The sequence below is a fragment of the Gossypium hirsutum genome, chromosome D10, assembly GCF_007990345.1.
Source record: "Gossypium hirsutum isolate 1008001.06 chromosome D10, Gossypium_hirsutum_v2.1, whole genome shotgun sequence".
In the NCBI taxonomy this organism is placed as follows: domain Eukaryota; kingdom Viridiplantae; phylum Streptophyta; class Magnoliopsida; order Malvales; family Malvaceae; genus Gossypium; species Gossypium hirsutum.
Window position 1 is genome coordinate 17,303,176 of NC_053446.1, and position 58,009 is coordinate 17,361,184.

General features: G+C 33.6%; 3 protein-coding genes, 1 long non-coding RNA gene and 1 other non-coding gene across 6 annotated transcripts; 3 read left to right on the forward strand and 2 right to left on the reverse strand.

The window, feature by feature from the left end:
- The first annotated feature begins 9,620 nt into the window (after positions 1-9,620).
- On the forward strand, positions 9,621-12,836 carry LOC107915927 (uncharacterized). The gene is made up of 2 exons (XR_001689317.2): positions 9,621-10,115; positions 12,498-12,836. It is a non-coding gene; the product is annotated as an uncharacterized lncRNA (long non-coding RNA).
- A 5,605-nt stretch (positions 12,837-18,441) lies between these two features.
- On the forward strand, positions 18,442-19,514 carry LOC107915355 (chitinase 2). Its single transcript, XM_041102129.1, has 2 exons — positions 18,442-18,552; positions 18,648-19,514. Exons 1-2 carry the CDS (start codon positions 18,486-18,488, stop codon positions 19,469-19,471), a joined length of 891 nt encoding a protein of 296 aa, XP_040958063.1. The 5' UTR covers positions 18,442-18,485; the 3' UTR covers positions 19,472-19,514.
- A 5,802-nt stretch (positions 19,515-25,316) lies between these two features.
- On the reverse strand, positions 25,317-28,491 carry LOC107915354 (AUGMIN subunit 2). 2 transcript variants are annotated; one of them, XR_005919210.1, is made up of 4 exons: positions 28,399-28,491; positions 27,090-27,668; positions 25,964-26,022; positions 25,317-25,689 (listed from the first exon to the last, which is right to left on the reverse strand). XR_005919210.1 is itself a non-coding variant. In XM_016844516.2 (2 exons), exons 1-2 carry the CDS (start codon positions 26,249-26,251, stop codon positions 25,441-25,443), a joined length of 537 nt encoding a protein of 178 aa, XP_016700005.2. In that variant the 5' UTR covers positions 26,252-26,593; the 3' UTR covers positions 25,426-25,440. The 2 variants fall into 2 exon arrangements, 1 of the variants encoding a protein (XP_016700005.2); XM_016844516.2 differs by lacking the exons at positions 27,090-27,668; positions 28,399-28,491 and having other exon boundaries at positions 25,426-25,689; positions 25,964-26,593.
- A 948-nt stretch (positions 28,492-29,439) lies between these two features.
- Positions 29,440-31,752, forward strand: LOC107915353 (probable prolyl 4-hydroxylase 7). Its single transcript, XM_041102130.1, has 5 exons — positions 29,440-29,564; positions 30,206-30,263; positions 30,359-30,534; positions 30,660-30,720; positions 31,286-31,752. The coding sequence occupies exons 1-5, from the start codon at positions 29,445-29,447 to the stop codon at positions 31,528-31,530; spliced, it is 660 nt and encodes a 219-aa protein (XP_040958064.1). The 5' UTR covers positions 29,440-29,444; the 3' UTR covers positions 31,531-31,752.
- An 11,896-nt stretch (positions 31,753-43,648) lies between these two features.
- On the reverse strand, positions 43,649-43,755 carry LOC121222781 (small nucleolar RNA R71). The gene has a single exon (XR_005920152.1). It is a non-coding gene; the product is annotated as a small nucleolar RNA R71 (small nucleolar RNA).
- Between the last annotated feature and the right edge of the window lie 14,254 nt (positions 43,756-58,009).

Below are 58,009 nucleotides of genomic sequence, written 5' to 3' on the forward strand. Positions count from 1 at the left end.
TGAATTTGGATAAAAATTGATGACGGAATAACAATTATGAAATGCAAGTAAAAATAATATGAGCAGACAAGAAAGATAAATAAATAAGATGGCGAATATATAAAAAAATCAATCATGTATACACAATAATAAGCAAATAAACAAATAAAAACTAAAGCATTTAGAAAATAATAATCATAATAATGGACATGTAAATAAATAAATAAATGAACACCAAGTGAAGCCATTATAACAACAAAGCAAATAGATGAAATTATAAAAATATAAATATATATATGTACATGTATAAAAGAAATATATGTGTATAACAAAGTTTATAATTAAAGGATAAAAATGGGTAAATACTTATAATAGCCATAATAATAATATTTTGAAAGTATATAAAAAACTTGAAGTAAATAATAAATAATTAAATAATATAATTAGATAAATATAGGTATATAAGAAATAAACGAATAAAATAAAATATAAAAAAGTAATGCGAAACTAATTCATGAAATAATATAATAATAATGAATATATAAATAAAAGGAGATAAACACTAATAATAATAAGCAATAATAAATATAATAGTAATATCAAATTCGTTGATTTTAATGATAAAATAACCAAAATAACAAGAAAAGAGGCTAAATTGGATTTTAAAACAAAATTTGGGGTTTTAAACACAAATAAACAAAAAAAAGGGTCTCTAGGGACAAAAATCTAATGCGCTCAAAGAACAAAGGGCTGGATGGGAAAATATCCCAAGCCCTAGCGCAGCGTTTTGACGCAGACTGAAATGAAATGCGCGAAAAATTACGAGGCTAAATTTAAGAAAATAAGAGGGACCACATTGCACAACAGCGTGAAAGTGGAAGGACCTGGCACATAAATATCCCATTTACTGCAGAAACACGCGGATCTTGAGGGTGGACGGGTCAAGTCACGGTTAAGGGTCAAAATGACGTCGTTTTGGCACCTGACCCCTCTTGCAAAAACGGCTTCGTTTCATGCTTCTTTAAATACTAAAATTTGTCTAAAATAAATTCACTTTCATCCTTTTCAAAAAAAAATCCAAGGGATTTTCTCTCAACTTCCTTTTTCCAGGCCTGTAGCCCCGATTAAGTGCCGCCGTGTCGACCACCGTAGCTCCGCCGCGTCTCCGCCGTAGGCGGTGGCCGGAGCAACAAAAAACTGGGTTTTTTAACCCTGTTTCAAAAGCCGAATGAAGGTCGAGCCTTCATGAAGCAATGGCCAAAGGTAAAGATCCCCGTGACTTCTCTCAGTCCGGGTTTGGTGACGGAGAACCACCCTCCGACAGAGCGTTACGGGGCGTCTCCGGTAAGTTTTTCTTTTCCTTTTATTTACTATTTTTGTTTATAAAAAGAAAGAAGAAGATGAAAAAAAATAAAAAGCTGAAATCAAAGTGGAAAAAAACAATCACCTTGATTTTTTTTTGGTTTTATTTTTTCAATGTTCGTAACAAATAAAAAAGGAAGAAGAGTCCCTTCTTCTTTATAGCATATTCGGCTTTAGCCGAAAGAAAAAATAAAAAAATGAAAAATCCCCCCATTTCCTTTACAATTTTCGGCTTTATAGCTGAAAGCGAAGAAAAAGAAAAAAAAGTCCAATGTTTGCTACTGTTGTTGTTGTCTTTCTTTATTGTTTGCAGGTGATTGACGCGGCAAGTACGCATAGCGGTGGTGTGACAGACGTGCGGCGGCCAGGGGTCAGAAGTAGGTGGCGGCCAGGAACTATGGTTTCAGTATCTGAAACCCTAGTCTGACTAGCTGTTGGGTCTGATAGGTATTTGGGCCTCAATTTTGGGGTGTTTGGGTTAGTTATTGGGCTAGTGTTTAGGTTGGGTTTGATTTGGTGCGGGCCCGGACTAAATTTGGGCTGTACAATAATCAATTCACTACTTATTTTTATTTTACTTTCATATACATATTTTTCAACTTAGTTATAAGTTCAATGTAAATATTTTTGTTTATCATTTAACACTTTAAATACATAAATTTAAATCTTATTCTTGTATCGTCAATTATTCTGTGCACACAAATTTTGTGTTAAAAATTGACTTGAAAATTTAGTGTCAATTTTTTTTTACAATTTTGAAAAAAGTTACAATCTCTCGAAGTTTCCTGAATACAAAAAAAAAAAACTCTTTTGAATCTTTTCTTCAGTTGAACTTCAACCCAGGAGTTGTCTGGACTAGGTCTTGGAAGGATACAATTTGCTTAAAGGGTTGTCGAGACTAGATCCTGAAATTGGGTTTGATATGATGCTTGTTTGAGAATTTTATTTTGTTGGATTTAACGATTTTTGAGACTTAATATTGAATCAACAATATTCGCTTCAAGGGTCATCGAGACTTGATCTTGAAAAGGAGTGTTATCTTTTTTGTGTTGGTGCAACTGAATTAGGGAGAGCTTTGATAAAAGTGGCGTTTAGATGTGATATTGGATGGAAGGATGATTCCACTTCAAGGGCCTTCTAGGCTTGATATTGAAAAACAAATTTAGCCTTATTCCTATTGGTTGAACAAGATTGAGGAGCCACTTTCTTCAGAATTGATGTGTTATTCTTTAGATTTCTACGAGTTCTTTAGAGATTTTTTAGGATTCTAGGAGAACTTCTTGTCTTTAAAATCTTTCCTACAAAGAACTTTAGATTTCTAAACTTGTGAAGTTCTATTGAATAGCTTGGAGGTGATCCCCTTTTATGCACTTGAATATAATAGAGTTCTTGTGGAATGTAAACTCATTATTTGAAGTGATTATTTAATATAATTTAAATTTTTATTATTTATGTCTTAATTAATATAAATTAATTAGGGAAAAATAATATTGACACAATATATGTGTAAATGAAGAAATTTCAGAAAAATTATAAAGCGTTATGTCGGAATTATTGTAGGTCAAAGCCAGAGTTACAATGGGTAAAAATAATGGCATCATATCCGTGTATAATTATTTTCTATAATTAATTTAAATAATTAAGAGATAAATTAATTAAGTGAAAAGTAAATGTGGCCACGGGTTGTCCGTCTTTGTGATGGATGACTTGATCACTATTTGATAATGACTAACTTTTCATGAAGGAAGATGTAATGATTACCATGAGATAAAATAAGATCATATTGGGAGAACGGATATTATCCCAAAGAGATCAATAATATCCTATGAGGGTAACACATTAATGACAAGGTTATTGGATGAGCACTAATTAGTTGCTTTCATAGTGGTATATCGTTGGGGAGAGCTTAGTCACGATACTATAGTGGAATGACTTCATGACTAAATGAGTTTATAATTAATATGCGAAAAGGCAGAACTTAATTATAAATCATTTGAGCCTCAACTTCATATCTCCAATTAGTCTCTCCGCTAGCTCTTTGAAACTAGAAATGAATTGTGTGTTTTCTCCGAAATGGACGGAATGAATAGAAAAAGAAAAACGGGAAACATTCAGGAATGATTATGGTTTTCCCCGAATTGGGGAAATAGAATCATTTGTAAATGAATGTAGGTTTCCAAAAATGGAAATGAAAATGAAAATAAAAATGGAAACTTGCAATCCTATATAGGGTTACTTAAAAATGATAGAAGAATGAGTTTATGTTTTTGGATTGTTTTGAAGCTTGAAAATGAAAATAAATCATTCGGTCATAATGAATATGTTGAGTTGTGACATATTGAACGAATTTTCTCGAAATCTTATCGGGGGTAAAATCATCAAAATTTTATCTAGGATAAAATTGGGATGGGAAAATTATTTAATATATAGATATTAAAGTTTATTTTGGGAAATAGAAAAATTAAATCGGGTTGGATCATATTACAGAGTACTAGGTCAAAAAGGCCTAAAAAGTACTCATAATTTGACTCGATGTGAGAGAAACCCAAAACCCCTCATATAACATGAAAGGGGCGGCAACCCTAGTGGAAATATAACGGTGAGTCATTCACCCTTGTAACACCTTAATCTCGGCCTGTCCATTACGGTCGAATTTGACAGTGTCACTTGTTAGTGTGTTTGAAAACCGTAACTTTTCTTAAAACATGTTCCTTTTAGAATCTTTTCATTATTACTTATTAATTCTAATATCTTGTTAATTAATCATTCGTAAGCTTTCAAAATGTTTAATCTATTCAAAAAATTTTAAAACAGATTGCGTAATCGTGAGTATTTTGTTAAAACGTTTGGTTCTTTTGAAAACTCGAGTTTTCCTAAAACTAGTAGTTATAAATTAAGAATCCCAAATTTAAGAAAAATCCATAGAAGCCATATTTACAATAAAATTCCCAAATGAAATTTAAAATCTTAGTTAAGTACGAAACAGAGTCAAATAAGGTTGTGTGGCCACCGCTGAGTCCTCTGCCGCACCGATCCACCCAAGCCTAGGGATTACTTGTACAGATAAATCAAAAGGGTGAGTTTACGAAAACTCAGTGTGTAATCCCCGTATAAACAAGCAGTTAGAAAATAATCATAGTCTGGGCCTAGCCCTTTTCAGTAATAGTTTCAATTACAGTTATGGCCTTAACCTATTACAGTATCAATATTCAGTTCAGTAACAGTTATGCAGTATCAATTCCTACCCAGCTAGCCTCTACACTCCAACTCCGTCCAACCTTACGCTCTATGTGGGGATATAATCAACCCACCCATCCCTACACTCCAGAAAGTACCGGATGCGGCACTAGACAGTAGTTTGCAGCTGAGCTGCCAGTAAATTAGGCTCGAGGCCTTTCAGTACACTTCCTCCAAACATTATAATCCCCAACCTAATGCATTGCAATACACAAATATGACATGCTATACATAATATCATGCATGTAAATCGGGTATACAATATCAAATCAACGGGACATCATCATGCTTAATCATATCAGTCATACAGCCATTTCAGTCAATTAGGGGTCTAGGTAAGCGTACCGACCCTACAGTAGGTCTACAGTCGACTAGGGCGACCCGTGCAACCTTAGCAATAAAACAGTGAAAATGGGCCTACAGGCTCAGGTTGAGTCAACTTGGAGCTTCTGTCAACATGTTTTTTAGCTGATCAAAACTCTGTTGGCACTTATCAAACCAAACAAACTCGACATTTTTTTTATAATAACCTGGTTATTGGTGAAGCAACGATAAATTTTTTTTAAAAAAACGACGGTAGTAACCTGCTAAACCCAGGAGCTTTGCACTTCAGAAACATTTTTTGGAGTTTTCCAATTCATTACAGTAGAAAATTTACTCAGATCATCTCGAATCCCGCCAGCTGATACTATGTGACCCAAAAATCCAACCTTACGAAGCCAAAATTCACATGTACTGAACTTTGCGTACAACTATTTTTCTCTCAAAGTCTGCAACACGATTCTCAAGTATTAAGCATGCACAGATTCTGTCTTGGAATAGATCAATATATCATTGATAAATACAACCAAAAGTCTATCCAAATGAGGCTGAAAACTCAATTTATTAAATCCATAAAAGCAGTAAGAGCATTTCTTATTCCAAATGGCATCACCAGAAACTCATAGTGCACGTAACAAGTTCTGAAAGTAGTCTTTGACACATCACAGTCTTTTACCCACAACTGATAATACCTAGATTTGATATCTATCTTCGAGAACATTTTAACACTTTTTAATTGATCAGACAAATCGTCAATACGCGACAGGGGTACTTATTATTTATTGTGACTGTGTTCAACTGTTTGTAGTCTATACACAATCTTAAGAAGCCGTCTTTCTTTTTCACAAATAACACAGGTGCACCCTAGGAAGATATGCTCAGTCGAATAAACCTCTATCTAACAACTCTTGTAACTGTACCTTCAACTCTTTTAACTTAGTTGGTGCCATACGATATAGTGATATCGATATTGGTGTAGTTTCAGGAACCAGATCAATCATAAACTCAACTTCAAATCAGGAGGCAAACCCGATAACTCTTCAGGAAACACATCAATAAACTCATTAGCAACTGGTAGCTGATTTAACTTCAATTTTGAATATCTGATATCAATAATATATGCTAGAAATTCTTCATTTTTCCTTTACATATCAATCTATGTGTATATATAACTGAAATAACTCTAGCGCTTCTATTCAGTATGTCAGATTCAACTGAAATCATTTCTCTCATCTGCCAATTCAAATCAATTCGTTTTTGTCTACTGTTTACCACAGCATCATATGACCTTAGTCACCCCATTCCCAGACTAATATCAAATTCATAAAATGATAGTAACATCAAACTAACAGAAAAGTCACAGTAATAGATTTCTAATAGATAGTTTCGACATACCAAAATAACCATTATACTTTAACCCATTGAATTATGAATCGAATATCAACTCAGTTAATTCGAGAAATAGGTCATTATCCGATACTAATGTAGTGCAACATATGAGTAAGTTGATCCAATACTACTCAGTCCATGTACAATAAATAACGTCAAAGAAATAGAATATACAAGGAATATTATCAGGCGCAATTATTCTAGATCTAGCAATTGTGTCTTCGGTCGCACAATATTTAACTCCAGTATTATTACTCTGACTATGTTGACTACCAATTATAATCCCTGTCTATTTATCAAAGACATAACACATCTAAATAATCATCAAGGAAGCAAGCAATATTTTCAAAATTTCCTAGGTGATTTCAAGCTAGTATCCAGCTCTAGTTGGATCTTCATCCGTTAACTTCTTAATTCTTCAACATTGTACTTTTTAATTTATGAAATAAAAATTGGTAAACTATAACTTACTTCATGTTTGAAAGTCAGAATTTTACTATCAAGCATTTGCAAAATTGGTAATCTATAATTTACTTCTAGTTTAGAAGTCAAAATTTTACCATTTTCCTTTTATCTCATCAAGATCAATATGATAAAATTCTATTAACATTCATAATCTGCAAGAAAAATAGGGGTTAGATCGGATTAATCACATAACACTATCACAGGTTTATATGACATGTAATTCTAGACATTACACACAATACGTTTAGTCGAAGAACTGACTAAACCTAGCTCTGATACCACTAAATGTAACACCCCTAACCTGTCTCTATCACTAGATTAGGGTTACCGAGTATTACTAAATAATCAGAAACATTTTTAGTCCAAATTTTAATACGACTCTAATGACTTCATAAATATTCTATAAATAATATTTACGAGTCAACACGACAAAAAATTGTGGTCCCGAAACCACTATTCTATCACCACTAAAAATTGGGCTGTTACTATAATAACCTAGATCAATTAATGAACAGTTGAAAAAATATCCCAAAATCTACGCATTTGAGTCTCGCTTCGGATTAGCCCTCCTTTTTTTTCGACGAATACGCAATCTCGTTAAAATCCCCTAAAACTAGCCAAAGGATATGTGGACAGTTGTTTAAAAATTGTAACAAATTCCTTGAAACCTCCCTAAAATTTTCCTCAGGTGCACCATAGAAACCAGTACACCTCCATGCCTTTTCTTCCAAATATTTATCTATCATTATATTAATGTGCCTTCTCGAAAACGAACGGATGGACATTTTGCAGTTACTATTCCAACCCATGGACAAACCTCCACTTCTCCCATCCGAATCAACATCGATCCCATTTTGAAAACCACACTTTCTTTTTATTACAACCATACAAAAACCTTGTAGTTTTGTCTCAATAAAAAAACCACAGAGGGATTTATATCTCTCAGTGCATGCAGGAGACGAACTATCTCAGGCCTCCCCAAACCCCGAACATTCCAGCTTATGAGTTTCATTGTGTTCGGTTGGCTAGTTTAACAAGGCTTATCGATCTACTAAGATTTGGAACTTGTGTCAGGTTACTAAGGGCTTCATTTGAATCAACTGTAGTCGAAACTCCTGAAGCATTTGACTAAGTGTGGGGACGTTTTAGCCGATCAACTTGTCTTATTAGGCTATTTTCTTCTTTAAAAACTGCTATTTCCTCATCAAAAGTTTTCATGCAATCGTTGTTAATTTGGCCCATCTCAACCACCTTTAATGGGCCTGAAATTGAAGAAACATTTTACTTTTCTTTTATTGATTGCGGAAGATTTGAATGAATTCCTACATTTACTCCTTGATTCATAGGAACAAGTTGTGATATCCCAAGATTGCTCCTTTCCAATTTGTTTGTAGAGTTTCCATAATTTGAAATTCTACCAGCATCGTCCTCCACCAACCAGCTACTCCTCCATGCTGTATTTTTTATTAGTTGCGCGCATAGTGAAATATCCCACTGGAACTCATATTCTTGCCTCGGATGAAGAGCTCTAATCAAGAAAAAACTTTTACCATGACCTAGTTTGCCACATAGGAAGAAAGATAATGTAAGTTTTTCATATTCAAAACGCACATAAACACACGCACCAGGAGAGCGAGCTTCTATTTTTTTTCAACTATTTTTTTACATCAATTCACACCCTTAACCTCATTATCCTCTTATACCCCAATTGAATAGCCAATGCATCATATTCCAAGAAAACCCCAATAAAACTTCCCAACTGCTTTGCAATTGCCTTAGGCATAAAACCATGTAGGAGATCATAGATAAGCATCCAAAAATCTACCCAATATAATTGGATACTCATTGGGTCTTCCCCTTCATGTAACTGATGCAACACCAATAAATGGAAATTAAAATTCAAGGGCCATTCTTTTCAATTCGATCAACATCGACTTCAAAATATAGACGAAATAAGAATCTACCATCTCCTAGATCTAAAATGGAGACTCCCCCGTTTGGATGCCAATCATTTTCCAACATCGTTCTCATTGCTTGAAAGTTAACTACACTTGAAGTAAGAAATATTCCCACAAAACAATTTGCATAAAAAATTTCTTGATCAGATGATTCCACCCCCAACAGAATGGTTTCTTCCTCTTCATCTGCTATTGGTAATCCTGCTATAGATTCCTCCATTTTCTGTCACTGAAAAAGTAAACGTGGACAGATTTTTTGCGAGACAATAAATCTGGAAAAACAATAACAAAACGTGCTAACGAGAGCATAAGAACATGTCAAAAGATAGAGAGAAAAGACAAAAAAATCAATTCTCTCATTTTGAACCTTCTTAAAGAATATTTTATATAATTGATGAATATTTTATATTCAAGATTTATTTAATTTTATTATTTGTAAATATTTTTATTTACATATATTAAAGATTCTTTTAAAATAATTATAAATTCGAAACAATATACCAAAACAAATTAATATTGATACCTACAAGTACCTATAAAAAAAAGCATGCATGTGCACCTATTGACAACCTTAATTAAAACACTTCATGAAATGAAGAATAATATAAACCTTTAAAAATTTGATGGGTTTTACTCAGTTTATAAAAGAATGGGGATTGAAAAGAAATTAAGTTATGATTAGTTAATTTTATTTATAAATTAAAATATCTATTTAATTCTATAAATTAAGAAATTATTATTTAAAACAATTTAATTTAAAATTAATTTTTACTATTGAATAAATAAATTAATTAAAAATTGTAATTTTTTAATTTTTTAATAGTTTTTTATACAATTACTTGAAGATTGATTTATTATTTGTGTCCTATTATTTTGAATTTTTTTATTTTTTATTTTTTTGAAATCAGCTGATACTATTAATTAAAAGGAGAAGAAATAACAACGGTTACAGTCTTAAAAACAGAAAATTGAAACTGTCAAAAAATGACTGGCCACCGAAACAGTGCCTTGAAAAAACAAAACTGGAAATAAGAGTTGTGCCTAGGAAACCTGAAACGCCAAAAATAAAATGAAAAAAAATAAAGCCTATGTAACCCTTCTTCCTTCTTCTTCTTCTTCTATTGAGAATAAAACCTCTGTATCAGCCATGCAAGAGACCTATTTTCTCCCAAAATCATACCTTCCTAAGACCATAGTCTCTTTCAGAAATGCGAGTTATTTGGGCACACAAACACCTCAGACCCGGACTCTGCCTTTCTATCTAACCACCATGATTGCTGTTTCTCCTCTCTTGATTTATCAGAATCTCCACTGCATGTGGCGCTTCCTCTATCCAAAATCGAGGATGCTCGTAACGCCCTCCTTCCTTCGCCATCGCATGAGCCGCTTTGTTGGCCTCCCTTGGTATATGCTTGAAACTCAGTCATCTAAATTTGTAACCTCTTCCCTTATTTTTTTGATGATACAGAATAACTTCTTAATGAGTTTAAAGTTTATATTTAATTATAAATTATTATCATAAATTAATTTTTAATATAAAATTTAAAATCTCTACATAATTGTAAATTATTATATAATAAAATTTAATTTAAATTAATTTTTTATAATAATTAATTTCTGATATTAAATAAATAAACTAATTATAAAATTAAAAGCAAACCGTAAAAAATAACAAATAATATTAGTAAATTCTTTTAATAAACATATATAAAAATAACAAACATGGGTACTGTAATAAAGCACTGTACATGTGCTTAGCTCAGCTGCCAACACCTGTCTTTTCTTTTTAAGGATGCGTTTACATCCTTGTTTTTCTATTTTACACTCATTTGGTAATTCAACTTTCAAAATCATCAAAAAGGTCCTCAAATTTTTTTTTTTAGAAAAACAATTAAGCCCATACATTTTTTGCACTCAATTGAATACTTGAACTTTCAAAATGCATTAAAAAGACCCTCAAAATTTTTCAAAAAAAGTAAGCCCTTGATTTAAAAATTATATAAAAAATTAAAATCAATAAAAACTATAAATATTATTAAATATTAATAAAAATTAGAAAAAATTATAAAAATCGTAAAAAATTATAAAATTTTATAAAGTTGTAAGAAATTTATACAAAATGTAAAAAAATATAAATTTTGTAAAGAAAATTATAAAAATTATCGTACCAAAAGAAGCGTTTTATAATTTTTCTATAACTTTTTATTGATTTTTATTTTTATTTTTTGCCACATGTCACGTTGTGTTGCGTCATGTGATGATTTTAATTGAAAAAAACTAGAGTTGTTAACTTTAATGATCAACAGTTAAAGTTAATTTTTAAAGGGACTTTTTGATCCATTTTATAATTTTTTTATGATTTTTATAATATTTTACAATTTTTATAAAAAAAATCTAATTTTTGATAAATTTCTAATTTTTATTGAAATTTAATAATTTTTCTAAAATTTATTTTTTTATTATTTTTTATAAATTTTTTTCTAAGTTTTAATAAGATTAGGGGCTTAATTTTTTTTTAAATTTTTGAGGGTCTTTTTGATGCATTTTGAAAGTTTAAGTACCCAATTGAGTGAAAAAAAAGCAGGGACTTAATTGCTTTTTTTGAAGAAGTTTGAGGGCCTTTTTGAATACATTTTGAAAGTTCAAGTGCTCAATTGAGATCAAAAAAGAAAATGAGAGACTTAATTATGTTTTTTTTGAAAATATTTTGAGAGCTTTTTATACCTTTAATTTTTTTTTTAATTTTATTTTATGGGAGGGCTTGCTGGATGGATGGGAATGAGAGAAAAGGAAAAGAGAAGGGAAGGAATGGAAAAAGAGAAAGAAAGGGAAGGAAAGAAAAAGGAAAAAGAATAAAATAAAAAATTGTGTTTTTTTATTTATCTCAATTTTTTTTAAATAATTATAACTAATATTTAAATAAATTTTCTGCGTAATCTATCTTAGAAAAATCATTTATTAATAAATTTACTTTATTTTAAAATAAAATAATTAAATTGATTTAAAATCTTCTTCGATTTAATTATTAAAAAGTATAATATAAAATAATTTAAATATTTAATTTAAAAAATAACGATGATGGTGAATTTAAATACTATAGCGCGAAAGAAAAAAACTAAACGCACCACAAAAAAAAACACTTGTTCAAAGAGACCTTAGAAGGTTGAAATTTAATTCCATTTACAAGACACTTTAAGATTTATAAATGGTAACGATTTACTTACTTTTTTTTTGTTTATGATATAATGTATTTAAATAGTTAGTTTTAGATTAATTATAGATGGATAGAGAATAATGAGTATTTATATCTTACCTAAATATAAATTTATTTATCTTCAAATGATATATTTAAAATTATTGCTTTAGGCATTAATTTACATTTGAATCCTATCCAATCTTAAATAATTATAATATATTTTAATTTTTGATAAAAATAAAATAATTTTAGTTTAATAAAATTAATTTTTAATAAATATAAAATAAAATAAATTTGAAAATCCCCCAGGGCATATAATACTAGTGTGATATTAAAGCCGAAAACTAAAACGTGTCCCTAACAAAAGCCGGCCTTTAAAAGGAAGCACTGACCTAGTTTCAGCGCATGCCAATGACAAGTGGCCTTTATAAAAATTGTCTTTGCTAGCCGGTACTAGTGCATGATTCTGTTGAATCAACTTAGTGGGTTGTGCACTCTACCTCTGGGGGTCAATACTAGTGCTGCTTTCAGTATTTCTGTGCTGAAATTCGTAGTAATGCTTATGCTTGTTGAAGTTGACCTACATGCAGCCAAGAAGCAGAGGAGCTACCCGAGCCATGCATGTTGCAGCTGAAGATGGTGCTGCTGTTTTGTTTTGTTTTGTTTTGTTACTTCAATTAACATTTTGTAACTTAGTTTGATTCAAACCAAGTTGTTAATGTACTTGATGTAGTTTGTCAATGTTTGAGCTGATAAATTAGCTTTACAAAGTGTGCAAGTCATGTTTTATAAGTTTCAAGGTTACTTAGTGGTAGTAGGTAATGTTTAGGTGACAATTTGTTTATTTTTGACCAGCATATGTCTAGTATATGTATTGGCATTATGCCATCTTTCAAAGTTAATGAAAAACATCATAATTCTTCATCAAATTCTCTCTTTTCTTGCTTTCTTTTGTCTTTAAAGCTCGATTCTGTTTTGTTTGATCAACAAGTATCGAGCCTTCTAGCTCAAGAAACTACTAACTCCATTCATCTTACATTTTTAGTTCCAACAATTGGTATCTAGAGCTCATTTTCTTAGTGGACCTGTTATTTTTTTCATTCCTCAAAACCATGTCTTTATCAGGTTTCTCTCCAGCTGCACCACCAATCTTCAATGGTGAAAGCTACCATATTTGGGTAGTAAAAATGAAGATCTACCTGCAGAAACTTGACCTATGAGAGGTTGTCAATTCAGATGTTGAACCAGCACCTCTAAGAGCCAATCCCACAGTGGCTCAGACTAGGCAACACACAGATGAAAGAACCAAAAGACACAAGGCCATGTCATGCATCCAAAACAGTGTGTCTAATGCAATTTTCACAACGATTATGGCTTGTGAGTCACCAAAGTAGGTATTGGATAGGCTGAAGGAGGAGTTTCAAGGGACTGAAAGAACGTGACAGCAACAACTACTAAATTTGAGAAGGGACTTCAAAAATTTGAAGATGAAGGAAGAAGAAACAGTGAAGCAATATTTAGATAGAATCATGGCTGTTGTGAACAACATTAGGTTGCTTGGGGACCAGTTTAGTGAAGCAAGAATTGTAGAGAAGGTTATCTCAACCTTGCCTGAAAGATATGAGGCCAAGATCTCATCCCTTGAAGACTCGAGAGATTTGACTAGCATCTCTTTGACTGAGCTGATTAATGCTCTTTATGCTCAAGAGCAAAGAAGAGCCAACAGACAGGAGGAGCATCAAGAAGGTGCCTTCTAAGCCAAGAGCAGACCTGCCTCGAGCTCCTCTGGCTACAAAGGGAAGAAGACCTGGTCAGACAAGCCTAGGAGAGATGGAGCAAGAAGAAGATATCCACATTGCCCACATTGAAAAAGGCTCAGTCATCAGGGAGAAAATTATTGGTTCAGGCCTGATGTGCAGTGCAAAGTCTGTAAAAAGATGGGTCACGTTGAGAAGGTTTACAAAAACAAAGGCAAGCTGAATCAAAACTAGCCTCAGCAGCCTAGAGCTGAAGCTTGAGTGCCAGAAGAAGGTAGTAACCAAGAAGAGCAAGTCTTTGTAGTTTCTTGCTCAGCTGCCAAAAGAAAAGCCACAAAAGGATGGCTGATTGACAGTGGTTGCACAAACCAAATGACCCCTAATGCTTCTATCTTTAAGAACATTGATAGGAGCTTCAAAACAAGGGTGAACACTTCATCAAAGCATAAGGCAAAGGAGAAGTGATAATTGACACTCCTACAGGTACCAAACTTGTTTCAATTGTCTTGTTTGTGCCTAAAATTGACAGAAATCTACTCACTATAGCTCAGTTGCTAGAAAAGGGTTATTCAGCAATGTTCAAAGGCAAAGAATACCTGATCAGTGATCCAAGTGGATCTAAGCTTATGTCAGTGACCATGGCTAACAGAAGCTTTGTAGTGGACTAGAATAAGAGCTCAGATAGTGCCTATACAACTGTTTTAGATGAATCCAAGTTGTGGCACAAGAGGCTAGGCCATGTCAACTATAAGTCACTGGCTCAGCTGACCAAAGAGGACCTGGTTGAAAACTTCTCCAAATCAGTTGAGAAAGAAGATGTTTGTGAGGTGTGTCAGCTAGGAAAGCAAGCCAGATTGCCATTCCCTTTAAACAAGGCTTAGGGAGCTTCTGAAAGGTTGCAGCTAGTCCACACTGATGTGTGTAGCCCTATAAAGACACAGTCCTTGAATGGTAGCAGGTATTTCATCCTTTTCATTGATGATTACTCGAGGTATTGCTGGATTTACTTCCTAAAGCATAAGTCAGAAGTGACCTCAGTATTTTAGAAGTTCAAGGTTGCAGTTGAGACTGAATCAGGATGTAAGCTCAAAACACTAAGGTCTGATAATGGCTCAGAGTATGACTCAGCTATGTTTCAGAGTTTCTGCGATGAATGATGCATCAAGCACCAACTCACCAACACCTACACACCTCAGCAGAATGATGTTAGTGAGAGAAAGAATAGAAGCTTGATGGATATGGCAAGATGTTTATTGTTTGAGAGAAATTTCTCCAAAACCTTGTGGGCCAAGGCAGTTAACACTACTGTATATCTTCAAAATAGGCTGCCAACTAAGGCATTGATTCATAAAACTCCATTCGAGGCCTGGTTTGGATTCAAACCATCACTGGCTCACCTGAGGGTCTTTGGATGCATATGTTATACACATGTTCCAGCAGTAAAAAGAGACAAGTTGGCCAAGAAGGCTCAACCTGGCATCCTGGTGGGCTACAACAATGTCAAGAAAGGGTATAGGGTCTTGGATCCTTCATTCAACAAAGTCTTTATGAGCAAGGATGTTGTATTCGATGAGATGTCAGGTTGGAACTGGGATAAAAATGAACCAAAGACTGCTGTTGAAGACCTGGTGTCAGATCAGACTAAAGCTGATCAAAATGATCCTGAAATGGACATTGATGATATTCCAGTAAGGGGAACCAAACTATTGACTAAATATGAAAGAGCATATGTTGCTACTGTTGAACCAAGTTGTTTTGAAGAGGCTGAAGCTTAAAAAGGATGGAAACAAGCCATGCTCAATGAAATGAGCATGATTGAAAAGAACCAAACCTGAGAGCTAGTTGTAAGACCAGCCAACAAAAAGGTCATTGGAGTGAAGTGGGTGTTTCGAGCCAAGCATTATGTTGATGGAACTCTGAACAAGCTAAAGGCAAGGTTGATAGTGAAGGGATTTAGTCAAAGGTATGGCATTGACTACCTTGAAACATTTACACCAGTGGCCAAGCTTGACACAATTAGGTTGCTGGTTGCCTTGTCTGCACAAAACCAATGGAAGATACATCAACTCGATGTAAAACCTGCTTTCCTCAATGGTTTTCTTGATGAGGAGATATATGTTGAACAGGCTGAAGGTTTCAAAGTAGCTGGCAATGAAGATAGTGTCTACAAGCTGAAGAAAGCCTTGTATGGTTTAAAATAAGCACCAAGAGCCTGGTATGGCAGAATCGACAGCTACCTAGCTAGCTTGGGGTTTGAGAGAAGCATCAGTGAGCCAACCTTGTATGTAAAGAAGGAAGGTAATGAAACACAGACCATAGTCTCATTGTATGTGGATGATCTGCTTGTAACTGGAGGAAACAAGATCATATTGGCTGATTTCAAAGACAAGATGGAGAGGATGTTCGAGATGTCAGGTTTGGGACAAATGTCCTACTTCTTTGGCATGGAAGTGTCTCAAACACATAAAGGGATTTTTCTAAACCAGAAGGCATTTGCCTTGAAGATTCTGAACAAGTTCTCTATGCTGAATTGTAAAGCAACAAACACACCAGTTGCTGTTGGAGAAAAACTGTCAAACCAAGGTGATTTCGAGTAGGTAGATGACACAACCTACAGAAGTTTGGTTGGATGTTTGCTCTATTTGATAGCCACTAGACCAGACATTATGTTTGTTGTAAGTCTGCTACCTAGATTCATGCATTGCTGTAATGTGAAGCATTTACAAGCTGTCAAAAGAGTTCTCAGGTACATCAAAGGTACATTGAGCTTTGAAATGATGTTCATCATAGTTGATAGCATGAAGCTACTTGGTTATGCTGATAGTGACTGGGCTGGATCGATAGATGACATGAAGAGTACCTCAGGGTATCTGTTTACCCTTGGTTCAGCCATTTTTTGTTGGAGTTCGAAGAAGCAAAATGTTGTTGCTCAATTAACTGCTAAAGCTGAGTATGTAGCAGTTGCTAGTGCTGTTAACCAAGCCATTTGGCTAAAAAAGATCATGACAAACTTGAATATTTACCAAAGGGAAGCAACAGAGATTAAATGTGACAACCAATCTGCTGTTGCAATTGCAAAGAATCCAGTGTTCTATGGGAGAATAAAACACTTCAAGATTAAGTTTCATTTTGTTAGGGAAATGGAACAAGTTCAAGAGATGAAACTGATTCATTGCAATTCTAAGGATCAGCTTGATGATATTTTGACAATGCCCTTTAGTGTGTCAGGGTTCGTGCATTTGAGAGTCAAAATGGGAGTATGCAGCATGCAAGACAAGGACGAGTAGTTGACCTGCATGCAACCAAGAAGCAGAGGAGCTACCCGAGCCATGCATGTTGCAGTTGAAGATGGTGTTGTTGTTTTGTTTTGTTTTGTTACTTCAATTAACATTTTGTAACTTAGTTAGATTCAAACCAAGTTGTTAATGTACTTGATGTAGTTTGGCAATGTTTGAGTTGATAAATCAGCTTTACAAAGTGTGCAAGTCATGTTTTATAAGTTTCAAGGTTACTTAGTGGTAGTAGGTAATGTTTAGGTGACAATTTGCTTATTTTTGACCAGCTTACATTATGCCATCTTTCAAAGTTAATGAAGAACATCAGAATTCTTCATCAAATTCTCTCTTTTCTTGCTTTCTTTTGTCTTTAAAGCCCGATTCTATTTTGTTTGCTTAGCAAGTATCGAGCCTTCTAGCTTAAGAAACTGCTAACTTCATTCATCTCACATTCTTAGTTCCAACAATGCTGCTCGTAAATGCGTGGATGCTCCTCAAGTGCCTTTCGTTGCTGATGCTAAGGCGGTTCCTGCATTGGAGACTCCTCAAGTTTCAGTGTTTGCTGATACTAGGCTGCTCCTAAGTTGGAGGCTCCTCTTGTTCCGGCATTTGCTGATTCTAAGCTGTTCTTGCGTTGAAGGCTCCTCAACTTGTGCAGGTTCTTAAAGTACAAGAATCAATTGATAACATTCTGTCAATGTTTAGGAGATTATCACTGAAGAGGATGCTTTGTTTGCTCATGACGTGACAGAGGTCAAATGACTTAATGATTCTTTCTTCAGGATTCGTCAAGTTTCTGATGATAATATTTTATTCATGTTAGCACCCTTCTCAGAAACCAATTTGAACAAAATGTTGTATTGGATCCCTTTGAATAAAGATATTATAAGATATATATTCAACTAGTCTGCATTTGGTCAATGTTCTTTGATGAGTTTGTTTTATCATTAGGAATTTAAGTTTTAGCAAGCAATGTTTGATAGCCTAAACTGATATAGGTTGATATAATGTTTGAATGGATGCATCAGTTGAATAATATATGCTTTGGATGAATGCATCATAATTCGCTTTGGCTGTTTGGAAATGTGTTTTTAAGGTTTAAAGATATTCTTGGATTCGGTTTTCTACTGCATATTTTCAGCTGTTTTATTTATTTTTCTTTTATTTATAGTGGATAGAATAATAAGACGGCAAGTATAAAGCATAAGCCTGGCTCGAATATACAAGATTTCAAAAATTTCTCTGGACCATGAATATCTACATATAGCTAGCTAAATATAAATAAAAATATGACAGGGCGGCTAGAAATAGGCTGCAATTTCTAGAAATATATGCAGCACTGGCCTTAACATCAACCCGGTCACAACTCTCAAGGATCAACGTTGTTTTTTCCAATTTAGTTTCTTAGTAAACTGCTACCTAAACAACTCATGCCGGCAAAATCAACTCTTAAAAAGTTATTATGTACGTATCTCTCTCTCTATATAGATATAATATTACAAAGCTAATTAACACTGGACTTCCCTCTTTCAGTCAACCCCAGAAGATGTCCATGTTTCAGCTCTTCCTTTTTCAACTTTCCGGAATTCTGTTCTTATCACAGCAATTTTGCTGTAAGTATCTGTTGGCATATATAAGCTTGATTTACATAGTATTGGTTTCCTAGAACTACCAGCATGTTCTAAATTCATTGTCTGATATGATTCAGATGGCAAAGTGATGATGGAGTACATTGGAGCAACAGGCGTACCCGTGAAACTGGAGGCTGTTCCAGTGGAAGAAGGCATTGTTTTCCACTTCATACTTAGTTTCGCCATCGATGCCGATCCGTCCGGCAATACCCAGAACGGAAAATTCTCACCATATTGGGCAGACACATTAACCCCAGAATGCGTTGCAGCAATGAAGAAAAGCCACCCCAATGTGAAAGCCTTGACCAGTCTTTCAGGGTGGAGCTTAGGGGACAAAGTCCTCCGGTGGTACACCCCTGACGACACCCAACAATGGATATCCAATGCCTTCTCATCATTGTCATCGATGGCCCAACAGTACCATCTCGATGGCATCGACATCGACTATGAAAACTTCCCAAGACACAACTCAAGTTTTGCTTATTGCATAGGTGAACTCATCACTCTCTTGAAGAACCAAAGTGTCATTTCTGTAGCCACCATTGCTCCTTACCATAAAACAATAGCACCCTACATTGAACTATTTGAGAATTACGGAGATGTGATCGATTTCGTCAACTATCAGTTCTACACTGACAAGGTCAGGAAACCCAAATCTTACGTGGAAGCTTTCAAGATTCGAGCCGGACAATTCGATAAGGAAAAGCTATTGCCTAGCTATGAAGTTAATGGAAGGGGGATTCAAGGTGATGCATTTTTTGATGCCTTAAGTCTTTTGGAAGAAAATGGATTTGGTGTTAATGGAGTTATGATATTCTCTGCTGATGCTTCTTCCTCCAATGACTATTACTATGAGAGGAAATCTCAAGATTTCTTGCTGAATTCCACGGTATCCGTGTGAAATTTTATTTGTTCTGCAATTACTATTAGTTATTTACGATGTATTTGGCCATTGATTAGTTGTAATGAAAATAAATTTATTTATTTGTAATATTTATAAATAATTTTTAATATATCTTTATTGTTATCAACTAAAATAAAATAAAAACCTAAAAACCACATTAATTTTTTTAAAAATGTTGGGGTTGTTGCGGAAGCGACGATAATATTAATAACAATATTATCAGAAATATTTAGATAATTATTATGCCAACAATTACACTAAAAAAATTCCCAATTAAATTGAGGTTAAAACCCAACAACTAGACAGAACTCACTTAGTTATTTATAGCAATAATAACTAAATAAATATAACCAACATAAAGCTATTAAATATAAGCAAACAAATAAGAAATAAAACACCAGAATTTAACGAGGTTCGACCAATTTAGCTTACGTCCTCGGACACTACCAAATTAATATTTCCACTAGAAATATTACAAAAGAGAAGATCAACACTAAGTTACAATTAGCTACTTGGATTTTCAAAATGAGATTTTGGGATGATGAAATCTAAGGGGGAGGGGTTCTATATGTAACAATCCAAACCCCCTCCTTTTCTATCTTTTCCTAATGTGGGATATTGCCAATATTCAACAAATCTCCACCTTGGCGATATTCCACATCTTCGAACATCTTCTCATAACACAAACTTCAATAGTGTCTTCAAATTTGCGCCAACGACGCCATATCAAATGTGTCGGACATTGATCAAGTCTAAACAATGTTCAAACTTGGCCCTTGTAACCACTTTAGTCAGCATATCTGCAGGATTCTCCGTAGTGTGAATCTTTTGAAGAAGTATCTCCTCTTCTTCGAGAATTTCCCGTACAAAGTGATAGCGAACATCTATGTGCTTCGTTCGTGCATGAAAGACTTGATTCTTTGCTAAATGAATAGCACTCTGACTGTCAGAATATACCTTAAGTTGTTTCTGACCAACTTCCAAGTCTTTAAGCAATTCGTGAAGCCAAATTGCTTCCTTCACAGCCTTTGTAATTGCCATATACTCTGCCTCTGTTGTAGACAAAGCCACCGTGGACTATAAGGTAGATTTCCAACTAACTGGCGCTTTTGCTAAAGTAAACAAATAGCCAGTTGTAGATCGTCGCTTATCCAAATCACCTGCATAATTAGAATCACAATATCCAACTATGCATTGACCAAGTGATTCATCCCGCTCGAATGCCAATCCGACATCTATGGTATTTTGGAGATACCGCAGAATCCATTTCATAGCTTGCTAATGACCCCTGCCCGGATCATGCATGTACCTGCTAACAACACTAACAGCCTGTGAAATATTTGGTCTCGTACATACCATTGCATACATCAAGCTTCCAACTGCATTTGCATATGGGACTTTTGTCATGTACTCTCGTTCTTCCTTAGTCGTTGGAGATAACTGGTTACTCAGTTTAAAATGAGGAGCAAGTGGGGTACTTACAGGTTTTGTACCTTCAGACATACCGAAACGTTGTAGTACCTTCTCCAAATACTGTTTTTGTGACAGCCAAAGTTTGCCCCTCTTTCTATCCCGAGATATTTCCATGCCGAGAATCTTCTTGGCTTCCTCTAAATCCTTCATCTTAAACTCTTTACGCAACTGAGCCTTCAGTCTATCAATCTCCATTTGGCTCTTTGCTGCAATCAGCATATCATCAACATACAAGAGTAAGTAGATGTAGGAACTATCTTGAAGCTTGCGCAAATACACACAATGATCGTATTTGCTTCTTTTGTACTTCTGGTCCTTCATGAACCTGTCAAATCGTTTGTACCATTGTCTCGGAGATTGTTTCAATCTGTACAATGATTTGCTAAGTTTACAAACCCAATTTTCTTTACCAGCAACCCTGTATCCATCTGGCTGAGTCATATAGATTTCCTCCTTCAAATCACCGTGTAGAAACGCGGTCTTCACATCAAGTTGAGCTAGCTCCAAATTCAACTGCGCTACCAAGGCCAACAAAATTCTAATGGATGAATGTTTTACAACTGGAGAAAATACCTCATTATAGTTAATTCCCTCCTTCTGAGCGTAGCCTTTAGCCACCAACATTGCCTTGTAACGAACATCTTCTTTGTCAGGAAATCCTTCTTTCTTTGCAAATACCCATTTGCAACCAATCGCCTTCTTCCCTTTTGGTAGTTGTGCCAGCTTCCACGTCTTGTTTTTCTCTAGAGATTGCATTTCCTCTTCCATTGCACCTAACCATCTATTATTCTCTAAACTTTGAATGGCTTCGGTGTAAGTGGATGGAATATTATTAACAACTGGAAGTGCATAAGCTACCATGTCAGTGAAACGAGCAGGTTTCTGAATTTCTCGTCTCTGCCTTCTGACTGCAATTGGCTCTGATTGCTATTGAGGTTCTTAGGTAGAAATCTCTTCCTCATCTGACTCTGCATCTGCCAATGAAGAATCACTAGTGGTACCTTCTGCTGGAATTACCACACTCTGCTCAAACTCCACCTGCTGCGGAGTACACTCCACCTGATGCGAAGTACTACTCACTCATTCTGGATTTACCTTATTTAACATGGAAGATTCATCAAAGGTAACATCCCTACTGATTATCGTCTTCTTTGCCTCTAGACACCACAAATGATATCCCTTAACACCAGCATTGAAGCCCATGAATAGAGCCTTCTTTGCTCTTGGATCTAACTTTGATTCTTTCACATGATAATATGCAATAGAACCAAAATACGCAAGGTGTCATAATCAGTAGCAGGTTTTCCATACCATTCTTCCAAAGGAGTCTTGCCATTTATAGCAGATGATGGCAAATGATTGATGAGATGTTGAGCGTACGTCACAGCCTCAGCCCAAAACTTTCTATCTAATCCAGCATTAGATAACATACATCGAACTTTCTCCACAAGTGTTCGATTCATACGCTCTGCCACCCCATTCTGTTGCGGTGTTCCACCTACGGTGAAGTGCCTTACTATGCCACAATCTTGGCATATCTTCAGGAATGGATCGCTTTTATATTCTCCACCGTTGTCTGATCGGAGAACCTTAATCTTCATTCCTGTCTGATTTTCAACTTTAGTTTTCCACTTAAGGAAAACTTCAAGCACCTCATCTTTGTTCTTCATAGGAAACACCTAAACTCTTCTGGCAAAATCATCAATAAAGGTGACAAAATAACGTCTTCCTCCAAGTGATAGAGTCTTGGACGGTCCCCATACATCAGAATGCACATAATTTAGAATACCTTTGGTATTGTGAATCCCAGTGCCAAATTTCACCCTTCGTTGTTTTCCCAGAACACAATGCTCGCAAAATTCAAGTTTGCAAGTCTTTGTACCTTTCAATAATCCTTGCTTGGCTAGAGTTTGCAAGGAGTTTTCACCAGCATGGCCCAAACGCATATGCCACAGCTGTGTTGCCTCAGCGTCCTTCTTGGTACTCGAAATTGCTGCTGCTGTTGTCCCGACCACTGTACTACCTTGGTAGTAATACAGATTGTTCTTTCTTATGCCTTTCAACATCACCAATGCTCCTGAAGTTGCTTTAAAAACTCCATCTCGTATTGTCACAACTAGGCCTTTAGATTCTAAAGACCCCAAAGAGATGAGATTCTTCTTCAACTTTGGGACATATCGTACATCCCGCAAAATTCTAGTAGATCCATCATGATTCCTCAGTTTAATTGAACCTATCCCGGCTGTTTTACATGTGTTATCATTACCCATGTAAACAACCCCTCCATCTAGTTTTTGAAATTCAAAGAACCATTCCCAAATGGGACACATATGATAGGAACAACCAGAATCCATGATCCATTCATCTGCATGTGATGTTGAAGATGACATACTAAGAGAAAAGTCTGACTCTGCTTCACTATTGCATTCTGCAACATTTGCATCTTGCGGAGTCTTCCCTTTTTTCTTCAATTTTGGACAATCTTTCTTCCAATGTCCTTTTTCTTTGCAAAAGGAACATTCATCTTTGGCAACAGCTCGACCTTTGGACTTTCTTCTCTTCCCCTTAGACTGACTTTGCTGACGACCTCTTGTTACCAATGCTTCCACTACTGCTTCACCTGAACCTTTCAACTTATCCTTTCGGCGTAGTTCATAGCTATACAATGCAGCAGTTACTTCATTGAAAGTTACTTCCGACTTTCCATGAAGTAGAGTAGTTTCAAGGTACTCAAACTCCTCAGGAAGCGATCCCAACAACATTAACGCCAAGTCTTCGTCTTCAAAAGTCACATCCAAATTCAACAAATCAGCCACCAGCTGATTAAAATTGGTAATGTGCTCGTTCATCGTGGTAACAGGAACATAACTGAAACGAAACAGTCTTTTCTTCATATGCAACTTATTTTGACTGTTCTTCTTCAGGAATTTCTCCTCCAATGCTTTCCACAATTTACTTGCAGAAGTCTCTTTACTGAATGTATACTTCTGCTCTCTGGAAAGACATGATCGAATTGTACCACATGCCAATCGGTTGATGGTTTTCCATTCTTTATCATCAACCCCTTCTGGTTTTTCTTCCTCAATGGCAATATCTAGACCTTGTTGAAAGAGGGCATCTAGAAGCTCACTTTGCCACATGCCAAAATGACCTGTTCCATCAAAAATTTCCACTGCAAATCTCGTATTTGCAGTTCCAACCCTCGACAAAATGTACGAGGTGGAAGTTGTTGATGTGGACGGTTTTTCTTCTGTCATTTTTTCCATAGCTTCTATTTAATAGCCACCAAATGCGGAATACCCACAAGCTTTAGGAAATGTTTTTGATGTGTAAGATCAGACTAAGCTGCAAACACAGAGCATACTACAAAACCTTGGCTCGGATACCAATTGTTGCGGAAGCGACGATAATATTAATAACAATATTATCAGAAATATTTAGATAATTATTATGCCAACAATTATACTAAGAAAATTTCCAGTTAAATTGGAGGGGTCACAAATGGTCCCACTTCAAACCCAACAACTAGACAGAACTCACTTAGTTATTTATAGCAATAATAACTAAATAAATATAACCAACATAAAGCTATTAAATATAAGCAAACAAATATGAAATAAAACACCAGAATTTAACGAGGTTCGGCCAATTTAGCTTACGTCCTCGGACACTACCAAATTAATATTTCCGCTAGAAATATTACAAAAGAGAAGATCAACACCAAGTTACAATTAGCTACTTGGATTTTCAAAATGAGTTTTTGGGATGATGAAACCTAAGGGGGAGGGGTTCTATATATAACAAACCAAACCCCCTCCCTTTCTATCTTTTCCTAATGTGGGATATTGCCAATATTCAACAGGGATAATTATTTGATTTAAATTTTTACGGTAAACTACTAAAATACCCATTTTTATTTACCTCAGGTTACATTTTAGTCACTTATTACTGCAGCAAAACAGGCTTTTAACGGTATTTTTTTTAAGCGCCACAAAAAACACTGCTATAGACAACGTCGCTATAGAACATGACCTTTAGCGGCGCTTTTATAATAAACGTCGCTAAAGAACATGACCTTTAACGACATTTTACCAACAAACGCCGCTAAAAAACATGACCTTAAGCGGCGCTTTTATCACAAACGCCGCTAAAGAACATGATATTTAACGACACTTTTAACCCAAACGTTGCTAAAAAAACATGATCTTTAGCGGTGCTTTTATCACAAACGTCGCTAAAGAGCATGACCTTTAGCGACACTTTTATCACAAACTCCGCTAAAAGTACCGTTCTTTAGCGGCGTTTATGAAAAAATGCCACTAAATTTGGCAGATTTGTAACATTCAATTTTCATCCATATACAACCCTTCCTGTAGCATGAAATCCAACAAAAAACAGCAAATCTAAATGATACTTCAAATTCAACGAAAGATATATGATATAAATTGATAACTGAAGTATAATTCAAAATATTCTTACAATAATGTTAAAAGTTACAATGTTAAAAATATTTTTACAATAAGAAAACTCATTTCGTTTTTCCAAGCTGGAAGAGTTGTGTGCTCTGAGTCTCCTCCTATTGCTCTATGGGAGGGATCCTTGGCTGGTGTTGTTGGTAATGGGGTTGCAAAATGCCCCACTCTCAAATTTTGAAGTGTTGCAAATGACTCTCTCGTTGCAGACATGGCCTCAAAGAATCGGGTGCAGGATGCTAATGCAACTGGAATTGGATGGAGCATCTCCTGTGTGAGGAAAAGGAAAACAACATCACATAAGAGAGGCAAAATGTCACGCTCTTGATCATGTTAAGATATGATACGAACTAATCTTTTATTAAAACTCTTTTTAAAACTTCAGTACAAAGTTGCTGTTTATTTATAGAGCAGGAAGGTTAAACTGCACTAACTGACTTTAACAACAGACGTAATAGTTTGTTTATTAACTAACTAGTTAACTGATTATAGTTATAACAGATCATACATATATATATATATCAAAATGCATCTTTAATCCTACCCCCCAAACTGAAGGAGGCTCCTTAAAGTTTTGGCTCCATTGGAAATCAGTAACAGCAGCTGTCAATGCACCATAATCACTTGCAGCCTTCATTAGTAATTCGAAAAATTGTTTTTGCATAAATCCAAGTAAAATGGCCTTTAGCAGTAAAACTAAATCCTTCTCTCTTTTTGGTTCACAAATTGAAGTAAAACAACCAGCCAAAAATCCTAAATTTGTTATTCTTGTTTTCAACTTATTTTTTGTATGGAAGAATACTTGAGCACTAAAACGTGCATAATCGTGCATTCAATACTTTAACATGGCATTATTTAGAAAATTGCATTCGAATATATGATTTTTTTCTAATATCTACTGTTTTGTATCGTTTAACAAACTAATATCCTAAAACTTCTCAATTTCCATTCTGATACTACAAGGTTCGTATGCAATGGGAGGAATCGAAGTAACTGACTCAGTGCATATCCAAAATAACTATATCAATAATCCAATTCTCCTCTGACCTTTCATCATAAACTAACAAAAAATTCGCACAAGAGTTCATATCTATCAGACCCAATTGCAATGTCATGAAGCCCAATGGGCAGCATGTTAATCTTTTTAATGATTAAACTTTCATGTAAAATTGCATAAAATCTGAAAATTTGGAACCGAATGTGGAATATGTTGTTTTCACTAGTATAACGTAACAAAGCAGATAAATACAAATTGAGGACAAGATTGGGAAAAAAAGTTAAACAAATAAACTGATATTTAAAGTATGTTCATAACCTACAAATACTTGATCCAGGATCATGTTTGGTAGATTGTGAAGTTGAAAGTTTTTTCAGGTGATCTTCACCAGATACAAATATTCTGGTTCATGAAAACAAACGTAAATCTCATCTTTCAAGTAACTACCAAAAATGCACGAGGAAAGTAGCAACCTAAACGTCTAGTTCCCATGTTCCACTATAATAAACTTTCCAGAACCAATACCAAATTCAATAGCTTAGAATCTAAAATGCAACTGAACACAGAAGTTCAACCTGTAAGCAATTATCACTACACCAAGGAAAACAAGAACCAAAATCTCAAATTCTTTTTTGTGCTTATATTTAAACTAAACCCCAGAAGAACGGAAAACCTGATATTCTGCTTCCACGGGAATGCAATCTAGGAATACGGTTGTTGCAGACAAGCTATAATTCGATCCTGCCAAAATAATAAAGCAAGAGAAAAATAGTCAGATGATAAATGTAGTCATCTTGGTTGTGTGATATGAAAAGTAGGAATACAATGTGTTAGGGCAAAGACAATATCTAATTGTAGGAACCGTCTTAGCTATGGACAAATTTTTTGTTTCTCTTTCCAACACAATTTTCTTGGGACAAATAAATAAGCCAATGACATGGACCTCACAAGGGTATCAACACAAACAAGTCAATATGGTCTGAAATCCACAAATAGTATATAAACAACAAAGCCTTTAAGGATCACTAATAAATGATATGCACATTTCTGTAGTTCCATTATTGTTTACAGCACCATTTTGATAAGAACTTTGAAAGTTGAATTTTGGTCTGGGTCATGGGAGTTCTAAAACCAGACATAAAACTTAATAAGAGCGGAAATAAAAAATCACTTATCTTCCTAACCCTATTGACAAGTAAAAAGATCAAAAGGAATTGTTGCAGAAAGTAGTGGCAGAGAAATTCCAAACCACCTGTAAAATGGAAGTCATGTGTTGCACATATGAGTCTATATCTATAAAATTCATTAAAAAAAAAAACCTATCATGAGACAATCCGGACAATGGCATGCTAAAGGTAATTCATTGTTAAAGATGGGGGAAAGGAGCTAATAACATGGCACTCCAAGCAACAACCGTAATAACCTCTTGGCTCTTTCATTTACCAACTCAGTAATTATTACATCTTAATAGCTTATTTTCTATATATTGCATGGATGTTATCAAATAATGCAATTTTACAGGTTAATGAGTTCTATGAATGATTCAATAGAGAATATATTTTTGATCAAATCTTTTGTATTAAGTTATCTTTTTATTTCGTTGCCTTATAATAAAGATAACGACTTCGACAAAGTTATAATTATATTTTAAATTTTCAGGTCATATAGTTATAAAATGCCTTGTGGTAAGTGTAACATATTATTATCACTTATATAAATGAAATATAACTTCACATACCACTAGTTGAGGCAATGCGGTGTTTAGAAATTTCAAGATCGATGATAATATGTTTAAAGAACCGACCAGTGATATCAAAAGTATTATATGCTTGTACGAAGCAAGTCACTGGGGAATGGACCTAGAACACAAACTAGATAAAGCCCTTGCTTTCGCAACATTGCACTTAGAGTCATTGGTAGTAAGCCAATCATGCCCTAATCATCTCAGAGAATTAATTGGAAATGCATTGAAATTTCCTTACCACAAAGGCATGCAAAGGGTGGAAGCAAGGCACTGCATCTCCTATTACAAAGAATAGTGGAGACTTTATTCATGGCAGTTGAAACTCTAAATATATAAATATATATAAATGAAGGAGGAAATATAGTAGTAGATAGCTCTATATCTTCCAGGGTTAGATCCTTTTTGTGTCCTAAATGGGTGTCTTTAGCATATATTTCGGGCTTCATGAGATGCACGGACTTCAAGACAAAATTAATATCAATTAAGACAAAGTCCCAGGATTTTGTTTCTTAGTCAACTTTAATGTAGATGTTTGGTTTGGTGTAATGGATTAGCCATTACACCCCTATTTCGTGGGCCCCACTAATCCCTACTTAATCCCATGTTTGGTTTGATGTATTGCCTATTACGGGCCTATTACAACACGGATGTATTCCTCATTTTCTCTGCTTCAACAACGATTAGCCATTCCGTTCCAAAAGTAAGGATTAGCTAATCGTTTCTGTTTTACTCTCCCCAGCCAAAATCTGCTGCTCCACCCCACCCTCTCCCTCCCAACATCAACAGCAGTACACAACCCACCAAACTCCAAGGCAAAAGTCTTCGAAGACCTATCATCTCTTTTATTCTATTACCGATTGGATCCAAACAAAGGATTTTTTTGCCCTTTTAATGGATCATTGGTATTTTATAGGATTTTGCTTCTTATTTTGCTTCATCTCTGTTTGGTTTCAGCTGAGATCAATGGATCGGTGCTTGAAATGAAGAGAGGAACTTCTTCGGTTCCATTTGATCCCACTCGTGTTACTCAACTCTCATGGCACCCTAGGTCACTTTAATTTCTCTCTTCTTCTTTTTCGCATTTTGTAACTTTTTTCTGTTTAATTTACTCAAAATTGTGAACTTTATGTTTTTATTTTTATTTTCGTGGCTTTCCTTTACAAAGGATTTTTATCAAGTGAGGAATGTGATCACCTTATTACTTTGGTAAGCAACATTTTTTTAAACTAATTTGTTGATTAATTTCGATTTGTGATGTTAACCCCCTCTCCTTTTTTTCTTAAAATGTGTGAATTTCAGGCTAAGGATAAATTAGAGAAGTCAATGGTGGCGGATAATGAATCGGGTGATAGCATTGAGAGTGAAGTTCGAACCAGCTCTGGCATGTTTCTTCAGAAAGCTCAGGTATATAATTAAATTGCCCCTTTTTTTAGTTTAAATCTATGAAATTAGCTGGAATTCTGTTAATGGAAGATAGAAATATTATAGCGGTGAAGGCAGTTCACTTATTCTTCATAAATAACCAAATTTTGGATGGTAGTTTATGACAGATGATGTTTTAGGTGTCTTTTACTCCTTTCCCCTAATGATTCATTCACACTTAATCTAGGGCAAGCTCTTTACCTAAAGAATCCGTTTCCTCACTAAATGCATTGAAAGTTAAAGATGATAGTTGTGCTCTTTGGTATTGGCTTAAGCTTTTGGGATAATTACTTTCCCTTAGTGTTGTATCAGATATCTCGAGTAGGACTCCTGATAACTGATTTACTTCTTATTTCTTCCTCTGCTGTCTTGTTGCTCACTGGGGAATACGTTACTGCTTTAATCATTCTTCAGTTTGCACCTTTTTCTTCACTGGAGTTCAGGTCCAAATGTGTACTGCTTAGTATTAGTTACTTGTTTCATTAAGTTTAGAGATCGTTTACTCAATACTAATTTTGATGACTCAGATTGTTTATTTTTGTGGACCGTGTTTGGAAAGCATTGTATATGCTGATTCTTGAAGTTCAAATGCTTATGTGGTGTCCTTTATTTCTCATGTGAAGGATGAAGTAGTTGCTGATATCGAAGCTAGGATTGCTGCATGGACCTTCATTCCAACTGGTATATATCATTTCTTGCTTGTTGTTACCCTATAATTTCTTAATCTACGTTGAATGGTGTTTTCTCATCTTATTTTAATATGGCACACCAACCAGAGAATGGGGAGTCTATGCAAATACTACATTACGAGAATGGTCAAAAGTATGAGCCACATTTCGATTATTTTCATGACAAGGCTAATCAAGAGCTGGGCGGTCACCGTATAGCCACTGTACTGATCTATTTGTCTGATGTTGAGAGTGGTGGGGAAACTGTGTTTCCAAATGCAGAGGTAAGCATTTGACTGTGAATTTTTTATTCCCCCTATTTATGTTTGCTCTCTTCCTATTCTATCATTGTTAAATGCTTACATTTCCATTTTATTTTGTTCATCACTTACTAGTCTGCCTTCTGCAGGGAAAACTTTCTCAGCCAAAGGATGATAGCTGGTCAGATTGTGCAAAAAATGGATATGCAGGTAATACTATGATTTCCATTGGAGATTTTGTGAAATGCTTACTGAGTTGTGTTTTTACTTTTCTCGGATATTAAAATGCTAGATCATACCGATCTGTTGGAAGAATTTTCATTTGATTCTAGCTGATAAAATCTCACTTTAATGAACAAGTGAAATTAAGCTTGCCACTTTTGTTTGTATGATTGGTTTGTGATCTGTATTCCAATGAATTCTGCAGATATTACTATGAACCTGCTGTATATGTTCATAGCTTCTTATTTAATTGTTCTCGGATAAAATTGCCACCTTAGAAATCCAACCATATAATCCAACCATATACTTTTATTCATAATATACATGTGGTATTATTAACATCGTGTAAGGCTAATATGGATAGGTGGTGATGGAACCTTACTATCATAATTTTGTTTTTGGTATGTATTTTATGAGCGTTAATTCATCATACTATTATTATGAGCGTTAATTCTGCTGAATATATCTAGATCTTTGTTTATAGAGAATCAACTGAATTGCAAAATTTTAGCATCTGCTATGATGAATGTCACCTGACTGGTAATCATTTCAGGGCACCCTGACTCAGTACTACGAACAGCTGCCAGTAAGTCTAGAGAATTTGAGGCTGTATACGGGAAACACCGAAGCAAGGGATCTGAAGACAAGTTGCCAATGCAAAGTAGTCTTGACGAAATGGTAGTTTTTATTCGGGAACTAATCAGCCTTACACGCTTAAAGACATGGGAGGAGGGCACTTGTATTAGGTCATTGACTCAACTTCAACAGAGGGCAAGGATGCTTCTGCATCAACATTGATTGAATGAAATCCATGTAATATTTGTAATTTTTCCCAGGGTTATTCATTTTCGGATATAGTTAGTGATGTGAATATGATTGTGACTAATATGCTATCCAGCATTTTGTAAAGTTTGGGTGGGCTAGAAAATTGGAAAACATATTAGTTGGTAGCTGGAAGGTTGAAATGAGCTGACCGGCATTTTGTACAATGCATTTCTAATGAGAAAAATTTGTTAGTTATAATTATTTTAAATTTTATTAAATCATATATTTTAATTAAAATATATTTAATATTAATTATTTCAAATTATATTTTATAGTATTATATATTATGATTTTAGTAAATTCATATAAGAATGTTGATTATTAAGAATTTTATTAAATTATATATTTTAATTATAATATATTTAATAATAATTATGTTAAATTATCTATATTATGATTTGAGTAAATTCATATAAGAATATTAATTATTAAGAATTTTATTAAATTATATATTTTAATTATAATATATTTAATAATAATTATGTTTAAATATGATTAAATTATTTATTATTGATATTAATAATCTTATTAAATTTTAAATAACAATAACAATAATCATTTACCCAAACAAATTTATGCTAAGGGTATTCTAGTCATTTTAGTTTTTTCCATTATGCTATTACACCTCTATTCCATTACACCTCTAATCCATAGAAAAACAACATTAATTCTGATTGTACACTTTTAGTTCTATAGATGACAATGTACAAACTATTTATCAATGTAATTAAAGAGGAAAATGCTCGAGATATTAGGTTTTCAGACGATATATCTTAGTCTCAATTTGGGGAAATTGGGGGGGAAAATAAAGGGAATCGGGGTAGGAGAGAAATGGTTTGGGAAAAATAAAATGGGGAAAAAAGAAGAAGAGATTTCAGGTGGGGTTTCGATTTTGGGAAAAATAAAGGGAAAAAAAGAGAAAGGTTTGATTTGAAATTTTGGGATAAAAAAATATAATTACAAAATGACATCGTTTTGTAAAAAACATATTCGTGGCGTTTGAAAAAAAAACGTTATTATTGTTTGACTTTTAGTGACATTTGGACTAAAAACGTCATTATTGCTCAACTTTTTTGTAGCGTTTGCAACAAAAACGCTGCTATTGCTTACCTTTTGCGGCGTTTTTTTCATAAACGCTACTAGCGCTCAAATTTTTTGCAATTTTTATATTGAATTATTGTATCTTTCATATAAATTTTAAATAAATATTTTTTAAAATTTTAAGTAATATTTAAAAGAATTACATAAAATTATAATTTTTAGTTTTTGTATTTTATTTTTATTTGTTATAATTTGGTCCTATCCAAGATAGATAGTTATCTATCCATATCAATCTGTTACTTTTTTTTATCAATTTTTTTTAAATCTAATATTTAAATATATCAAATGGTTTAGATTAAATACTTTTAAATATAAAAGCATTAATTGATTGTATAAAATTTCATCATTTAACAAATCTCAAGTAAACCTTAAATTCTAAACCATTTAATATATATAAAGTTTATCTATTATCTCTTAAATAATTTAAACTATAATCATAATTTTAATATATTAAAATTAATATTATCTCTTTTACAATTATATAAGAAATTATTTAATATATAAATTAAAAAACACTAATTAATCTAAACCCTAAACCCCTATCCCCTAAACCATAAATCATAAAACATAAACCCTAAACCCTAAACCCCTAAATCTTAAACCCTAACCCTTAAACCATAATCCATAAACCTTAAAATAGTAACTCATAAACTTTAAACCCTAAACTATATACCCTAAACTATAATGATAATTAATTCAATATTTTAAAATTAATACTACCTCTTTTACGATTATATAAGAAATTATTTCATATATAAATTAAAAAACAATCAGTCATGTACCCAAAAAACTTATAAATTATTTTAAATAATAATATTTTAATTTTTTTTCATTTTTAACAAATATTTTTCTATGTTTTTACTTTCAAATTTTTTCTACGTGTCATTATTTTTTTTGAAGAATTTAAATATTCAATTAAAAATAAATTATATTTTAATTAATATAAATAAACGAGTTAAATAATAAATAGACAGATAAAATGTTTTTTGCGGCGTTTTTGATAAAGCGCCGCTAAAGCTCAATCTATAGCGGCATTTTTCAAAAAGCATCGCTAATGCCATTAAAGCTCAACACGGCGTTGTGCTTAACTTTTTTGTGGCGTTTTTCAAAAAGCGCTGCTAATGATCGATCTATAGCGACGTTTTTTAAAAAGCGCCGCTAATGCTCAATCAATAGCGGCATTTTTGAAAAAGCGCTGCTAATGCCACTAAAGCTCAACACGATTGTGTTGTGCTTAACTTTTTTGTGGCGTTTTTCAAAAAAGCACCGCTAGTGCTCGATTTATAGTGGCTTTTCAAAAAGCGCCGCTAATGCTCGATCTATAGCGGCATTTTTCAAAAAGCGCCGCTAATGCCACTAAAGCTCAACATAAAATAACGGCATTGTGCTTAATTTTTTGCGGCGATTTTCAAAAAGCGCCGCTAATGCTCGATCTATAGCGGCGTTTTTCAAAAAGCGCTGCTAATGCCATTAAAACTCAACATAAAATGACATCATTTGCTTATTTTTTTGTGGCGTTTTTTAAAAAGTGCCGCTAATGCTCGATCTATAGCGTCATTTTTTATCCAAACGCCGCTAAAAACCTATTTTGCTGTAGTGTATGTTTGAAATGTTACGTTTTAGTCACTGATGGCCACTAAACTAACTATAAATACGACTAAGGCAAGTGCACCTATCGAAGAATAGTATAGTTAAAGTGAGTAGGGAATATCGTATCCATGAGGCCTTTTTTCTATTACTTAGTCGACAAATTGGAGTGATTGTTTTTATGCTAAATTTACTAATCTAATTTAACTAAGAACGCAACAGAGAATGAAATAGGAAAATAATCGAAGATAACCAATGAGAAAGACAATACCTAAGAAAGAATCCACCTAGACTTCACCTATTATTATAAATCTGAATTAAACAATTTATTCACTTGCGTCTTGATCCGTAGAAATTCCTAAATTATGTTAATATCTCTTTCGAGAGTAAGAACAACTTACTCTAGGTTGATTAATTGAAATCTCTTTCTAATTAAAACCCCTATCGTCGCATTAACTCAATATATGGATTCCTTTATTAGATTTGACTCTAATCTGGTGGATTTATGTCGCCCTATTTCTCAGATTGCATGCAACCCCACTCAATTATGCTAGATCTACTCTTAACTAGGGACTTTTTTCCCACTGAAATAAACATATTAAACATGAATTAATATCCCGGAAACATTAAAACAAGAAATAAGCGTACATAATTAAGAACAAGAATCAAATATTTATCATGTAAATCAGAAATCAAACAATAAGATTCACAAAAGGTTTCATCCTCCCTAGGTATCCAGGGAATTTAGTTTATAATCCTAAATAGAAACTTCTCAAGTTAGGATAACCACAAGACATAAAGAAGCTCAATAAAACTTCGAAAGAAATTCAATGGAGATCTTCGATCTTGAGGGAGATTTGCTTCCAAGTCAATTTTGATGGCGTTCTTCGAGTGTTTTCTTCGATCTTCTCTGATTGCCCCCTATGTCTTCTTCTAATTTGTATTTATAGACTTTAGAATGCTCAGAAAGCCTAAAAATTAGATTTTTCCATGTATTTGGGTAGCAGGGTGCGAAATCGACACGGGCTGGCACATAAGTGTGTGGCCAGCCCGTGTGGAAATGCTCAGGCCGATCCTTAAAACAACTCTATTTGTTCGATTTGGCTCGTTTTTCGCTCATTTTGCTCCCAAATACTGTCATAAGTATGGAAACATGAATTTAAAGGATTATGAGCATCAAATTCACTAATTTTTATAATTAATCATCCAAAAACGCTTTAAGAATAGGATTAAAATATGTTACTTTTATAACTTATCACTTACGTTATCGTGTTATAACATTTTAGTCATTGAGCCATTAATTGTCGTTAACAGTATAACAGTAAGCTGACGTGGCACGTTAAATCATCATTTTAAACAGAAATTTTAGGTTAAATTGTACAATTGGTCCCTATATATTTTTCGTTTTGAACAATTTAATTTTTTCTTTTATGTTTTTTAACTTTTTTTTTCCATTCTCTTTTGTTTCTTCCTCTATTTCCCACCCTTCTCCATTTCCTTTAACATAGTTTTTCTATGTTTTCAATTTGTTAAAACTAGTCCTTATACTTTTATTTTGGTATTGGGTATTTCCTATAGGTTCTATTTAATCTTCCTTTTGATTAGTTTTTAATATGTTCTCAACTTAGGGTAACAATTTTGTATTGATCTTCAATGGAAACCAAAAATAAAGATTTTTTTAATCTTTTTTTGCTTATTATAAACAATTGTGAATTGGGGTTTATGATATTTTACGGTTATTGTTGAAGCTATCCAAGGGATCCAAAAATGGATTATTGTGGTAATTTTATAAAATTGCTTGGACCTAATATTTTAATGAAAATTCTCATGATACTGCTTAACCCTTCTAACCTAATTAGGGTTAGCTTGGTTTCTAGTTCTTAGCACCAATTTGGTAAGCAAATCAATGTCTTTGGTAGAATTTAGCTTGGTGTTCTATTATATAACGAAGAAGAACCAATATTGATTAATTCAGTAGGATTGATTTTTTTCATCTTGTAGTGATCGAGAACGGTTTATGGGTTTACACATAGAGTATGTAATCAAAGATATTTGGCTTTAAAAAAAAGAAAAATAATTAAATTGTTCAAAACAATAAAAGTAAAGGGACTAATTTTAACAAATGGAAAACATAAAAAAAAACTATGTTAAAACAAATGGAGAAGGGAGGAAAATAGAGGGAGAAATAGAAGAGAATAGAAAATAAAGAAAAAAATAAAGTTAAAAGAACATAAAGAAAAAAATTAAATTGCTCAAAACGAAAAAAATATAGGGACCAATAGTATAATTTAACATATAATTTTCGTTTGAAATGATGATTTAAACATATAATTTTCATTTGAAATGATGATTTAACATGCCATATCAATTTACCGCTACACTGCTAACAACAATTAATGGCTCAGTGGCTAAAATGCTACAACATAATAACATAAGTGATTAAAACGTAACATTTCAAACATAAGTGACTAAAATGTAACTCGAGGCAAATAAAAATGACTATTTTAGTAGTTTACCCAAAATTTTATATGTATAAAAAATTTAATCTAGTACTATGTTCTCCACAATACCCCATTCTTCTTTCTATAATCATTATTTTAAAACATAAAATTTATAAATTTTTTTATAACCCTCTATTAAAACACTTAAAAAGAAGGGCAATTTTCTTATTAGAGTAACTTTCCAATATATTTATTTGAAGATAGATAATTATTTTAAAAGCAATTAATTTTTATGATATTATATTTCTTTAATATATTGAATTAAAAACAATTGATAATATACTAACAAAAACTCATTGCTGAAGTTTAATAAAATAAGCATTTTATTTTAAAAAAGTTATATATTTATTTTATTTCATTATAGTACAATTTATTTATACATATAAATATAAAACATTACTCTATTTTTAATTAACCTATTTTTAATTTAATAAAAAATAAACATTTAATTTTTTACATTAGTAAGAATTTCCTGATCGTTACAAATAAATATTTTATTTTAATAAAATCAGATAAATTAATTGATTTATATTGTGTCACTTATATATATATATATATTATAATGATGAATAAAAGGCATTGAAAACAATTAGTTAATGTAATAAAATTAATTAATTATCTAAAAAAATTTAATTGATTAAGGAATTTTACTTTAATTAAAACTTTTAATGTTAATGATAATAAAGTAATTAATAGTTTCTTTTAATAAGAAAATAATATTAAATAATTATCATTAAAAAATTTAAATAATTAATAAATTTTTTATGTTAATGATAATAAAAGTAATTAATATTTTATTTTAGTAAAAAATAAGATAAATAATTATTGTTCAAAAAATTAAATAATTAATAAATATTTTTAATGATAACGATAATGAAAATAATTAAGATTTTCTTTGAATAGGAAAATAAGATTAAATAATTAAATTTAAAAATTATTAAAGGTATAATTGTTGATAATTTATTTTTTTAGAATTAGTAGTTTTATGTATACTATACTTAGAGATATATTTTTATTTGTATATAGATCCCTTGTTGTACGCATGCGTCTCGATTCTGACATTCCACACAATGTAGATTACTGATTCCATTTAGTTTTATTTTTTATTTTATTTATTTTTATTTATACTTTTATTTTTATTGTCAGATGTTTTTATTTTATTTTATTATGCACTTTACTGTTATAACTTTTTTTTGGCTGTTTTTCTATTTTGTTATCTCTTTATCTTATTTTATTTTTTTCTATATTCTTATTAGTGTGCTCTAAATAATGTGCTTAATTTAGGATCTCCTACATTTCCGAATTTCACTATTCCGAAGAAATAATCCAAATTTAGGGTAGTTTCAGTTCTCTTCCTCACTTATGATATTTTGCTTATTGTGTTTATATTTGTTTGTACATTGAGGGCAATGCACATCTTAAGTGTGGAAATGATTTTATATGTTTATGTGATATAGTCCTTAGATTTTTTTTAAAGTAATTTTCTCAAACCTAACATTGAAGTTATTTTTTTTAATTTAGAGTTTTTATTGATTTTGTTTGGGATTAATTTGTAAATTCTTATGCGTTGTGTGATTTATACTTTAAGACACGAGAGAGTCAAGCATAATAAGTTTTTTTTTTAGAAATTATTATTTTAGGTTGTCTCCCTGAACTTAAGCATTATCCTAGAATTTTAAATTTATAAGTTTAACATTAAAACCATATTTTTTGTGAGCTTTTGAGCCTATAAAGTATACATTTTATTTCGTGCTCATTTTATTTTGGGTTGTGAGTATGTCAACTTGATTTGTTATTCTAGAACTTGCTTCGATTATACATGTCGAGACCACATTATTGATTTGATATATTGAGATGATAAAGACACCTAGGATTTAACCCGCTTAACCTATAAAATGCTTACTCGTGAATTAACCCTTAGTAAACCTCGTAGATCCTAACACATTTTTTTTACTTAACAACCGTTCGTGTTAACCCGAAAACCCACATTAATGTTGTAAATCACCCTTTTTATTGACTCCATTTTTATCAAGATTCGATTTGGTTAGTTGTCTAACTATATTTTATCTTTTTGCATTGCTGAATTTTACTTTATTCTCAAAAAAAGAAAAAAGAAAAAAAAAAGAGATTGAAAAATAATAATAAATGAAAATAATAATTAAAAAGAAAAAAAAACTTTGCTTGAATCATGAGTCTCATCGTTTGTATAAAAGCTCACAACTGCCTTTTATTTCTTGTTGATGTAAATTCATTTAATTCAGCAACTGATTTTTTTCTAATTTGGTAACTTATTAACTCGACTTTCGATTGTAACAAACTTTTCTAACCATTTTCGCACCCTTAACGTAAGCCCCGTTACAATCTTGTAAAGACCTCTTGATTGGTGTGACATCTCGTTATATAGTGGTGGAGATTTGATTTTCAAGCAATCCTATGATAATAACATTTCTTTTTCGACTGTTGAGTGCACTACATGAACCTCAACACTTTGAGTGCTTTGAGTGAATCCTTAGTGAGAGTGTTTTGTTGAGTTTGGATTTCAGGTAATTATTGAGATAAGGGAGACACCTATATTTTTATGTTTTAAAAATCTCTACTTGGATTGCTTGTGTTCTTTAGTATGATTTTAGTTTGAATTTTCAATGCATGATTATCTGTAAATTATACTAAGATATTATCAGTGAAAACGATAAATCGAGGGAAGTTAACTTGAATGTGGGTTGAGAATTTGTTTGAGGACAAGCAAACACTTAAGTGTAGGGATATTTGATAAGTGCTAAAAGTAACATGTTTTAACCTCATTTTTAATACATATTTGGATGATTATCTAATGTTAATTATAAATTTTATACTTCTAATTATTTAAATTCGTGTTTTAATGCTTCATAGGGCACTTGGGAGAAAAAGAAAAACAAGTGAAAACTGAAGCGTTGAAGCAAGCTGCAGGAGCCACACATGTTGAACCATTCTGCACGACCAGACCACACGGCCGTGTGACCCACATGGGCGTGTGGTAGGCCGTGTCAATTTTATGAAATTACGCATCGAATTGCGAAAAATTGAGAGTTTTAAGTTTTTCGGGCATTCGAAGACGTATATATGACAAAAATAATAAGATATGAATGAGCTGTCATAGAATACTCAAGAAAACAACTCAAAAAACACCATTAAAGTTGACTCTGAAGTAGATTTCTTTCAAAATTGAAGATTCCAAGTTGAATTCTTAAGAAATTATCATGAGTTTCTTTATTTTTTTCAGTTATACTATGTCTTGGATGTTTTTATTTTTAAGCATGAACTAATTTTCTAAATACCTAGGGGAGATGAACCCAATGATAGATTTTGTCGTTTGATTTTTATTTTAAGTAATAAATACTTAGTTTCTTGTTATCAATTATGTGTGCTTAATTCTTGGTTTAATATTTCTAAATTATCGATCCATGTTTGATGTGCTTAAATCGGTGGTTGAATAGACAATGTTTAAGGGTAGATCTTGCGTAATTAAGTGAAGTTGCATGTAATCCTAGAAATAGGTCGACATAAATCTATCGAAATAGAGTCAAATCTAATAGGGGAATCCATTGCATGATTTAATGCGATAATAGGGGTTTTAATTAGAAAGAAATTTCAATTAATCAATCTAGAGTCAGTTACTCTTATGCTCGAGAGAGATATTAACATAATTTAGTGATTTCTATGGATCAATGTGCTAAGTAAAGAAATTGCATAATTTAAATTGATAGCGAGAGATGAAATCTAGGTGAATTGTATTATTTTTCTTATTGGTTGTTAATCGATTATTTTCCTAATATATTCTTTGTTGTGTTAGTTAGTTAATTAATTTAGTTAATTTTAGTTTTAATTAATCACTCTAATTATTTGGTTAAATAATAGAAATACGAAAATTACTAGTACTTTTAGCCTTCATGGGAACGATATCTTTACTCATCCTAGCTATACTATTAATTGATAGGTGTACTTGCCTTAGTCAAATTTTTAGTTAGCTCCGTAAACATCAAGTTTTTTGAACGGTGGGGGGTGTGATGGAGGGGACGGTGGCGGATTGGGAGGGATAAAGAAGGAAACAGTCGACGAGGCTAGGAGTGAACGACGACGAAAAGAAGGGGGAGCTTGGGAGTGCATGGTGACGACAAGGTCATTCGACATTTGGAAGCAGGCAATGAGGGCGTATGACTATCAAAAAGGGCTTGGAGGTGTTTGGGGGCAAGTAATCGGGGAAAAGTGAGGATGGTGGCGATGTCATGAGGAACCAACAACTGGGGTGCTTGAATGGTGGTAGGAGGGTAAAGGGAATAAGACAAAAGAAAGAAAAAAAAAACAAAAACCCTAGATTTAAAAAAGGGTACATGGCCATTTGCTAGGTCATGTAGGCCACACGGCTATGTGTCTAATGCAATAATTTTCTTTTTTTTAATGACTCTAGTGTTCACATGGTCTATGACACGCCCTAGCATCATTAGTTGGTAAAGCTTGAGCTTCAACCCATTTCGGCACATATTCAACCGCTACCAGTATGTATTTATTACCATAAGAATTAGGAAACAATCTCATAAAACCAATACCCCAAATGTCAAAAATTTCACAAGAAAGCATATAAGTTTGAGGCATTTCATCACGTTTGGAAATATTACTTGTCCTTTGGCATTTGTCACAAGGAGCAACATATTTGTTAGCATCTTTGAACAATGTGGGCCAATAAAACCTAATTCAAGGACTTTATGTAGTATTTTAACCCCACTTTAATGTCCTCTTGTCGGTCTCGAGTGACAATGCTTCAAAATTTTATTCCCTTCTGGTACCGGAACACATTGTCGAATCATCTGATCTGCACACACATGAAAAAGAAATGAATCCTCCAAAAAATAGTTTTTCACATCAGCAAAGAATTAATTTTTTTATAATGAGTTAAACTTTTTGGTAGAATTCTAGCAACCAAGTAATTCTTAATATCTGCAAACCAAGGGACTTCGGAATCAATTATCGTATAGAGTCTCTCTTCAAGAAACAAGTCATTTATCGCATCTTCATCAAGCTTCTCAATATGTGGATTTTTGAGCCTTAAGAGGTGGTCGGTTGCAAGATTTTTAGCTCATTTCTTGTCTCTAATCTCCAAATCAAATTCCTGCAACAATAAAATCCACCTTATAAGTCTAGGTTTTGCATTCGGTTTAATAAAAAGGTAGCGAAAAGTAGAATGGTTAGTATACACAATACCTTTAGGCAATATTAAATAAGGTCTAAATTTATAAATGCAAAAATCACGACTAGCAATTCTTTTTCTGTAGTTGTGTAATTCTTTTGTGCGTCTATCAAAGTCTTGCTAGCATAATAGATCGGCTGAAAGTGCTTATCTCTTTGTTGTTTAAGAACTGTACCTACTTCAAAATCACTCGCATCACATATTAGTTGATTATGAACTAAATTCCCCAGATACCTAGGAAAGATGAAACCTATGATGAATCTTATTATTTGATTTCTGAATTACATGATAAATACTTGATTCTTGTTCTCAATTATGTATACTTATTTCGTGCTTTAATATTTTAGGGATATTAATTCATGTTTAATATTCTTATTTCATTGGAGCAAAAGTCACTGTTTAAGAGTAGATCTAGCATAGTTGAGTGGAGTTGCATGCAATCCTAGAAATAGGACGACATAAATATAACGGATTAGAGTCAAATCTAATAGAGGAATCCATAGATCGAGTTAATGCGACAATAGGGTGTTAATTAGAAAGAGATTTTGATTAATCAACTTAAAGTCAGTTGTTCTTACTCTTGAAAGAGATATTAACATAATTAGGGATTTCTACGGATCAAGACACAAGTGAATAAATTATTTAATTCAGATTCGGAATAATAAGTGAAGTCTAGGTGAATTATTTTTTGGGTATTGTCTTTCTCTTTGGTTATCTTTAAATATTTTCCTAATTCATTTTCTGTCGTGTTCTTAGTTAATTTAGATTAGTAAATTTAGATTAGAACAATCATCCCAATTTATCGGTTGAATAATAGAAAAATAGTAATTACTAGTACTTTTAGTCATCGTGGATATGATATTTCCTACTCACCATAGCTATACTCTTGTTCGATAGGTGCGTTTGCCTTTGTCATAATTATAGTTAGTTTAGTGACCATCAAGTTTTTGGCGCCATTGCCAAGGACTAAAATATTAGGAACACTTTATTTTCATTAATTTAGCCATTTTTATTTTTATTTTTATTAAATTTTATTTTTTTTTAGTTTAATTTTTGTTTTCTAATTTTTATTTTATTTGCTTCTAGCAGGTTCCTTTAGTTTATGACTAGAAGAAATTCATCGGGACCATTAGTATTTGATAGTGAAATTGAAAGTAGAGCTCGCAGAAATTGTAGAGAAGCAAGGTATAGTCGACAAAATATAGTGGAAGAGCAAGAGGACAATATTATTATTACTAAGGAGATGAGTGATAATTAGAATAATCAGTTACCTCCTACGGTTGTTGCAAATCTTGTAAATCCAAATCCTGCTCCTCGTACTATGTACGATTATGCTAAGCCCACTCTAACTGGGGCTGAATCGAGTATTGTGAGACCTACCATTGCTGCGAATAATTTCAAACTAAAGCCAAACACTATTCAGATGATACAACAATTTGTTCAGTTCGATGGTTTACAAGACGAAGATTCAAATACTCATTTGGCCAGCTTTCTGGAAGTCTATGATACTTTTAAGATAAATGGCATTTCAGACGATGTCATTCGCCTACGGTTGTTCCCTTTCTCGTTGAGAAATAAAGCTAAACAGTGGTTGAATTCCTTACCATGAGGTTCTATCACTACATGGGACCAAATGACCGAGAAATTCCTATTGAAGTATTTTCCACCGGCTAAGACACCTAAGTTGAGGAACGATGTCTCTTCCTTCATGCAGATGGACTTAGAGACCCTATATGATGCATGGGAGAGGTATAAGGATTTATTGAGAAGGTGTCCTCACCATGGGTTACCTCTATGGCTACAGGTTCAAACCTTCTACAACAGTTTGAATCCCTCAACTAGGCAGTTAATCGATGTAGCAGTCGGTGGTACCCTAAACAATAAGACACCTGAAGCGGCTTATGAGTTTATAGAAGAGATGTTATTGAATAATTATCAGTGACAAGTTATGAGGACGAAGCCTAATATAGTAGTCAGTGTTTTCAATCTAGATGCAGTCGCCATGTTATCAAATCAAGTAGAACAATTAAATAAGAAAATTGATGGTTTATGTGTTTCTACTCAGGTACATCCGGTGATGCAATGCGATACGAATGGAAGAGGGATGAACAATCCAGAATATTTACCCTATGGTCCTAGCACAGAGAACTAACAAATCAACTATATGGGTAATAATTCTAGACCTCAGAATAATCCTTACAGTAACACTTATAATGCAGGTTGGAGGAACCATCCCAATTTCTTTTGGGGTGGTCAAGGAAACTAGAGACCACAACCTCCTCCAGGTTTTTACAACCTTACCAACAATAGAAGAAGTTGAACCTTAAGGAGATGTTAACGAAGTTTATTTTGGTGTCAGAAACCCACTTCCAAAACACTGAAACAACACTTAAAAATCAACAAGTGTCGATTCAAGGGCTGGAGAACCAAATAGGTCAGCTTGCTAAGCTAATCTCAGAAAGGCCACAAGGTAGTTTATCGAGTAATGTCGAAACTAACTCAAGAGAGCAGCTTCATGCAATTACTGTTCAAGATGAGGAAGGGTTAGTTGAATCTGAACCAGAACTGAGGCAAGAAAGTGTGGTAAGTAAATGTAAGGTTGAGGTAAGCCAGCATGAGCAAAAACCAGTCAGAAAGGAGTATAAACCTCGTGTTCCATATCCCAACGCGACAAAGAAAGACCACAAAAATGAACAATTTGGTAAATTTCTTAAACTTTTGAAAAAATTACATATTAACTTACCATTTCTTGAAGCTCTTTCGTAGATGCCCAATTCTGTTAAATTTTTAAAGGAGCTTTTGGCAAACAAATGGAAGTTAGATGATTCATCGCACGTAGAGCTAAATGCAATTTGTTCAGCCATATTGCAAAATAAACTACCCAAAAAATTAAAAGATCCAGGGATTTTTACTATTCATTATTTAATTGGTAGTTTAAATGTTAACAATGCTATGGCTGATTTAGGGGCGAGTATTAATGTCATAACCTATAAAATATTTAAACAATTAGGTCTTGGGAAACCCAAACAAACTAGGATGAGTATTCAATTAGCTGATAGAACCATTAGATTTCCTAGGGGTATTATTAAAGACGTACTTGTGAAAATTGATAAATTCCTATTCCCAGTTGATTTTGTTGTTTTAGACATGGATGAGAATAGTGACGTACCTTTAATTTTAGGTTGACCCTTTTTAGCAACTGCTAGAACTATTATTGATGTTGGTATAGGTAAATTAATAATTCATGTAGGTAATGACACGATTACACTCCAAGCTCGTGATTCTGTTAAGACATCTAGTGATCGAGATGATTATACGAATTCTGTTAATATGAGTAACCTTGTGGCTCAAACTTCTATGCAGGAAACCCCTCGGAAGAATGTGATGGAGCCATGTTCCAGTCCATGCAACAAAAATAGAACAACTCATGAAGAACGAATGCTACAGATCGATGAACTAGACGAATGTCGAATACATGTCAAGGAGAAACCTAGAACACACGATGCAGTACCAAAGCTACACCATGATGAGCATATGGATGAAACAACTCAAATTAAGGTTTGGGACAAGGTACTACTAGATAAAATAAATCCTCGAATTGCCACTTCAGAGCTTAATGCAAATGGAGCAACTTCTTTTACAGTACTGGATGTTTTCTCATATGGTAGAGTCGAGGTAATTCATTTTGAATTCGGCACTTTTAAGGTAAATATTACTCGATTCAAACCTTATTTTCATAATAGAATTAACAGCGAGAAGGAGGAGTTTCGACTCTGCGAACCACCGTGACTGTACGAATACAAGGTAAATCGAGCTTAGACTTTAAATAAGCGCTTCTCGGGAGGCAAACACTGCCAATTTTCTTAATTTTATTTCATGATGTTTTTAAAATTAATTAATTTTCAAAATATAAAAGGTTTTTTTAACCTACACGGCCTGAACACACGGGCGTGTCCTTGGCCGTGTGGATCTTAAGACTTAGTTTTAAAATTTTAAGGAAATTGACAGTGAGTTACACGGCCTGGAAACACGGCCATGTGACCCATACGGCCTGGACACACGGGCATGTCCTTGGCCGTGTGGATCGTGGGACTTAATTTTTCCAAAAATCGAAAGAGACACGGCCTAAAATAGTCCACACGACAGTGAGTTACACGGTAGATGACTCTCAAAATTTAGGTTGTTTCCCTGAATTGATGTATTGCCTTGAAGTTTGATATTTGCAAGATTGACATCAAAAACCATAATTTTTTGTGAGATTTTGAGCCTTTGGAGCATACATTTTTCTTGCTCATTTTTATTATTTGTTATGAGTGTGTCAATATTGATTTGTTATTCGAGAACTTGATTCGAGTATGCATGTCGAGACCATACCTTTGAGTTGATATACTAAGATGATAAGGACACTTAGGTTTTAACCCACTTATCTCGTTGAGCCTAACACACCGTTTCTTGATTTACCCATTAATGTTAACCCATAACTCATTTTTTTTCGTTGAAACTTTTTCTTGTCTTATTGACTCCCTTTTTGTCGAGATTTGATTTGGTTAATTGTCTAATTATGCTCTTTTATTTGATTTGCTGAATTAGTTATTATTTTTAAAAAAATAAAAAAAGGAGAAAATCGAAAGAAAAAAAATTGATTATTATTTAGTTCTATAATTGAGCTTGAACAATTAAATTAATATTTTGAGAAGAAGCTCGTTTTTATTCTTGATTAGTTTTCGATCGATGTAATTGTTTTAAATTTAGCATTTGCTTATTTTTCTAGTTTGGTAATTTATCAATTCGATCTCAATTTTAACCAACTTTTTTAGCCTTTACCCACACCCTTAAATTAGGCCCCATTACAACCTCTTAAAGACCTTTTGATTTGAGTATCATCTCATTTTATAGTGGTGCAGATTTGATTTTCATGCAAGCCTATGGTAATGACTTTTCATGTTTCACTATTGAGTGCTTATATTTGGACCTTAAACGCTTTGAGTGATTTGAGTGAATCTTTAGTGAGGATGTTGATTCTTTTCAATTTTGAATTAAAGGTAATTACTTAGATAAGGGGAAATAACTATGTTTTTATACTTTAAAAATGTTCGACTTGGATTGTTTGAATATTTAGTGCTATTTTAGTTGAATTATCAATGTATGATTATTTGTGAATTATGACAAAACATCACTGATGAGAATTATGAGTTGAGAAAGATTAATTTTAATTGTGAGTTGAGAATTTTGCTTGAGGACAAGCAAACGCTTAAGTGTGGGGATATTTGATAAACAGTAAAAACAACATATTTTAATCTTATTCTTAATACATTTTTTGGTGGTTAATGATGTAAATTAGTGAGTTTGATGCTCCTAATCCTTTAAATTCATGTTTCTATACTTAGGTGAACATAAGGGAGCGAAATGAGCAAAAAACAAGCCAAAATTGAACAAAAAAAGCTATTTTTAGAAACCACATGGCCTGAGCATTTCCTCACAGGCTGGTCACATGCCCATGTGCCATCCCGTGTCGATTTCACACCCTGCTTCCCAAACACACGGAAAAACTTAATTTTTAGGCTTTCTGAGCATTCTAAAGTCTATAAATATCAATTAGAAGAAGATCTAAGGGAGTACGCAAAGAAGATTGAAGAAATTACTCGAAGAACACCATCAAAGCCAACTTAGAAGCGGACCTTCTTCAAGATTGAAGATGTCCTTTTAACTTCTTTCGAAGTTTATTTGAATTTCTTTATGTCTTGTAATTTTTCTGACTTCGAGATGTTTTCTTTTCAGATTATGAACTAAATTCCCTAGATACCTAGGGAAGATGAAACCTATATGAATCTTATTATTTGATTTCTGAATTACATGATAAATACTTGATTCTTGTTCTCAATTATGTATACTTATTTCGTGCTTTAATATTTTAGTACTTATTTCGTGCTTTAATATTTTAGGGATATTAATTCATGTTTAATGTTCTTATTTCAGTAGAGCAAAAGTCACTATTTAATAGTAGATCTAGCATAGTTGAGTGGAGTTGCATGTAATCCTAAAAATAGGACGACATAAATCTATCGGATTAGAGTCAAATCTAATAGGGGAATCCATAGATCGAGTTAATGCGACAATAGGGGTTTTAATTAGAAAGAGATATTAACATAATTTAGGGATTTCTATGGATCAAGACACAAGTGAATAAATTATTTAATTTAGATTCAGAATAATAAGTGAAGTCTAGGTGGATTCTTTCCTGGTATTATCTTTCTCTTTGGTTATCTTTAAATATTTTCCTAATTCATTCTATGTCATGTTCTTAGTGAATTTAGATTAGTAAATTTAGTTTAGAACAATCATCCCAATTTATCGGATAAATAATAGAAAAATAGTAATTACTAGTACTTTTAGTCCTTGTGGATATAATATTCCCTACTCACCATAGCTATACTATTGTTCGATAAGTGTGCTTGCCTTTGTCGTAATTATAGTTAGTTTAGTGACCATCACAATCCCTTCTTAAATCATAAAGTGACACTTTTCCCAATTAAGAAAAAGGTTCATTTCCTCACATCTCATTAAAGCTCGTTTCAAAATTTTAAGGCATATATGGAAAGAATTATCAAATACTGAGAAGTCGTCCATAAATACTTCCATAATGTCTTCCACGAATTCGTCAAAGATGGTTAACATGCATCGCTAAAAAGTAGCAGAGACATTACATAATCCAAAAGGAATTCTTTAGTAAGCAAATGTACCATATGGACATGTAAATGTCATCTTTTCTTGATCTTTGGGAGTTATCGAAATTTGAAAATAGCCTGAAAGTCCATCTAGAAAGCAATAGTACATGTGACCCGACAACCTCTCCAACATTTGATCCACGAATGGTAAAGGAAAATGGTCTTTCCTTGTAGCATCATTCAGCTTCCTGTAGTCAATGTAGACTCTCCACTCAGTGAATATTCTTGTTAGAATCAAATCATTTTTCTCATTAGCCACAACAGTCATGCCTCATTTTTTAGGAAAAACCTGTACAAGACTCACTCAAGTACTGTCAAATATAGGGTAATTAACTCCAGCATCTAGAAGTTTAATTACCTCAGCCTTTACAACTTCCTTCATGTTAGGATTTAACCTCCTTGAGCTTGCACACATGACTTACACTCGTCTTCTATTAAGATATTGTGGGTGCAAAAAGAGGGACTGATCCCTCTAATATCAGAAATCTTCCAAGCTATAGCTCTTTTGTGTTCCTTCAGCACTTGCAGTAACTCATCCTTCTCATGCGACTTTAAGTTTGAAGTAGTAATAACTGGCAATGTAAAATTGTTTCTAAGGAATACATACTCCAAATGATTCAGTAATTGCTTTAGCTCTAGTTTGGGAGGTTCCTCAATTGAGGGCTTCAACTTTAGTTCTTTACTTACCTCAATGGTCTCAAACTCTTTCTTTCTCAGTGAAGACTCATTAGCATTCAGATTAGTTCTCAATTCGCTTGTCACATAATTATCTCTATCGACCTCCTCACCTTGAACAATACACAGTTCCAACATATCCCTATGAACAATTTCCTGCAATGAATCTTGAATTGCATGATCAATAGAATAAATAAAATAACATGAATCATCTTGTTCACTAGAAACTTGCATGACATCATGTATTTGAAAAACGATTTCCTCATCACCTATCCTAAGCAAAAGTTTACCATTACCCACGTCAATAGTAACTCTAGTAGTGGCTAAAAAGGGTCGACTTAAAATCAAAGGCATCTCAATATCCTTATCCATGTCAAGTATAACAAAATCAACAAGGAATATGAATTTATCTACTTTCACAAGTACATCTTCAATAAAGCCCCTAAGATATTGAACAAATCTATCAGCTAATTGAATACTCATCGTAGTGGGTTTTGGTTCTCCGAGACCAAGTTGCTTGAATATTTTTTAAGGCATTAAATTTATACTAGCATCTAGATCAGCTAATACTTTTTTAATGTTTAGACAATAAATAAAACAAGGGATAGTAAAAATTTCTAGATCTTTCAGCTTAGTAGGTAGTTTGTTTTGGAGTATGGCCGAGCACTCATCATTCAGTTCCACAGTGGATAACTCTTTTAACCTCATTTTATTTGTTGACAGCTCCTTTAAAAATTTTTCATATTTGGGCATCTGCGAAAGAGCTTCAACAAAAGGTAAGTTAATATGTAATTGTTTAAAAAGTTCAAGAAAGTTAGCAAATTGTTCGTCTATACGGTCTTTCTTCAAATTTGTCAGATATGGAGTTGGTGGTTTGTATTCCTTAAGACCGATGTTTGAATTTTTTCATTTTCTGCCACCCTATTATCTTTCTCATCAGTTTTTTGTTTCAGCTTCTTTTCTAGTTCACACAACACTTTCCCATTTTTTTAATGCAACTGCTTTTACATGCTTTTTTGGGTTGGGTTTAGTGTTACTAGGTAAACTACCTTATTGTCTCTCCGAAACTAGTTTAGCAAGCTGTCCAATCTAATTTTCAAGTCCTTGAATTGATGCTTGTTGATTTTTTAAAGTTGTCTTAGTTTCTGAAATCTAGTTTCAGACACCAAAATAAATTTAGCTAACATATTCTCAAGGTTCAATTTCTTTTCTTGTTGATAAGGTTGCTAAATACTCGAAGGGTGTTGTGACATTTGATTTCCTTGACCACCCCAAGAAAAATTTGGATGATTCCTCTATCTTGGATTATTGTTATTGCTATAGGGGTTATTTTGAGGTTTAAAATTATTAGTCATAAAGTCAACTTGCTCATGCTCCATGTTAGACTTGAAGGGTAAACATTTCGGATTAATCATCCTCGCTCTAGTCGCATCACATTGCATTATCGGATTTAGTTGCCTAGCCAAACTCAAACCATCAATTTTCTTACCAAGAGCTTCAACTTAACTCACCAACATAGAGACTGCATCAATATCAAAAACTCTGGCTACCTTGGCAGGTTTTACTCTTGTAACTTGTCACTGATAATTATTTAGTGCCATCTCATCAATAAACTATTGGGTTGCCTCATGTGTTTTGTTATTCAATGTACTGTCAATTGTTGCATCAATCATATGTCTAGTCAAGGGGTTCAAACCATTGTAAAAAGTTTGAACTTGGAGCCACAAAGGTAGTCCATGATGAAGACACCTTCTCAACAGACCCTTAAATCTCTCCCATGTGTCGTAAAGCGTCTCAATGTCAAATTGAAAAAAAGAAGAGATGTCATTCCCCAACTTAACTGTTTTAACCTGTAGAAAATATTTCAACAAAAACTTTTCAATCATCTGAGCCAAGTCGTGATGGAACCTTGTGGAAGTGAATTCAACAACTGTTTTGCCTTGTTCCTCAAGGGGAATGGGAAGAATCGTAAGCGTATGACATTATTAGTAACACCATTGATCTTAAATGTGTCGTAGATCTCTAGAAAGTTAGCTAAATGAATATTTAAATCTTTATCTTGCAACCCATCAAACTGAACATATTGCTGCATCATTTGAATTGTGTTCGGCTTAATCTCAAAATTGTTTGCAAAAATAGTTTGTCTAACAATACTCAATTTAGTCCCAATCAGAGTGGGCTTAGCATAATCATACATAGTCTGAAAAGTAGGTCATGCAAGAGGTTGCAGATTAACATGATTATTATCCATCTCTACAATAATGTCCTTTTGCTTTTGTTTGTCTATTAAAATCTGTTGACATTTCCTCACTTCTCTAACTTTTCTCCAATTTCTACGAGCAACCTTTTCGATCTCACTATAAAAAAACTAATGGTTCGAACGGGTTGCCTCTAGTCATAAACCAAGGGAACTGGTAGGAATCAAACAAAATAACAATTAAAATGTAACAATTAAATTAAAAAAATATTAAAATAAAAATAAAAATAAAAAATGGCTAAATTAATAGAAATAAAAATTTCCTAATATTTTAGTCCTCGGCAACAACGTCAAAAACTTGATGCGTCGTGAAACTAACTAAAAGGCAAGTGCACCTATCAATTAATAGTATAGCTACGGTAAGCAAAGATATTGTTCCCACGAAGACTAAAAGTACTAGTAATTATCGTATTTCTATTATTTAATCGAATAATTCGAGTGATTGATTAACATTCAAATTAACCAAATTAACTAACTAATAAACACGACAAAGAATAAATTAGAAAAATAATCGATTAATAACCAAGAAGCAAAACAAAACCCATGAAAGATTTACCTTGATTTCATCTGTCACTATCAATCTAAATTACACAATTTCTTTACTTAGCAGTTGATCCATAGAAATCCCTAAATCATACTAATATCTCTTTCAAGCATAAGAGCAACTGACTCTAAGTCGATTAATTGAATTTTTTTAATTAAAATCTCTATTATCGCATTAACTCGTGCTGTAGATTCCCTTATTGGATTTAACTCTAATCCGGTAGATTTGTGTCGTTCTATTTCTAGGATTGCATGCGATTTCACTCAATTACGTAAGATCTACTATTAAACATGGTCTATTCAACCACCGATTTAAGCACATCAAACATGGATCGATTATTTAGAAATATTAAACCAAGAATTAACCACACATAATTGAGAATAAGAAACTAAGTATTTATTACTTAAAATAAAATTCAAACAACATAATCCATTAAAGGGTTCATCTCCCCTAGGTACTAAGAAAAATAGTTCATGCTTGAAAATAAAAATATTCAAGATATAGTATAATCGAAAGAAATAAAGAATATGATAACTTCTTAAGAAATCAATTGGGAATCTTCAATCTTGACAGAAATTTGCTTCAGAGTAGACTTCAATGGTGTTTTCCGAGTTGCTTTCTTGACTTTTTTATGACAACTCACTCCAACCTTCTAATTTTTGTCATATATATGTCTTAAAATGTCTGGAAAACCTAAAAATCGCAATTTTCTGCAGTTCGGTGCATAATTATGTGAAATTGACATGAGTTACCACACACCCATGTGGTCTAGTCGTGTGGAATGGTTCAGCCCATATGGCTCATGTTGCTTGCTCTGACGCTCCGATTTTTACACGTTTTTTGCTCCTTTTGCTCCCAAGTGCTTTATTAAGAATTAAAATATGAATTTAAATGATTAGGAGTATAAAATTCACAATTAGAATTGGATAATCATCCAAAAACACATTAAGAATGATGTTAAAACATGCTATTTTTAACACTTATCAAATATTTATATATATAATAATTTTTTATACAATATTAGGATTGAGAGATGGAATCACATAGATTTAAATTTGTATTGTTGCCTGAACAACAAACACAACTGTTACATTAAAATACACAACTTAAACTCAATCACACCTTTAATGGTGAACATCCTGGACGGTGAACATCTTTAATATATATATTTTTTGGTGAAATGAAGTATCAATTACATAAAGCAACCATTCATTTTATCTACTTGTAGTAAATCTAAAATATCCTTAGGAGCCTCATCAATAACTTGTAAGCTTGATTTCCAACTCAAACTGAGTTTAGCAAGACGGTCTGCTACTAAGTTTTGATTTCTTGGTATATGCTTAATCCTCCACTCCCCTTCTGAATGCAAGATGTGTAAAGTTCTTTGGAGAACAGTGATCCCTGAATCTTCCAAATCCATATCATTCAAGGTTTGGGCAACTTCAAGATTATCAGTCATGATGGTAATTCGTCTAAATCCCTTATTGAGTAAAATAAGGATACCATCAAGAATGGCCCAAACTTCAGCTTCGAACGGAGAACACACTCTTAGGAATCGGTTAAAACCCACTATCCACTCTCCAACCTGGTCACGAGCCACGCCTCCTATTGCAGCATAACCGAAATCTCTGGCCACCGCTCCATCAGTGAATAAAAACACCCAATTATCATCTGGATTGATCATCAGAGGAGAGCTCTGCTTATTGTTAATGTGATTTTCAACATGTGAGACGTAGTTACGGCCCCAGCAGCTAGAGACTTTCACCACTTCCGCTGCTGTCCAAGATATATGTTGGAAGATAAATAGGTTTCTGTTCTTCCATATACGCCAAGCAACTAGTCCAAACAGGCAAGACCACATGAGGCCATAATCTTGCAGTTTTTCATGAAAACAAAGATTAATAATAAGCCAATCCTGAAAAGAAACAAAGAAGAACCTTTGTTCTAGCTGATTCGGGATCACAAGTCGCCACACATCTTTCGCAGAAGGACAATCCCTGAGAACATGAATCAAATCCTCAAGTTCATGGCCACATATAGAGCAGGAGCTACAATGATTGAATCCCCTTCTAGCTCGTTCCGAATTTGTAAGAAGTTTTTGTTTGAAAGCAAGCCAAACGAAGACTCTTACTCTCTGAGGACCTGGATATTTCCAGACTATCTTCCAATAGTCTTCCCAGGAATTCCAAGAACTTTCTTTCAAATACCAATAGGCACTGCGAATTGAGAAAACTCCTGATGCTGACTTGGTCCATATAATCCTATCCGAACCAGAGTCAGGATGAGGAGGAGGAATACTAATGATTCTATTGATAATATCTTCAGTCACCCAGACACGAAACAAATCCAAATTCCAGCTACCATCAGAATTGACCATGTCCCTAACACAACAATCCAAATCAAGGTTAGCAAAAGAAGGAATTGAAGAAATTAAAGGGCCCAAACCTGGAATCCAAGGATCTTTCCAACATCGAGCACTAGCACCATCTCCGATAGACCATGCAAGATTTTCTCGAAGAAACGGCCATATCTTAGAGAGTGCCTTCCATAAATGAGAGCATCGACTTTTATTAATAGAATCTGGGAAGTTATCTTTCCAACTATATTTGGCTCGAAGGACACGAACCCAAAGCACGTTACTTTTAGACACTAGATTAAAGCCAATCTTCATTAGGAAGGAAAAATTTTGATCTTCCAAATGTCTGAACCCAAGGCCTCCCCGATTCCTCAGTTAACAAATAGAATTCCAACCCACAAGAGACAATTTGGGATGCCCATCAAAACTACCCCAGATAAACTGTCTGACCAACCGTTCAATGTCAGCACTGACACCTTTTGGAATCATCAAGGATTGCATGAAGTAGTTAGGTATGGAAAGAAGTACCAATTGGGCCAACGTGATTCTCCCTGCAATAGATAACTTTCGAGCATCCCAACTCTGTAATTTCTTCCTCACTTTATCCACAATAAAGCTCAGGGTGCTTTTGGTAATCCTGTCATGTAAAAGAGGGACACCTAAATAAGTGCCAAGATTTCGGACTTCCTGAAAACCAAAAAGTTGGTTAATTTGATTTCGAACATCAGCTTCTGTATTTTTGGAAAAGAATATGTTGCTTTTCCTAACATTGATTTGGTGTCCTGAAATTTCACAGAAAAGATTTAGAATGTTCTCCAGTAATCAAGCTTGGTTAAGTTGAGCTTTACAGAAGATCACTAAATCATCTGCAAAGAACAAATGAGAAATTGAAGGGCCGGCGCGAGAAAGATGAATTGGAACCCATTTTCCAGATTCTATTTCTGCTTTAATAAAGTGCCCTAACCATTCCATGCAAAGCACAAATAAGTAGGGCGACAAAAGGCAACCCTGACGAATTCCTCTCTTAGGTTTGAACTTTTGAGTAGGCGTCCCATTCCAAAGAATTTGCATGGAAGAAGAAGAAATAGCTGACATGATAACTTTCCTTAAGGAGACAAGGATTTCAGCAGCTATCATGGAAGCACTTATAAAATCCCAGCTAACTCTGTTATAAGCTTTCTCCAAGTCTAACTTAATAGCCATCCATTTCCTTCCTTTCCTATTGCAACGCATAGAATGGATTATCTCTTGAGCTAAAATGATGTTATCAGAAATGTTACGCCCAGCTATGAACCTAGCTTGTTCTTGGGATATAAGCTTAGGAAAAACCACCTTAAAACGATTAGCGATAACTTTCATTACCAGCTTGTATAGAACATAGCATAAACTAATGGGCCTAAAATGGCTAAAATCCTCAGGGTTCTCTTTTTTAAGAATCAACACAATCAGCATATTATTCAATTCTGGATCAATCTGACGTCCATCAAAAACATCCTTAACCCATTGACAAACATCATTCCCAAGAATGTTCCACTGACTTTGAAAAAATTGAGCATGGAAACCATCACTTCCAGGAGCTTTCAAAGGAGCCATGTCAAACAATGCTCTTTTAATCTCCTCGTTAGAAACAGAAGCCTCCAGAAAAGTAACCTCTGAAGAATTAAAGCTAGGGAAGCCAACATTAGGCATATCCCTCAAGTTAGAAGGAACCTCTCCATAAAGTCCTTCAAAGAATTCCACCGCTTTAGTCTGCAGAATGTCTTGATCAGAACACCATTCCCCATTATCATGCGTAAAGAAAAGATACGGTTGAATTTCCTTCTTCTCAAAGTACGACTATGAAAAAACTTTGTATTACGGTCCCCCAAATGAAGCCAATCACAGCGAGCCTTTTGTCTCCAAAGTAGATCTTCATGATCTAGCACATTTTCCAGCTCATCCCGGATATCTAATTCTTTTCCTGCTAAATACGTAGAGGAAGAATGCTCCAAGGTTTTTTGAATATTATTAAGCGATCTCATAAGATTTCTCTTACGAGTACCCAAAAAGCCATAAATATTCATGTTCCATTCTTTAGCAAAAAAAGTAAAATTATTTAAAGATTCAAACATATTACCTACAAAATTCCACCTTTCTCTAACAAGGTTAGAGAAATCACTATGTTTCGTCCATCCTGCTAAAAATCTGAAAAGTCTGCCGTGAAATGAACTACAGTCGGATCTAGTAGATAACAAGAGGGGCCTATGATCAGACTTAATGCGTGTGAGATGATGAACAGAATAATGTGGAAAAGCAGACACCCAAGCATTGTTAGCTAAGGCCCGATCAAGTCTAACAAAAGTACTGCCTCTTTGCCATATGAAAGCAGGCCCATTGAATCCCAAATCCTGCAACTCACAAGAGTCAACAAAATTACCAAAAAAATCACAACGCTTACCAACTGAAACAGGACTTTTTTTATCAGAAGGAGATAAAATTGCATTAAAATCCCCCATAATTAACCAATGAGAAGAGAGGTTAGGATTAGCAGATTTTAAATCTTCCCAAAGAAGCTTCCGTTTAGACCTATCAAGACTGCCATAAACAAAGGAAATAAAAAAAGAATTATTGAGATTAAAAATATTAACATGTATGAAAATAAACTGAGGGTGATTTCGAACAATATGGACTTGAATAGACTCCTTCCATCCAACCCATATGCCACCTGAAAAACCAACAGCTTCAACCCGATGTGAATAATTAAACCCTAAATTTTCAATAATAAGGTTAGCCTTTTTACCACTCACTCTCGGTTCCATCAAACAAACTATATCAGGTCTATACTCAGCATTGTATTCCTGAAAGACTCGTAAAAACTTCCTGCTAGCACTCCCTTGACAATTCCATGCAAAAATTTTTAGATTTAAAAACATAATAAAATATAAAAAAGCTAAAATATATAAAAAAAATACACCGAACCCCTAAAATCAAGTTATCGAAAAAAATAAAACAAATAAGAATAAAAATGATATCCTTACTGCCCAGGGACATTAATTCCCTCTTTTTGCCCACCAATTTCGATGCTAGATTCAACCTCAGTATTAGACTTAGCAAAAGTCGAGATGCTCTCAGCAAGAAATTCCATTGACTCATTCAAAGGTATTCGCTGGACTCCCGACGTTTTGAAGTGAACATTACTGCCATGGATGATTTTAGTCTGTTTTTTAGCAAATCCTCTGCCTCTATTTTTAAAAGCTTTACCGAGCCAGAGGGAAACACAAGAGAATGAGCATAATTATTAGAGGGGTGAGCAATGTTCTTTTCCTTAGTTTTGGTGTTTTCATGAAAGACGACGGCCGAATGTCTACCAGAATCAAGGTTACCAACATCCAGTGAGACTGTAGTCCGCAAACTGGCTGATTTTTGGAACCTTCTCCTTCGAAATCAAGACCCACATCGTCACCTGGGATTATTTGTGACTCATTTGAGAAAAAGGTCCAACTCTC

What these genes read in the sequence shown, in the direction of transcription:
- LOC107915355 (XM_041102129.1), top strand. Translation starts at nt 18,486, where the DNA reads ATGTCCATGTTTCAGCTCTTCCTTTTTCAACTTTCCGGAATTCTGTTC. An exon ending in CTTATCACAGCAATTTTGCT is followed by an intron (nt 18,553 to 18,647) that starts GTAAGTATCTGT and finishes GATATGATTCAG; the next exon opens with ATGGCAAAGTGATGATGGAG.
- LOC107915354 (XM_016844516.2), bottom strand. Translation starts at nt 26,251, where the DNA reads ATGCACGATTATGCACGTTTTAGTGCTCAAGTATTCTTCCATACAAAA. An exon ending in AGCCTCCTTCAGTTTGGGGG is followed by an intron (nt 25,690 to 25,963) that starts GTAGGATTAAAG and finishes TTCCTCACACAG; the next exon opens with GAGATGCTCCATCCAATTCC.
- LOC107915353 (XM_041102130.1), top strand. Translation starts at nt 29,445, where the DNA reads ATGTGTGAATTTCAGGCTAAGGATAAATTAGAGAAGTCAATGGTGGCG. An exon ending in TGTTTCTTCAGAAAGCTCAG is followed by an intron (nt 29,565 to 30,205) that starts GTATATAATTAA and finishes TCTCATGTGAAG; the next exon opens with GATGAAGTAGTTGCTGATAT. An exon ending in ATGGACCTTCATTCCAACTG is followed by an intron (nt 30,264 to 30,358) that starts GTATATATCATT and finishes CACACCAACCAG; the next exon opens with AGAATGGGGAGTCTATGCAA.